Source organism: Lactuca virosa, chromosome 4, assembly GCF_052849685.1.
Source record: "Lactuca virosa cultivar CGN04683 chromosome 4, Lactuca_virosa_CGN04683_v6, whole genome shotgun sequence".
Taxonomy (NCBI): Eukaryota; Viridiplantae; Streptophyta; class Magnoliopsida; order Asterales; family Asteraceae; genus Lactuca; species Lactuca virosa.
This window is the reverse complement of record NC_136429.1, coordinates 399,440,352-399,509,396: the sequence shown is the minus strand read 5'-3', so window position 1 is coordinate 399,509,396 and position 69,045 is coordinate 399,440,352. Positions and strand designations below refer to the sequence as shown.

Genomic DNA, 69,045 nt, shown 5'->3' with positions numbered 1-69,045 from the left:
AAAATGATGAATAAGTAGGTAAGATAATGTATAATAATAAAAACAAACATTGAAATATTGAGACTTATTTTTATGAATTACAAATTTCCAAAGACTTCTTTGAATACAACATTAGATGTCTTATTGGTAAGTTTACCATCTTTATCTAAAATTAATATTTTTAATCCATCTTTACTCTTCACTCTCGACAATGCACCATACAACTGTCTATGAGTGAATACTAGTTGTCTCAAAAACAACCCCACCTTCGATAGTGACTGCCCTTGACTTTTATTTATTGTCATCGCAAAACATACAGCCAGTGGGAATTGTCGTCTTTGAAATATGAAATGAATCCTTTTATCCGAAGGCGTCAAAGACATTCTTGGAATAAACGTACGGTTTCTGATATTTCTTTCAGACATTATCTCAGCTTCTATAACACGTTTGTGTTGGATTAGTGTCAAAGTCCGTAACTATATTTGGTATGTACTTGACCCGAGTGTGCATGGTCCTTTTGGGTTGCCTTCACCAAAGCAACTTGACAAGGTAATTTGATATGAGAGAGAAGATATTATGGTTTATTAATATATTATAAGAATAATATATTAAAGGAGAAATCATATTTATTTAATTAGTATTAGTCATAAATTAATTAGGAATTAATTTGGTGACTAAAAGAGATTAATTAAATAAAGGGGTATAAACTGTCAAATGTGTGATAGTTGAGTTTTGGGCTGAGAAACCTTATGGACTAAGGGGGAACGAAATTATGATGAGGGATCATCATATTTTCGTCCAAGGGCCTCATTCCAGAAGGTTCCTTGGGCTGCTTGGTGGCTAAGCTATCCATTAGGGTTTAGACTGAAACCCTAGCACCCTACAGTATAAATAGATGCCCTATGCTTCAATTTTAGGCCACTTGATTCCAAGGGAAACCCTAGGGCCGAAATTAGCATCCTTCCCCTCTCTCTCTTAATTGCCTTCTTGCTTCAAGGTGTTTGTGAGCCATTAGAGGCACTACAATTGTGGTGCTTGCTTTCAAGAGTTCAAGAGATCAAGGAAACTAGTTGTTATTGCAATATAACAACAAAGGTATGTCTTCTACACTTCTATATGATTTTCGAAAATTATAGAAGCATGCTAGGGTTTATTTTGTGTTCATATAGTTGTATGTCTTATAGTGAAAACATAGATCCAATTAGGGTTGCATGCACACATAGGATTGTTTGTATAAAACCTATCAGTGGTATCAGAGCCTTTGGTTTTTGTTTTCAATTTGATTTGATACATATTATGAATTTGACAAATTAGGGTTTATGGCAAGTAAACCCTAAGGCTTGGTGGTTTTCGAAAATAGGGTTAAGAAACCCTAGTTGGCGATTTTTGTAGGGTTCTTAAACTTTTTTGCCTAGCCTCCAAATTTCGAAATTAGGGTTATGAAACCCTAGGGATTTCGAAAATCCCTTGCCCCCCAAGACAAGATCCCAAAATTTTAGGGATTTGGATAATGCCATCTTTGTGATTATCAACTTAATTGTTTAAACTAGATAATTGAAGATCTTGAATTATCCTTTCCATAAATTTCGAAATCTAGGGGATAAAAAGGATTAGGATAAATTAATTGTTTAATTTTATGATAATCCTTCATGATTTAATAATTTAAATTAATTGTTTAATTTTGATAATTATTAAATCAAAGATTTTTGGTGTTTAAAATTTTAAATTAAATTGTCTAGTTTTCGAAAATTTTAAATGCAACAAAGACACTAGTATTTTAAAATGTTTTAAAATACACCCTTATACAATTATGATATTATAAGATTAATTATTATATATATGTATAAGAATAAGCTAGTCTTATCGCTAGTAGGCCTCATTCACGAAGCCAGTCTATAAGGTGGGTATAAGGTTGCTGCCTATAAAATGGCGCTTAATGGATGTACACTCACATCTACCGCTTGCTTGACTGGTGGAGGGTCGTTAGCCGAACGGATAGGATAGGGCACTTAATTCCTCATTATAAGTATAATGGAAATATTAAAGTAACTACATTGTTTTACAAATTCCCACTCTTAGTTACTTTAGGGTAAAATGTGAAAATGATGCTATTCCATGGAATTACACTTTGTACCCCTGTCAAACGTTAGTGGAGCGTGCGTGGTTAACCAGCACACTAATTTGGGATTGACATTGGTGACAAAGGGTGGCTCGATGTCTTATCATAGATCAATGGAGCGTGCGTGGCTAACCAGCACATTGATTAGGTGATGAAGACATTGAGTGCACCATGATGATTCGCATGGTTATTCACAAACTTGTTTGCGATCCTCGGCATCCCAGTCGCAAATTTGAAGTGCATATCGAGATTTAAACATGCCATTGAAATGTTCAATGAATCTCAAAAGAAATCTAGGAATTTTCAAATACATTTAAAACTTAACCTCTTTCGTTTTTCATGGTGAAAATTAGTGAATCGTCATTCACTTACCTTCAAATTATTTACTTTTAGATTACGGCATCCTTTTTCTAAGTTGTAAATAATGTTGTTGGATCCTAGCCCTAATTTCTCATGTGGGTGTTTAATTAGGGATTCATTCTAATCAAACTTTGTTCCTTTCTATTTCAGATGTCAAACGCAAACGCAAACAACAACACTTCTGGGTCATTCTCGTTGATGAACCTGTGTCAAAAAGTGACATTTGATGGCTCGAACTTCAACGAGTGGATGAGATACATTCGCATGATAACTCGTTATGAGGACAAAGAATATGTCCTAGACGAGAAGCTTGAAAGGATCAACCCAGAAGAAGCTACTCCTGAAGAGATGGCCGCCTTTGAGGCCCACGAGCGTGATGCAACGAAAGTTCATTGTATCATGTTGGCCACCATGAACCTCGAACTCCAAAAGTCCTATGAGGACATGTATCCATATGAGATGCATCAAGATTTGCTGGACAGGTACCACCAGAGCGCGAGGCAAGAGCGCTATGAGATCATCACCAACATGATCACCGCTAAGATGGGGAGTGGAGAATCCCTAACTGCTCATTTGCAAAGAATGCAAAGATATGTTGATCGTCTTCTCAAACTTAATGTTAAGTTTGATGAGGATTTGGCTATCGACATCATCCTCCACTCCTTGCCTTCCTGCTACAGCCAGTTCAGAATGACCTACCACATGAATAAGGAAGAGGTCACCCTAAGTAAGCTTCAAGGGCTCCTGAGGACAGCTGAGAGCAACCTCAAGGACAAATCTGTTGCATCATCCTCTACTGTAGCTGCTCCTGTGTTGGCAATTGGCCAAGGAAAGGGAAAGAAGAGGAAGGCTCCTTGCAAGAGCCACCATAAGGGTAAGACCCAAGATGGTTCCTCTTCTAGTGGGACCAAAGCAGGTTCTATTAAGCCCTCTTCTGACCCCAAGGAAGCAGAGTGCTTCTACTGCCACCAGAAGGGCCACTGGAAACGAAGCTGCCCTAAATATCTGCAAGATATTAAGGATGGGAAGATAAAGCCCACCTTTGCAGGTATGTATTTAATTAAATCTAATAACTCATCATTTGCTACTTCATGGGTTCTTGATACAGGGTGTGGTTACCACATTTGTTCTGATATGCAGGGCCTAAAAAGAAGTAGGGAAGTGGAGCATGGAAGGATAAGCTTGATCATGGGAAACAAGAAGTCTTCACCAGTAACCAAGATCGGAGTTTATTCCTTAGTGTTGAGTAATGGGTTAGGACTAGATTTAAATAATTGTTGCTATTCGCCAGATATGGCAAGGAACATCATTTCTTTTCATGGTTTGTTTAGACAAGGTTTCAGATATTCATTTGATAATAGTAATGGTTCTATTAATGCTTATTTGAATGGTGTCTTTTATTTCAATGCATTACCTTGTAATGGGATTTATGAATCTGTGTTAGTTATTGACAATTTAGGAAATGATGTTTTGAATATTGATTCGTCCACAAGTTTGGACAAAGCATGCTTGTGGCATTGTCGCCTTGGCCATGTGAACAAGAAACGCATAGCCCAACTCCAAAAAGGATGGAGTCTTGGAGTCTTTCGACCTTAGGGACGATGACGTGTGTGAGTCTTGTTTACTTGGGAAGATGACCAAGTCACCCTTTACTGGCACATGTGAAAGGGGTGAGGGTGTATTGGATCTCATACACACAGATGTATGTGGACCCTTTAGATCCACCACAAGGGACGCTTGTCGCTTCTACGTGACTTTTACAGATGATTATAGCAGATATGGATATATCTACTTAATCAAGCAGAAGTCAGAAACCTTTGAAAAGTTCAAAGAGTTCAAGAATGAAGTAGAGAATCAGTTGGGCAGGAAAATCAAGATGCTTCGATCTGATCGAGGGGGAGAGTACCTAAGTCTTGAGTTTCACGACTATCTGAAAGAGTGTGGAATAGTTTCACAATTGACGCCTCCTAGAACGCCACAATTGAATGGTGTGGCTGAGAGACGTAATCGAACCTTGTTGGACATGGTTCGCTCTATGATGAGTCGTGCTTCGTTACCAATCTCATTCTGGGGGTATGCCTTGGAGACTGCCGCCCATATCCTTAACTTAGTTCCCACCAAGAAGGTTACCAAAACACCTCACGAGATGTGGACAGGGAAAGCTCCCTCGTTAGCACATATCAAGGTTTGGGGTTGTGAAGCTTTCGTAAGACGAGAGACTCACGACAAGCTAGAACCTCGTAGTGAGAAGTGTTATTTCATCGGCTATCCACAGAAGTCTTTTGGTTATCTCTTCTATAGACCAAATGACAATGTTGTCTTTGTTGCTAGGAGAGGGGTTTTCAGAGAAAGAGAACTCATAAGCCAAGAAGACAGTGGGAGTCAAATTGACCTTGAAGAGCTTCAAGAGTCAGGAGAAGAAGGAACCTCTGACACTGGCATGCAACCTGAGGAGGAAACTCCTGTTGAACCTATTGACCAGTCCTTACCTCTTAGACGTTCAAGTAGAGTTATTGTTCCACCCCAGTTTTATGGTTTCCATATTACTACTGACGGGGATACGTTTATTAGTGATAGTACACTAGTGAATCTGGACGAACCTAACAGCTACAAGGAAGCCATGGCAGGCCCAGAGTCTGCTAAATGGAAAGAGGCAATGGACAGCGAGATTCAGTCCATGTATGACAACCAAGTTTGGAATTTGGTTGATAATGTACCAGGTCGTAAGACAGTCGGGTGCAAGTGGATCTTCAAGAAGAAGACAGACATGGATGGGAAAGTGCACACTTATAAAGCGCGATTGGTCGCGAAGGGCTTTACTCAAACTCCTGGAGTTGACTATGATGAGACCTTCTCACCAGTTGCGAAAATAAAGTCTATTAGGGTAATGCTTGCAATAGCTGCGTTTCATGATTATGAAATCTGGCAGATGGACGTAAAAACCGCTTTCCTAAATGGGAAGCTGGCTGAGGATGTTTACATGAATCAGCCAGAGGGTTTTGTCAATGCGAAGCATCCAAATAGAGTGTGCAAGCTTGAGAAATCCATTTATGGATTAAAGCAAGCATCTCGCAGGTGGAATCTTTGTTTTGACGAGAAGGTCAAAGAGTTTGGTTTTCTGCGAAATGAAGATGAGTCATGTGTATATGTCAAGGCCAGTGGGAGTATAGTGATCTTCCTGGTATTGTATGTCGATGACATACTACTCATAGGAAACGACATCCCAACATTGCAGGAGGTCAAGTCCTGGCTTGGGAAGTGTTTCGCTATGAAGGACCTCGGAGAGGCTGCATATATTCTGGGAATAAGGATAGTGAGAGACAGAAGCAAGAGACTGATAGGACTCAGTCAGGATACATACTTGGAAAAGGTACTAAAACGTTTTAGTATGGAAAATTCCAAGAAAGGGGAGTTACCAATCCAATACAATACCAAACTGAGTAAGACTCAGAGCCCGAGTACAGAGGCAGAGATAGCTGATATGAGCCGAGTACCTTACGCTTCCGCAGTTGGCTCGATTATGTACGCTATGACTTGTACTCGCCCTGATGTGGCTTTCGCTTTGAGCATGGTCAGCAGATATCAAGGGAACCCTGGTAGGGCACATTGGATTGCTGTCAAGAATATTCTTAAGTACTTACGAAGGACCAAGGAATGGTTTCTAGTCCTCGGTGGGAGTGATGACTTAAGGGTGCGAGGGTACAGTGACGCTAGTTTCCAGACAGATCGGGATAATTACCGATCACAGTCGGGTTGGGTCTTTACCTTGAATGGAGGAGCAGTGACTTGGAAAAGTTCCAAGGAAGAAACTGTAGCTGATTCAACGTGCGAATCAGAGTACATTGCGGCGAGCGAGGCGTCAAAGGAGGCTATATGGTTGAAGAACTTCATTGGAGATCTTGGAGTTGTGCCATCTATAAAGGAGCCCATGGAAATTTTCTGTGATAATGAAGGAGCGGTTGCCTTAACCAAGGAACCAAGGGATCATGGCAGATCTCGACATATCGACAGGAAATACCATTTTATTAGACATCGGGTAGAAGAGGGACTCCTCGTTGTGAAGAGGGTATCGTCAGAAGATAACCCAGCAGATCCCCTCACGAAGGGACTGAGTAGGGTTAAACATTTGCAGCACGCTAGGAGCGTAGGGCTGAAGGACGATATTAGTTTAGATTAGATAGGTAGGAAACTTGTAATGGATGATCATGTATTCAACATTTGATGATTAAATAAAGGTGTGTTATTTATAAGAAAGCTTCTATCTTGTGTTGATTATTTATCTATTGTTTCAATTTTGCATGTTTTGACTTCCTGAATAATAAGATTATTCGAACAGTCCACAATCGTTCATATGTTGGAAGTAGATATGAAGGAAGATTGTCATAAATTTGTTTGTAGATTGTCTGAAAAGTTTTAGACATAGCAAAGGATTGCTGCAAAGTTTATGAGTGCTTATGAAATTTGTATTGAGCATTGGAATAGACCCACACTTGCTGGTATCACTTCATGAATGTTATCACAAGTGATCGCAAGATGATAATATCATATAATCTTTAAACCTAGAGATATGGTTATTGTTTGCTGGTTGATTATACATTGATAATGCGAAAACGCATCAGTAACTTGATGTTATAAAACGCATTATTGTGTGTGGTTTAACTAGTAAATGATAAAGGCATATTAGTCGACGTTTTTCTGTTCCTTTTATTCTATGAGAATAAAAACGATATCTTGGCCACTTGATGATTTGGTTTGACTTATGTGCCGGGCCCGGTCAGGATGAAGTTGATGTGTTCAACTGAGTTCTATGTCGAACAAATCAGAGATCAAGAAATAAAATGCTAAACAATAAGTATTGTTAGCATGATATCTAGAACAGAGGATTATACGATCCCTTATCTGAAGGACAGATTATTGGTCAGAGTTGACAGCGGCTATTGAAAGCTACGATTGCTAATCGGATACGGAAGTCATATGTGAGATGTGGTTACTAGACTTATCCAAGTGGGAGACTGTTGGATTAGTGTCTAAGTCCGTAACTATATTTGGTATGTACTTGACCCGAGTGTGCATGGTCCTTTTGGGTTGCCTTCACCAAAGCAACTTGACAAGGTAATTTGATATGAGAGAGAAGATATTATGGTTTATTAATATATTATAAGAATAATATATTAAAGGAGAAATCATATTTATTTAATTAGTATTAGTCATAAATTAATTAGGAATTAATTTGGTGACTAAAAGAGATTAATTAAATAAAGGGGTATAAACTGTCAAATGTGTGATAGTTGAGTTTTGGGCTGAGAAACCTTATGGACTAAGGGGGAACGAAATTATGATGAGGGATCATCATATTTTCGTCCAAGGGCCTCATTCCAGAAGGTTCCTTGGGCTGCTTGGTGGCTAAGCTATCCATTAGGGTTTAGACTGAAACCCTAGCACCCTACAGTATAAATAGATGCCCTATGCTTCAATTTTAGGCCACTTGATTCCAAGGGAAACCCTAGGGCCGAAATTAGCATCCTTCCCCTCTCTCTCTTAATTGCCTTCTTGCTTCAAGGTGTTTGTGAGCCATTAGAGGCACTACAATTGTGGTGCTTGCTTTCAAGAGTTCAAGAGATCAAGGAAACTAGTTGTTATTGCAATATAACAACAAAGGTATGTCTTCTACACTTCTATATGATTTTCGAAAATTATAGAAGCATGCTAGGGTTTATTTTGTGTTCATATAGTTGTATGTCTTATAGTGAAAACATAGATCCAATTAGGGTTGCATGCACACATAGGATTGTTTGTATAAAACCTATCAGTTTGCCCAATGCAATAACTCGTAGCCTTGTTCCATTGCACAATCCGAATTTTTGATCAATATTTCTTAGTAACATAACCGGAACACCGACTTTTAATACCAACTTATGAATTGGCATACCTGAAGGTCTAAGACCATTTAGAACATCAGGGGAGTATAAAGTTTCATCAATGTTATCATGAACAAAATTTGCATGTGAAAGACTATCTGAACTTAAATACTCCTGTTGGGCTCCTGGAAATAATTTTAGCAAACGCTCGTTAATCTCTTGAACGATTTCATTCTTCGGTGCAAGGATTGCTCTTTCTTGAAAATAAATCGGATTCTTGGCATTTTCAACGATAGAAGGATAGACAAACTCAATTAATGAACCAATAGGATCAGTAGAATCAACAATGAGAAGATCATCAGGAATATCAATAACTAGGCGAATGCCCGCGTGTTGCGTGGGATATAAAAAAATATTTTATATTAAAAATAACTAAATCATTGTTATTAACAATTAAATAATAATTTCATAAAAAATATAAAAAATGATTTTTAGTATTGTTATTATGTTGAACTATATTATAAGAGATAAGGTTGGAGCTTGAAGTTGTTTTGCATATACAAAGTTATATGATTAAAATAGAAAAAAAAATTAAAAATAAATAAATCGTTCTTGTTATCTATTAAATAATAATTTCATATTAAATTAAAACGTTTATATTAAATATTATCATTATGTAGAAAATACGATAATAGAGACATCTTTTTATCTATCTTAAATTTTATCATTCTGTACAACATATGATAATAGAGACAACTTTTTATCTTAAATAGTAAAAAAAATGTTTTGTATCATAAATATTACCATAATTATGTATAACATATGATAATAGTGACGTCTTTTATAAGGTTAAAACTTTAAATTGTATTACGTACAGAGTTGTAAAACTTGGCTAACACAACCAAATACTCGGCATGTTACTTAAACTCGGCCTCCAATGGAAGCGAGTTTGCCTAACTCAGCCAAAAGACACTCGGATCCTTATTAAACTCGATCCAAATCTAAAAAATACGGTCCAAAATCATTTTCGAAATTCTGAAATTTAATTGGTCACTTGTCGACAAAGACAATCTCACCAAAGAATACACTCAACGTCCTACAAAGTTAGATGCAAGGAAGATCTCATGGCTTAGTCCCTTTGAAATATTTCACAACCTTTCCTATTTATAGAGGTGAATACATTCTCTTGTTTACTCTCACGATCAATGTGGGATGAAGACATTTTAATTAAACTCATTTCTTTATTTGCCAATAATTTCATTTTGTTAAATAAAATATTAAATAATAAAAATAAAACATTATCCAGAAAATTTATTGTTCAATAGTTCCATTTTTCAGTAATCTCGTAAGTTGCTATAAAAAATGAAGTTTTTATTGAATAACTTTTTGTTAAATTCTAAAATCATAAATTCAGTTAGGTACTTAATATATAAAGTTTGTTTATATGTATTTTCATGATTCAAAATGTCATTATAAAATGAATTCATTTATAAAATATAATCGAGTATATATTTCTTGTTTTGAATCAAAGTGATTTTTCAAACAATTATAATTTTATGTTTAGGTAGATTTTTTTATATTTATATAACATTATGTAACTTATAATATTATTATAAACAATATGAATAATCATGGGAGTTTCAATTGTATGTGGTGAAAGGAAAATGCTTCATTTATCGGTCCAAATTGATCAAACTCGGACCGATTCAACTTAATATACCAAACTACATAACGTGTTTTCTATTGAAACCCGGGTTGTATATATTTTGTGTTTTTGAATCAAATTTATTTTTCAAACATTTAAAATTTTATGTTTACGTAACTTATTTATAATATTATTAGAAACAATTTGAAAAAATCATGGGAGTTTCAAATGTATGTGCTGAAAGGAAAATGCTTCCTTTATCGGTCCAAATTGATCAAACTCAGACCGATTCAACTCCATATACCAAACTACATAACGGTTTTTCAACTGAAACTCTGTTTGAACCTAAAAAAATCTTGTTCAAAACCATTTTCGGGATTCTAAAACTTAAATGGACAGTTGCCAATAAAGACAATCTCACCAAAGAATACCCTCAACATCCTAAAAAGGTAGGCATAAGGAAGTTCTCATGGTTTGGTCCATTTGAAACATTTCACAACCTTTTCTATTTATAGAAGAGGAAATGTTCTCTTGTTTACTCTCACCATCGATGTGGGATGAAGACATTGTAATAAAACACGCTTTCTTATTTATAAAACATTATTCAACTTATTTAGTAAAACACCATTTCTCTTGTTTACCCTTTCTTTATTGTTCAATAGTTCCATTTTTCTATAATCTCGTAAGTTGCTATCCAAAAAAGTAAGTTTTTATTGAATAATTTTTTATTCAATTCTAAAATCATAAATTCAGTTAGGTACTTAATATAGAAAGTTTGTTTATATGTATTTTTAAGATTCAAAAGTTCATTATAAAAAGAATTCATTTATAAAATATAATCTGCGTATATATTTCGTGCTTTTGATCAAATCGAATTTTCAAACAATTATAATTTTATGTTTAGGTAGATGTTTTTTTATATTTATATAACATTATGTAACTTTTTAAAAATATCATTGGAAACAATTTGAAAAATCATGAGAGTTTCAAATGTATGTAGTGAAAGGAAAATGCTTCTTTTATGGTCCAAATAGATCAAACTCGGACCGATTCAACTAAATATACCAAACTACATATTTTTTTTTCTAGTGAAACCCGGTTTGTATATATTTCGTGCTTTTAAATCAAAATGATTTTTCAAACAGTTATAATTTTAGGTTTAGGTAGATGCTTTTTTATATTTATATAAAATTATGTAACTTATTTATAATATTATTAGAAATAATTTGAAAAATCATTGGAGTTTCAAATGTTTGTTGTGAAAGGAAAATGATTCCTTTATCGGTCTAAATTGATCCAGCTCCGGTTCAACTCAATATACCCAACTACATAAATTTTTTTCTAACTGAAACACGGTTTAAACTTGAAAAAATTCGGTTCAAAACCATTTTTGGAATTCTAAAAGTTAACTGGACACTTGCCAATATAGACAATCTCACCAAATAATACCTTCAAAATCCTACAAAGGTAGGCATGAGGAAGTTCTCATGGTTTGGTCCTTTTGAAACATTTCACAACCTTTCCTATTTATAGAAGAGGAAACATTCTCTTGTTTACTCTCGCCATCGATGTGGGATGAAGACATTGTAATAAAACACCATTTCTTGTTTATAGAACATTTTTTAACTTATTTATAATATTATTGTAAAGAAATTGAAAAGTCATGGGAGTTTCAAATGAATGTGGTGAATGGAAGTTAAAAAAGGAGGTTTCAAATGCATGAGATTCAAGAAAAAATGCTAGCTTTATAAGTATGTATGATTGTCTCTCCATCATTTAAACCACCAACCTTTCCTTCTCCTATATCCAAAATCCATTTTGCAAAAGTTGTCGTTTCTTGAATATTGGATGTGAGAACACTTAACCTCATGTTTTTTTGTCAATGTTAACACTTTGCAGTTTGACCAAATGTAAGAGGAACATAAAGAAGCTTTGACAATCTCTTGCCTGCTTCCATTAGGAATAATAGGTAGAATTTGTCTAAAATCTCCTCCAAAAACAATTGTTTTTACTCCAAACGGCAACTTTGAGTTGGTACGAAGATCACAAGTGACAGGGAAAAAAAACTTCTTTGAGGCATTTAATCGAACAACTTATATACAGTAAAACATGTGTAAATAATTAGTATATAAATTTGTATACAATTCGACCATATCATGGAAAGGAGAAGAGGAAAACATGAAATGTTCAAATAAAAAATAATCAAATCATTTTGGTGATGATGTAAACTAATTGTATCGATCATTACATATGCTAACCTGATGTAGTAGATATTGTCGATAATGGACTTTGATGATGAACGTGGTGATGCTGTAAATCTTCAATCTCTCAATAAAACGCGACATATGAATGAGATTGTAGCTGTATATATTTTTCAAACTTGAATTTGGAAAGGATATGAAGAATAGCTGTGAATGAATTGATTTGATAAGTTTCTGCAAATAAGAGTCAATATGAGTGGTGATTTCCGAGAATTGTGTATGTAATTTAGGAAGATATATATTTGGATTTAATGTATTCATTGACAAAAATCGGGAGGAGATATTGCAGTTTCCTTTATTTGTATAATGCAGTAAATATTTGACATTTTTTAATTTGAAAAAAAAAACCAAAAAATCCATAATTTGCTAAGTGGAATTAAATTTAATTGAAAAAAGTATAAAAATGACATGTGTCATATTGAATGAGGAGGTGACACGTCGCAGAAAACATTTTTTTAAGGGAGATTGAATTGATTGATATTAATAAAAAGAAATGAATTTTGTAGGGTTGTTGGAAAACTTCTCAAACTTAAAAGGCTTTTATTTGTATAAGATCTGGACGGCTAACAAATGAACTTATTCTAAACCAGCCTTCAACTCTCAATCTATAGTTTTTTTTTTTTTGTTTTTTTATTTCAATCTTTCCATTATCTAACAAAATGATATTAACTTAAACTTCTTCAGTCAATAACTACTTTTAAAATGTTTTTTAATTAACTAATTTACACTCATCTTTGTAAAATATATTATGAATCCCCCACATCTAATTCTTTATCTTTAAAAAATATGTAATATTTATCAAATAAAAAAGACTTGATAATAAATTAAACAAATTAATGTATTATACAAAAAATTACAATAAATACTAATAAATTGAAGTTGATATTTCTTTTTTATCTCATCAAACAACTTTATGTATATAATTATAAAAATAAGAAATGATAAAAATATTATATGACCATTACAGATTTATTAGTTAATATAGAAGATTAAAACGAGTCAAAAATTAAGTATGCAAAATAATAATAAAATAGCATGTTATTAAATAAAAACGACTAATTGTGTAAAACATCAAACTTAAAAAATAATAATTTAATAATATAAAAATAGTTGGTATTATTAATGTAAAACTAACCGATTGATTAGAAAAACAATTTTTGAATTGACTATTCATATTTGACATTCCAAAAAACCTTGAAGATGATCTAATACAGTTGTGGAATGTGAGCAAAAATGTTGTTTTCGCTCAGGACGATCTTAGGCGATTTTAGGGTTTATAACGTAAATGAAATTGTTCAACAAAAATAAATTATTTATAGTTTGGCCCATGCAGGTTTCGAACCTGCGACCTTCGCGTTATTAGCACGACGCTCTAACCAACTGAGCTAATGGGCCAAGCTGTTTGTAAACTTAAAACAGCATTAATATCATCGACGGGTTGAAATTGAAAATAAGCAAAACTTCAGGGCATATTCCGTAAATGAAGGTTTAAAAACAAAAAGATAACAAATTGGCCCATGCAGGTCTCGAACCTGCGACCTTCGCGTTATTAGCACGACGCTCTAACCAGCTGAGCTAATAGGCCTCTTTGACGTTGGTGAACGATAAGGAACCCTAAATTATCTGTAAGTCTATTAGTTATCTCATTACTATTGCTCAGATGCTCAAAACGCTATATTGATCTACACGATTTTAAAGGCCTCTTTTTTTTTTTTTTTTTTTTTTTTTTTTCATAATTGGGTGTTAGTTCCATGCAGTGTCTATAGTCAACTTATGGCTTGTTAATCCTCATATGAGGTATTCTACTCGATTGTAATTGGAATTTTCTGTTACATGAGTTGAAGAAAACCTACATCCATAACCAAAACTCAACCATTGTCATGATTCAATCTTCAGATATCACTTGTCATGGGTAATAATTTCAGCATATTTACATTGTTAAAACTCTTGCTTAATTATCTACCAATTTAATAAAAAGCTAGCAAAAGAAAAATCATATTACCGAATTCAAATGAGGCATATATATCTAAGATGAATGCATGCATGCCATGTCTTTTGGTTATTGCGTTGATGAGATCCAACATTAGGAATTTAGGATGAATGCACAGATTAATTTCCAATTGTATTTGGACACACTTGGAACATTTCTTTAAGCGTAGATCGAGTTCTTGTTCTCTTTGCAAGTTGTTGCTATTTTTCAAGAAACCTTTAAGACGTATATTGATATTATGATATATGCTAGGGCCGGTCCATAAGATTTTCATGCCCCGGGCGAAAAAGCTTAATAGTGCCCCAAAATTGCAACACCCATTATTATTTTAAAATTCTTAATCTATAAAACTAGAACTTGCAATCACGTAAATTGTTGTATCGATGTGTTATTTTAAAGCAAAAACATCAGTTATATCTTATAAGATAATACTCGTTAAAGAGGGATAAAACTTCAAATAAGTTTTCGTTTCAAGTTGTTAATTGAAAATGCTTGACATTGTGAATCAAATTGACCTGGAATGGGAAAACAAATAAAACAAAAATTAGTATACGAATGAAACTGGTAAAACTGTATCACAAAACATGAAATGCACAATTGTAGTCTATCAAAAGAATGAAATTAAACTCAAATCATGATTCAATTTACAAACAATATGACTTTTAGTTACCTGACCAATTTAATCAATATTACATATAAAAACTCTTATTCCTCTGTGCTATTAGATCAATAAAAAAATAAAGAAAAATATCTTTAAATACTTGAACAATGGTCAAGGAATATGGCCTAAATTTCAAAACTTACATATCATAATAAAATATGAGTACAAGACCTGCATTTAGAAATTTGCTTTTTCCATAATATCTTATATCCTTTTTTTATAAACAGATAATTAAAACTTTTATTTGATTGATATTTTTTTATCAAAGTATTATGTTGGTGAATGACATCTACTACAACAGATAATTAAAATCTTTTGTAATATTTTTTATAACTTAAAACCAAAGCGATACAACCATTAGACAAACAATGTCCATAAACTATTTTGCTTCCAAATGTTTAGTTTATACATGCTACATTATAGGAAATAACTAAATATGATCAATGGATGTGATCATGGTTAACGGATTGTAGAAAAAGTTAGTTTTTTCTATACCAAATTGAATTAATTGTTGCCTTCAAATCTCCTAACTAAACTTAAAACCTTCACAAGTTCATTAAAAAAATAGAAAAAGTATTTATAATTTCAGAAAGTGAGAAAACGTATATCAGAAATCATAATATTTAGCTCGGTAAAGAATCAAGATATTGTGAGAATTTGCTTAACCTATGCCGGCTTGCTGCTTACTACCGGCAAAACAATGATCGACAAATATTGTGTCTACAGTTGAGCAATACTACCAAAACTTATCTATAATACTGAATTCATAAGTGAAATCAAAAATAAAAAAGAAGAAGAATTCAGAACTTGAATAAAAAATAAGAGAACTCGGATTTTAAATCAAAACCCGATAATAAAGGAGGCTCCTCGATCTAGGTGGGTTGGAAGTCTGCGACGTTGTGTTTACCAATAGATTCAATAATATCGCATGCTTATACATTGAAGAGACTTTGCATTTACCTATACATCGGCCCCCATAGATCACTATGGATTTATTTTCCCTACTGCATATAAAATTTCCCAAATAAATATGAACCTACAAAAGACCTAGAAAATCTGATGCCCCTCAGCCCACTGCTGCCCTGGGCCATGGTCCAGCTCGCCCATCCCTTGGGCCGGCCCTGGCCCCTGGATATATCATCTTCTTAATTATGGGTGTCCGACTTAGGTTAATTTAAGAGACTAGATCCTAAAACCTAAACCTTAAACCTTAAACCCTAATGATACACTGAGTATCAAGTTAGAAACTTAGAATCAAGCTGATATAACTTATCGAGAGTTAAGATTGGTTAGCAACATTTGTATTGGACGGTCCTAAACTCCAAATTGTTAGTGATTTTAGTGTCATCAATACATCTAGTGTAGTCGGGATTTTATTTGAGACAAGTTGAGTTTCTTATATATGGTTATATTCCGAGTAATGAGGTACGGGGTGCACACTCGGATAACTAATAAGGACTCGGGTAAACGGATGTCCGGGGGTAAGTGAAATTGAAAAAAAATGAAAGTGTAAAAAATAGTGGCATGTCGGTTCGTATGCCTTCAAATATTTAAAAATAACTTCGATACTTATAATAAAGTTTTTGCAATTGGACAATACGATGTCTTATATCTTGAAATGTATTCATAATTGTATCGTATTGATACTTTCTAGAACAATTTTTTCAAATATACATACTAAAATATCACTCAAAAACTGATCATCAATTTTGTTGCGTATATTAGTATTATCAACTTTATTGCTAAAAATGTGTGTTCCATATTTGTTGTTGCAATAGGTAAGATCAACGAAAGTTTCAAAGAAGATAAACCTTATGAAATATAATACTTATTTTCCTCCACTGTAATTTTGGCAAGGTCTTCAATGGTCTTCAAATGATTAATTTAATGGTCTTCAAATGATTAAATTGTTCGTTTTCTTTCACATCTTTAATGTAATTTCTAAGCTTCACTTCAACAACTCGAAAATCATATTTTGTTGGAAATTCTTCCTAATAAAATGTAGCTATTTCCATTATTTTATCTAAATTAAAGTCTTTGAAAGACTCACTCGGGCACAAACAAGCAATACAAATAAGTAAATTTGTGTTGATTTCATTAAAACGATGGTTAACGCTTCAAATTGTATATCAATCACCGCCTTAAATACATCAATTCCATAGCGATGCAAGTTGTTAACCTTTAAATAAATAAATAGTTTATATATTAATAACCATCGACAAAACATAATAAATAAATAAATCAACTTGGTAGTTGGTAGTTGTATACATAACTAACTTATGAACCTCTTTGATGACTCATTCCATTATAATATGCATCTTCCATATCCTCAGCTTCAACTTTGTTTTCTCTCTTTAAAAAAAATTAAAAAAAAAAAAAAAAAAAAAAAACTTCAACTGTAACGCTTGGTTCTTGGTATGCATTTAACTCATTTATTTATTCATTTTAGAAGGGTAACTCGACGAGTTGGTGACCCTAACTCGTCGAGTAGAGGGTAGAATATGCGCGGGGTTTAAGCTACCTACTCGACGAGTCAAGAGCCCTCATCTCGGAGAGTAGATCGGCCAGAATGAAACCCTAATTTCGGGGTTTTGCACCCTATTTAAGCTCCTTAACCCCCACCCCTTAGCCTCATTTCCAGCCTCTTTGTCGTAAACCCTAATCCACGAAACCTTAGAGATTTCTTTGAGAGTGCGAGCCATTTTGAGTGATCTTTGTGTGCTTTTGAAGTGATAGCTCCATTTTATTTACTTCTTTTTATAGTTTATTTTAGCATATTTCATTCGCATTTTAATTAATTTCCATGCATATTTTCCTTTTTGTTATTTTATGACCGCTTTCGGGTACTTTCTAATTTCGTGAGTATAAATGCATATTTTAAGGAGACTAGCGGAGCGGGATCTTTTGGAAAGCGATTGGACTTGAAGGGCAATGAGGATTTAGTGCTTGAAGGCTTGGAAGATTTGAACTTTAAATTTTCAAGGCGCGAGAGAATTTTCGAGTGTGCGGAGGCTGATGATCGGGCGATTACAAGAGCTTTGGAGGATTTGGAAAAGTCAAATTGGGCTCAAATTGAAGAGAACTTGAAGAAAAATGGGCTAGAAGCTGATCGGACTCGAACTGGGCCAATGGAATAAGTGTGGGGGGCCCAAAACTTGAAGAAGCCCAAAAACTCCGTCATAGTCACACGGCCTGCGTAAGATTCCCCGCGGCCCGCGTGGAATCCTGACAAGGGAAAATTCGGGATTTTGTCTAGAGCTCTATATTGGGAAGGTTGGTGTGCCTCTTCAGCCTTATCTTGGATGTCCGATTTTGACACTTTCTCTCTGGAGTTTGGAGCACTTTTGAAGGCCAAGAACACCTCAAGAACATCTTCTTTTCACCTCTTGATTATTGTAAAATGTTTGGTACAATCTTCTCTAACTTTTCAAGAGGTTTTCACAAGATAATCATCATTCTTTGGTAAGTTTTTACATGTCTAAGATATACAACTCTTCTCTCTTGTAAGATCCTTCCTTCTAAACAAGTTTTTGGTGATCATACTCCTAGAAAACTCTTTAAGTTCGAGATCTTCCAAGAAAGCTTGCTAAAGCCGAAAATCACATCACTTGCTTCCATTCTTCTTCAAAAACCGAACCCACAACTCAAGGTGAGCTTCATACCCCTCTCTTTTCGGTTTTCATAAGTTTTACGGGGGAGAATACAAGAAAATGTGTAGATCTATGTGTATGTGTATGTGTATGTTATGTATGATTTTATGCATGTATGTGTGATTTTATGTGTTTTTGTGATGAACATGTAATCACAAGGGAAGATATCTCGAGATCTATGATATAATAAGGAAATCAAACATAATCTAAGTTATTTTACACTAAACAAGTTAAGAATAATAACTTATAAGATTGTGATAAATATATTTCACCACAAAACTCATTTTTTGGGCTTAAATTGTCAAAAATACAAAAGTTGGGTTAAAAATTGCCAAATCACGGTTTCTTAAAGGTCAAAAGAGTCAAAACAGTTACAATAATTGTTTTTATGAACATTATAACCTCCAAAGGACTTAAAATGTAAATATTAGCTTAATGGGCTAAATTTTGGGCTTTTCGGCCCAATAAACCCAAAAGTGCGAAAATATGACATTTAAAGGGGCTGAAGTGGTAATTTCTTCAAAACAGGGGATAAAAAGTGTAACAAAACTATTTCAAGGGTTAAAAATGCTTTTCATTTTCAAAAAGGATAAAAAATGTAAAGTTTTTGGATTTTGGGCAAAAATTGTAAAAATTGCAAAAAGTTGGGCTTTAACCGAAAAATACTATTCTGGAAGGGCTGAAACTGCCAAAGTATAAGTCTTGAGTCAAAAATATCGTTTAAACAAGTCTATGATGCAAAAGTGTCAAGAAAATGTTTTAAGGGCTTAAAATGTCTTTTCTTTTATATAAAGGATTAAAATTGTTATTTTTATAAAAGAAAGGGGTCGAAAAGGTCAAACCACTATTTCTAAGTAAATTAATTTATTTAAAGAGTATCGAGCCAAAAATACTAATTACGACTTACGAAAAATTGTAAGATGAATACACGCATAAATCCAAATATCGTTGTAAACATATCCACCGGTCTCGAGTCGATACAAAAACAACAATCGTTCAATCGAACCCTCCAGTAGTTATGCGATACCTAGGACAAGTAAAAATTCGACACTTGGGCTTGAAAGTTTCAAATCATGCTTGTTGGACCTTGCAAATCCATTAACATGATCTTTGGGGCCCAAGGAAAAATGATTATATGTTATTGGGCCTCCTATGACCCAATTCCATATAAAGGGACCTTCAATGGCTTTTATGTGCTATTGGGCCCTAGTGGTCCATTAGTATTGCTAGTAAGGTCAAAGTAATCAAATGCGAGATGGGCCAACGTGTCCTTCGCATCCCCGACAGCCTAAAGTAACTCACGAAAGTGGTAGGACTTCATACTCCTCTTCTCTCGTTTGCTAAGGCTTGTGAGTAATCAAAGTAACAGACTCGGGTCGTTAATCAATAGTAATCAAGGTGGTTTGGATTAAGTGAGTAATAACGGACGTCACCTCTAAGGGTCGTTTGTAGTTGGTAGTTATAACCAGTCATTATCAGGCATAGTTATAACGACTCACTAGAATTGATAATATCCGACACCACCCGAGTAATCAAGGAAGAGTAATCAAAAATCATTCGTTGTGGCGGTATAGAAATTAGTAATCAAGTATATCTTTCGTCATCGGAAAACATCGGGTTTTTCGGGGAATTCAACAACACTCGCTCGTAATCTAAATAATTGTAATACAAAACTCCCTTTTTATACACGTTATGAAATCATTCATGCATCAACTTATGGATTTTCACACTTTGATAAACTATGGTCTTTTCAGAAAATATCGGATTTTTTGGGTTTTACAAACTACACAAATCATTTTTATCACAACATTGCTTATGAACTCACCAACATTTCATATGTTGACGTTTTCCAAAATAACTTGTATTCTCAGGTAACAGGTATGCGGAAGGGTAATATCAAGTAATTTTAGGATGTTATGTTTTTGAAAACTCTCAAACAATTTATGTTATGAATGTGTAATATTTAAAACAATGTACTGGATGTAAACAATATCAGTTGTAATATATTGATGCATGGTGATGTTTATGTTATGATTCATGTATATTCATTGTGATGGTATTCAATTTAAGTCACGCGAGCCCCCGGACGTTTCCGCCGTCTGGTTTCGGGGGTGTGACATACTATAGCCAAGTTAAGGATTTAAATCAAGTATTGCACCATTGGATTCTAATGATATGTTCATCAAAAGTCAAAGTGAGGAACCTTAAGTCAACCATCATTCTCTTATTGATTTTACATCAAACTCTTATTTTTGTTGGAATTGTTTATTTAAATCTTAGTTTAGTTCTAATTTATTTCAAGTATTTCAAAAGACCACCCCCCCCCCCCCATTTTTAATTTATTGTCATTTTACAAGTATTTTTACAAAGAGATTTTTCACAGAGTTATAAATTGAACCAATCTCCGTGGATTCGACCCCTTTACCACTATACACTATTTTGGTGTGTAATATGTAGGGTTATTATTTTTGTTGGCCTCGACAACCATCATGAAGCTTATGGAGGAAGAAGAAAACAGAGGGCTCAAGAGGGGAATAGTAGATCCAGAAACTACACTCCATTTGCTACATTTTCTGGTAATCAAGTTTCTATCTTGGCTATTAGTTCATTAGATCGCCTTATGTCCTCTTTATGTGGGTTTTTGGTCCAAGAATGATAGCTTTTGGGGAATGATCGACCCAAGTGGGTATTCTTGCAGATCTAGGATCTAGAGGGGTTGTTATGACATAAAGGTGCAAACTTTATGCCATTGGAGCCCCCATGCAAGCCATAGTGTATCGTATTGGCCTTTTTAGCCTCAAAAGGCCATGCATGTGGGGAAATGTGGGAACTTTACGTGTCCAAATAGTGTTAGGGGTTTAGATCTGAGGTGGTAAGCTCTAGTTTGGTGTATGGATGGCTTAAGAACCAAGTTCTAGGTCCCAAGGAATTAGGGTTTGAGCTAAACCCTTTAAGAAGTGGTATTAATGGGTAAAGTCAGAAACTTTACCCTTAAAATGACATTTTCAGGGTTATTGTGAAGTATGAAGCTTGAATCTGAAGTGTAGGGGCTTAATCCATTAAGATAGCCCAAACAGACAGGGGAACTTGACGAGTCCAAAAAAGGACTCGAAGAGTTGAGTCGGGTTGTCCCGATTCTATGCCAGATAGAACTCGACGAGTCTGTGAAGGGACTCGACGAGTTGACTCGATTGATTATGAGTCTGAGTAGTATAGGAACTCGTCGAGTTAGGAGGTAACTCGACGAGTTGAGTCGACTGGGAGTTGACCTTGACTTTGACTTTGACCAGGATGTTGACTTTGACTAGGGGTAAAATGGTCATTTTACCCTAAGAATGATTATTGGATTTTGATTAAGTGTTATTGTGAAATTGATAGCCGGGGAGTCGTTAGAGCAACCATCAGAGATTCCTCACTCGAGATTTCAGCAGTCAGCTTTGCGAGGTGAGTTTTCCTCTAGTATGACTGGTCTAAGGCACCAAGGCCAGCCCGTATATGCATGTTTAGTAAACGAATACGTAATACTTGTTAAGCAAGCAGACAATTTCCTTATCTGAATCAAATACTTAAAATAAAAAAAGTTTTCCCAAAATACTCATGCACTCATAAATCCGATTAACCCAACAATCACCCCTTAATCGGATTGGTCATACCTCTCGTTCACAACAGTGTTGAATCACCGGCTTCCTGAACCATCCCGACTTTTCCTAGACACCCGACCTCCATCTCGATCACGTCCAAAGTCCTCCATACCCTTTTGATTGTTCACAACACATGTAACATGTGTCATGGCATCCCGTTGGATACGTTCATTACCATCTAGACTTTTCTCGGATTCACGACTTCTCCCCCCCACATCCAAAGCCATCCGATTTGAACTTCCACCGCCATAATGTTCACACCGTGTTGTTTGTCCATTCCCTTCATGTATTGACAACCATACCTATGTCGATCAATCATATTTCGAGATTTTCTTCCACCGAACGCCTTCGATTCAACCGTCTCCCATATATCGTATGCATCAATAATCAACTTGACTTTGATTGAAAACACCCAATAATTCGTTGGAGTCAAAATTGAAACTTGATACGTCATGGAACCTTCTTCTTTAACCAACAACAAGACAAGGTCACGACCACCTTTACCGTCTTCCGTCACCCGCAAAACGAACCGAATCAAAGCCACCCGCTTTGACGTCTTCCCGTCCGTTTATTCCGCCCCTCTGGTTAGTCTCTCTCTACCTTAGAACAAGCCCGATCAAGAAAAACCGGGGCTGCTGTTGAGATGCTTCAACTCTCGCTCAAAAACAATCCACACCTCCTTAAACTGAACCCGGTTCCCGCTGCGTCTGCCCCGCAACGAAGGACTACACTTTTTTTTTGAAACCGACTGCCCTACGTCTTCACGAGCCTTAGGCTCTGATACCAAGTGTAAGGTATTAAACTAGTTATACATTGATGCCCAAAAGAAACTATGTAGACGAAACAAATGAGGAACAAGAAAAACTGTGACAAATGATTTTATTGCTGTAGATTTCTATCTAAACTAATGAATACATGTCCTTATTTATACTAATGAAAACGGTAACCTAAATCAATACATCATACTTGTTAAGCAAGCAGGCAACTTCCTAATCTAACTTAAATACTTAAAATGAAAAGGGTTTTCCTAAAATACTCATGCACTCATAAATCCGATTAACCCAACTTTGCAAGTATACTCTTCTAATTTCATCTTTTTGATTCACATGATAAATTACATACTTGGATATCCAGTCGGATCAACAGGTAGTGAGTTTATATCAACCTTCATATACTTATGTTTCTCTTTATCTTCTTTCTTTTCAAAAAAAATTATATAAAGACATTCTTGATTCTGAAATTGGATTATGAAATTAAACGTTACAAAGGTTTCAAACTAAAAAAACAATTATCAATGTTCTGTTATCAAATAGCCAGATCATGATCAAGACAACCTCAATGTTCTCAACTCTTAAAAAATTAGGAAATTGAAATTGAATGTTATCAATAAATTCCAAAATGAAAATAGATACATATTAAAAAAGTTCTAACTTTAAGTAACACAGTAAAACTTTTTCTAACCAACTCAGCTATTGGGCCATGACATCTATAATTTTAAAACTGCTGAAAAAAACGACTTTTTGCACAGGGTTGAATTGAAAATAAGCAACACTTCAGATTATATTACGTAAATGAAGATTAAAAAGTAAAAGATTATATTTTGGCCCATGCAGGTCTCGAACCTGCGACCTTCGCGTTATTAGCACGACGCTCTAACCAGCTGAGCTAATAGGCCTCGATGATGTCGTTAAAAATGAGATGATTAATTAATCGTGATTAAGGTGATTAAGGTCAATAAGGATCGCTTTTTACAAGTTGTTGCTCATTTTGAAGAACATTTCATGTCTTTCTCCGAGAGCATTAAAGGAAAAAAAAATGTTAGGCTGTTAGAGGTTGTGGCTCTTTCGGTATATTTTTTGGTTTATTCCTTCTATCTTCTTGGTAGAATTTTCCAAAATTTTATTTTTTAATATACATAATTGCGGACATGGGGATAGTTTGATATATTCTCACACTTACGGAGTTCAGGGTATTTATTAGTGTAATAGAACTGTAAATGTTGTTTTTGTAGAGGGCTGAGATTCAAAATGTAACAACAATTCAGGGTTTATAACGCAAATGAAGTTGAACAAAAATAACATTAAAAAGCTTGGCCCATGCAGGTTTCGAACCTGCGACCTTCGCGTTATTAGCACGACGCTCTAACCAACTGAGCTAATGGGCCACGACATTTATTTTTCTTAAAATCAGATATATGAAAAACTAAACTCTTTGCACAGAGTTGAAATTGAAATTAGCAACATTCAGGGTTTATTTCGGTAGATGAAATCGAAATTAGTAAATTACGGAGAGTACCCTACGTTTTATTTTGTAGGGGTTTTACTGGGTGTTTGGAATCGCATATTTATACGAAATCAAAACAATGTTTAATAAAAAAAAATGAGTTAATAAGGTACCAAAACATAATAACATATTTACCTTATTATTTATTTATTCAGATAACTTTATATATAACAATTTCTTTTTTATCATTTGTAATTATATCTTTTATAAGAATTTAAACCAATAGCATAAGAAAGTTTACAAAAGTTTATATTAATAACAATAAAAATAAAATATTTTATAAAAACGCATATTCATTGATAATGTTTTATTTTTTTTGGAAATGAAACTTTCCTAACGAGAGTTTACGAGCTAGCTTTCGCGCACCGACTAATCATCCGCTGCGAACATGAGACTATGTCTCATGCCCTGGAGTCACTGCAGGTAAACCTCCATGACCACAATGGCTAAGTAGTATCAGGATTTGAACATTTGTCAATAGGATCTTATCCACCATATCTTCCACCATATTCATTGATAATGTTTAAAAGTTACTAAAAATAAATCATAGAAACAAAAAATATAAATGGATATTTAATATTAAGTGTATCGTATAACTCGGATGTTCAAAATACATTTGCGTAAGACCCCACGAAGTGGCTGGACAAAGGGGTGGCAAACCCTCGACATTCTTGTCGAACACCATCACCACGATGGCATGCTGAGCAAGAAGATGACAAATGACATTGGAATGTTGATGAGAGAGAAATTTTAAGTCAAGTATTAAGTCTAGTTAAGTAATATTTCAAATGTTGTAACTTTTTATTTTATTTCACTAAATTGTTTGGTTTTTTATAAGACAAAATTGCAAGAATTGTCCATTTAGTATGTCAAAACTCGTATGTTTGGGCCAAAAAGGGTTGGACTAGCATCAGTGGTCCAAAAGTGTCATTTTCTTGCAAGTTTGGTCCAATTTGATTTGAATTTTTTTGTAAAGACTATTTTGCCCTTATTATTTAATTTTTCATTTTTGTTTTATTACCAGCAATTAAAAACAATTAAAAAATAAAATACCCTTTCTCCCTCTCTGACTCGAACTATTCATCTTCTTCCCATACTTCTATTTTCTCTCAGCTGTGCTCAATCTTTATTGTCCGGAAAATCACACATTCATTGGAGACACTTCTCTTTCTTGACCTTCTTTCTTCGTTTTCTCAGTTGCCACCAAGCACTCATTACCCTCCAATTTGCAATCTCTGTCGGAGCTTTCCTAAATGATCGAGTTGGAATCCAGATATGTTCATCCGAAAAAGACGATAACGTTGTCCACCACTACAGACGCCCCGTCCGCGTTCTCTGACGAAGGGTTTGTTGACGGCGCCATATCTGTTCAATCTACGTTTGTGAAGGGTTGTAGCTCCGATCTCCGATCTACGTTTTTGTCTCTTTTCGTCTCCAACTATGTCTCTTCAACTCCCTCCTACCAACTTCGGGTGGTGGTGGTTATGCTACAGGTGGTGATTTTCTAGAGCCATAACTCTCCTTCTGGGTTTCATCGACTGTTCATCTCTCTCCTAATCTTTCTCTCTCTAAGACGGCCAAAAATCCCCAACTTTGTTCGTTCGGTGGCTATTTTGAGTAAATGTGTCAGAGAAAACGACCGAGATCATGATCTAGGGTTAAGATTTGTTGTTGTTGCGTTTGTTATTTTTCTTTCCTTCCACTTCCTCTTCTATCTCGATTGTTGTTGCTGGGTTTGTTTGAAATATTTCTTGATGTCGATTCAGGTAGTGATGAAGGGCAATTCATCATATCCGAAAAAATGATTTATGGGTTCGTGAATGTGATGTTCTTGTTCTTAAACTCAGGAAACGTGAGATGGGTTGTTAAATCGAAACGTGAAATGGGTTGTTGAATCGAAACGTGAGATGGGTCCGAGACTTAGGGTTTTCAGATGGTCTGGTGGTGTCGATCTCTAGGTTCATCAGTCTGTGTATATGATAAAGGTCTGATTTTCAAGTAGTAATTCATCACCATCATTTCAAATCTCAATTTCTTGAAGGTCCATGGAAAGGTTAAAACCACCGGGTTCTGAAACTTACATCACCTTGTCCCCCTATTGGAACCTGTTATGCATTTATTTTTGTTAATTTTGTAATCAAATTATTGAATTAAAGAAGTGAAAGATCTTATTTTTTAGATGGGTTTCTTTTCTTGTGCAGACGAAGAGATAGAGAGAGAGAGAGGGTATTTTATTTTTGTTTTATTATCAATTGTTTTTTAATTTATGGTAATAAAACAAAATTGGAAAATTAAATAATAAGGTCAAAATTGTCTTTACAAAAAAGTTTAAACCAAATTGGACCAAACTCGCAAGAAAATGAAACTTTTGGACCACTGGTGCTAGTCCAAACGTTTTTGGCCCAAACATGCGAGTTTTGACATACCACTGGGACCATTCTTAATCTTTTATTAAATTAATATTATGTGTACAATGAAATTTTTTATACGAGTGGTATAGTATAGTACTTTACCGATTGCTGCATGATTTAGGGCTATAACACACTTATACCACTGATTGGAGCTGGTTGGTTTGCTACTGCTATGAAAGTTGCTAAATGTTGCAGTGGTTGTATCATTTGGTGGTCAATAAAATATCAAAGCACTGTACTTTGAGTTTTTTTAGCTAACCATTTATAGCATTGCACTTTGAGTTTATTTGAAACCAAACATATATAACATTGCACTTTCAGTTTATTATTTATTTATTTTTTTTAATAAAAATTAACCAATTCTAGCATTGAACTTTGATTTTTTTTAACTAGTTCCACTTTTTTTTTTTTTTAACTAAACAGTTATAGAATACAACTGTGATCGAAGTTAAAATTGACAAATAAATATTTAATGATGAATATAATAATTAAACGAATATGTTAAATGATTAGTTACATTTCCGGTTTTTGTTAAATATATATATATATATATATATATATATATATATATATATATATATATATATATATATATCCTGTTTTGATGTTCTTTGGAATACGAAATGTTTAAAAAAAAAGTAATCAACAAAAGCAAATTATTCATCGTCTACTAAAAAAAGCTAATCGATCAAATAATCTATTCGCCGAAAAGAAACTATTCACTTCCCTGTAACAAAAAATCTTATTTTACAAATAAATCTTTGTTACACAATATTTTTTTTTTACATTGTGACATGTGGATTCTGCAGATTGTAACCCAGTAACAAGTAATAAGTAAACTTTGAGTTTTTTTTCAAAAGAAAAAACATATAAATCTAAAAAAAAAAAAATCAATCTTTTAATGAATATAACCTTTAAAAATATAAAAACTAAAAGATTTTTTTTTCTTACCACCATAACCCTTTTGGGTCATGACCTATTGTTATTCATGTTTTTGGTATAGCTATTGTATCGAAGGACCCCGACGATCTTTAGAAGTGAATTTCAGAGAATTTGATAGATTAGAGACAGCAAAAATTGATCGATTTGATAAGGCGGAGATTTACGAAGCTTTCTTTTTTCACGATGAATGACGATTATGAGGTACGAAAAAACCCTAGATTTTGCATCCTTCTCCATAATTCATCAGCAAAAGGTTTTCTGCTTTCCCTCTTATCTGTAAAACCCTAGATTTCCATTTTACTCTATCTTGTTGGTCTGTATGTATCATGACATTCATATTTCCGAATCATTTAGCCGTTCTGTTTCGGCACTTATTCATGGTTCGTTAGGGTTCTTCTTCCATGAGTCATTTCATTGAACGGTGATTATAAATTATGGTTAGTTTTCAGTTGAATCATAAAGAACAATCGAAATTTAATCTTTCTCACTAATAATTGTGTCCCTTAATCCTCATAATCTCAGCTTAGTTAATGAATATCAAATCTAAATCATGGTTCGATGAATCAAGATGAGGGCGTAAATATGATATATGCGACTGATTTTGCATTAGTGTTTTGTATCTAGTTTTGATATCCCATTTTGATCATGAATTAAGATTTGTATAAACATGATTATAATACAGATTCCAAATTTCTTGTTGTAAAACTAAAGATCAATAACCTTATATGGATAAATCTTGGTAGTAAAGAAACGATAATTTAGATGAAAAACTAGATGTGAAGAAAATAGTACAAATTTTTGTCTAATTGAAATCCCAGTCCAATACACTTCAAACACATTATAACTTGTGATGTTTCTCTTCCTTGTTGTAAACATGAATATTGACTGCAGATTGAGCAGAAGAAGCAAAGTGCTGCTGATGTCACGTTTCAATATTCAAATTTTGTAATGGCTTGTATTGGGTTTCAAGCTCGGCCTTGTGACATGAGATTGCATTTAATGAAGGTAAGAAAAACTAAAATACTCCCTAGAAACCTTGTCTATCTGTATCTGTATCTGTATCAGTATCTGTACCTGTAGATATTGATGAATGGAATATTGTTTAGGAGATATCGGGGATGCCGACTTCCCTAAAGAGGGATACATCCCAAGTAGCCGTTGCCTCATCAGATGCAATGGGGGAAACATCGAGCTCAGGGACTGCAAGACTTGATAAAGCTGACAGCTTTCGTGCTTTATAGATCTTGATTTCTATTTGTAGATTTATTTTTTTAATGTTTAAGACTATTTGTGTAGTGGTTTTGAGAGTTTGTTATTTGAATTGATGGGTAAATTTGAATTCAAGATTGATTGACATCAACATGTTGTACCTTTAAGTGTTGTACCTTATGTCAGATAAAATTGACAATATTAGCATAAACCATTTCAAATTACATAACCATATGAATCTTTTTCTTAAACATAAACCTATCAAAAGTACATTGCATTGTATCAAGTATAACCATAAACATAAAGCATCTTTAAATACATTACCATGTGTGAATCGAAATATAAACATAAATCATTCCATAGTACATTGCTCTTAACCACTGAAATGTAAGCCAACCACTTTCTTGGCTATTTCTTCACTTTGTTGCTCCCTTGATCTCCTTGTTCATCTTTAGTAGCCCTGTCGAAAATACCCGTTACCCGAATTACCCGCTCGATTTTTTCGGGTAGCGGGTAAATCGGGTATCGGGTTAATTTTTTCGGGTATTCGGGTAACTCGATTTTTTTTTCAGGTCGAGTATAGGGTACGTTTGTTGGGTTTCGGGTATACCCAAATTATTTTAAAAATTCCTTTTTTTTTCTTTCGTAAAATGTGTACTCTGTAGCAAGTATTTGATCACGCTTAAACTAACTATCATTATTGTAAAACATGAATCTCTTTTATTATGGAAGTATGGCATCAACAATATTAAAAGCATTTGTTTATATGTCACCATGTTCATTAAAACTTAATTGTTTTCTAGATTATAGTTTTTATTGCAACTAACAAAACTCATTATCTTAACGAAACTTCAGAACATGGAAAAACTTATGGCTACAATTATTTAAACATTTTAAACTTTTAAACTAAGATCTTTAATTATTTGTTTTGTTAACATCTTATTAGATTAGATTAAACTGTTAAAATATTACTTAATATCTAAAGTATTATTGACTAAAAAATCTCAATGTTCAACGTTTGAGTAACTTCGTTTATGCCTCGTTTGTTTATATAAACAAGACTAATAGAGCACGACATATTTTATCATTAAATTTATTTTCAGGTGTCATTAAAAAAAAAATTATATATTTCGGGTAATACTTGAATTACCCAAACCCGAACTTAACTTGGGTCGGGTAACGGGTAATTTTTTTAACATGAAAACCCCGAATTACCCGAAACCCGAAAATATTACCCGATCAACACCCCTAATCTTTAGTCCTCATTTTCTTCTTTGGCCTCCCTACTTGTTTGTTGTGCTAAATTAAACCTTGCATCTAACCAAGGGCAAAAAGGTAATAATCCATGATGGGTCTTTTTCAGTGATGAAGATGAAAAGGATATTCATGTCATTGAGAGAAGAAGGTAATCACATAATGGGAACGATATTTTTTGGTCAAAATTGTTTCTTTAAAGGAAGGTTAAATCATAAAAAACTCGGGTGGTTAAAGAAAACAAATTCCAAACTATAATATTGTTATTATAAAATTACGTTTCATATAATTGTTTTTTTTTTTAAATTGAAAGTCTAAATCAAAATAAATATTCCTTTGTTGATTAAACCGAAAAATTAACAAACTACAATGGTTTTTATAAAATTTGGCATTCTGGTTGGGAATTTTCTTTGCAAATTTTGTTGAACTTACATTTGTCTCAGTCCAATGCATGCAAAAAACAGTATAAAAGTGATTCTTGCACCGACTTTATTGGGTTTCTAAGCAAAAACAGTACTAATAGCAAGATTAGTATCCATCCCTTTTTCATTCATCATCTCTCTCACTACTTCCACATCTTCCCACCTTCCCACAGAAGCACAAATATTCGACAAAGCAACAAAATCTTCACTTTTTTCATAATTTTCAAGATTCATAACAATCATAGCCACTTTCTCACCCATCACAATATCATTATGTACTCTACAAGAATGCATCAAACTCCTCCACAAAACCACATCATCTTCAACCTTTTCACTCATAATAAACTCATACGCTTCACCTAAATGCCCAATTCTCCCAAGAAGATCAACTATACAACCATAATGATGTGGAAGAGGCAAAATATGAAACTTTTCTTTCATAATTTGAAATAAAGAAAGACCTTCATTCAAAAGCCCTGATTGTGCACAAGCGAATAATAAGCTTGTGAAGGTGACTGAATTAGGTAAAATACCCGATTCTGTCATGTTAGTGAAAAGCTTCAATGCTTGTTTTCCTTTCCCATGAATAGCTAAACCAGACACCATGGCTGTATAAGTGAGAACATTCTTATAACACATTTTGTGGAATAAGGTTAAAGCTGTATCCAAACACCCACACTTTGCGTACATGTCAACAAGAGATGTTCCTATGTAAACATCGTTTTCAATGTTGGGTGTTGTTTTTATGATGTATCCATGAATGGAAACGCCTGTTTCTAAAGAACCTAGTCGTGAAACAGCTGAAAGAACACAAACAATGGTGGTGTCGTTAGGTTTTACTCCATAATCACCTCTTAACATGTTGATAAACAACAGTAATCCATCTCGGGCGTGTTGTATCTGAGAACAATAACCTGCTATTAGTGAATTCCATGTGGCGGAAGTTCTCACACGCATTTCGTCGAACACCTTCTCTGCAAACGCAAATACGTTGTGGTTCACGTAAAAATGAATCAAAGTAGTTTGCAACATGACGTTTGAGAGAACCCCATGTTTTATTACTCGGCAGTGTATCTGGAGCCCTTCCCATAGTGTTTTAACACGTCGAGCGCAAGCTCCGAGAACAAAAATGTAAGTGAAATCGTCGAAATTTAGAGTCGCTTTAGATACCCAATGGGCAAAAAGAAGAATGGAGTCGGTTGGAGGAGCGCATCGAATCAAAACATTTAAGAGATATGGATTGGATTTATGATCGTGACTGTAAAATTGGGAAACAATGAGACGAGCGTAATTGTTGGCATGTGGGGCTGATGATGCACAGTAACGTTCGACAAGTTGGGCAACAATGGAGGGTGATTGAGTTAGGCCATTGGAGATGATTTGCGAGTGAATTTGTATGATATGGTTTGTGGAAAATGATGATTTGTAGTTTTGTAATAGAGAAAGGCATCTCAGTCTCTGAAGGGTGTGCATCAGTAGCATAAAATTTCAGTCTTTGTTGAATGTGGAGTTTGTTTATGTTTAGGGGATCAATATCGAGTGACTCACAGTTTGACCGTAATCTTTCGCTTTGACTTTATTTTAGAAGTTGAAAATTTGAAATTGGATACTATTAAAACCCTATAGACATCTTTATCAAAAGTCAACAAATAGGTAATTATTTTTAATCATCTTTTTCAAAAAACAATTTAATTTTAACCAATAAAAATACCTTAAAAATTATATAGGGTGTCTAAATGGTAAAATGAGGTGTCCATTTAGCCAATGGTAAAAAACAATGTATTTAGACACCAAACTAAAATAAATTATGAAATGTCCCCAAACTATTTGAACACTTAACATTTGGGATGTGAGGAGTTATGTCACAAATAGGTTTGTAAATTTTATGAAAAATTAACTTTTAAAAAAAATGATTATGTTCAAAAAAAAAATAGTCATGGAGGAGTTGGACCAATTACAAAGATCCAGAGAACCGAATAGAAATAAAAAAATCTCAACAAACATATTCAAAATGAAGTAAGAGGATCAAACTCGAAGAAGACTACCAAATCCATTACCTAATAAAAATAAACATCACCAAGATCATTTAATCTAAGCAAAACATCTCTAAACTCCAACCAAATGCAACCAAAATTATGGCCATGATACAAATAGAGATCAACTCATCGGATGGTATAGCAACTTGGACCATCAGTATGATATTATATTAATCTATGTAGCACCAGCAATATCATTTTTATGTCAATCCAATAATTAGTATGATCATTAATCGGTCCGTTGATTTTAGGGGTTCTGTACAAATACTACAAAATGGGTCATAAATATATTTTTTTTACTTATAATCAAAATTCATTAATTCTATCATAATTAACTAAATCAAAATATTGAATTCACAAGTAACAATACCAAATAACAATGTGGATTTGAGAAAAAAAAATAGATGACTATAAAAAATAGAGAATTATGAATTATAAATATTTAGAAAAAAAAAGCAAATATGGTTTTTATAGAAAAGAAATTAATGAGCTATAAAGTTTTAATTTAATGTGATTCAATTTTACGCATGAGAAAGAAAAGTAATAACAAAGAATCTACTAAGCGGCAAGTTTCAAACTTGCTACAGAAGGCTAGCATGCTAAGAGCTCTAGCGATCTCGATCACCAGCTTATTATTTTTATTATTCTAAAAAAACTATTACATATACGGTATATACAATATAAGGTAAAAACATCGGCCCCCTTAAAAGCACGTTCCTTGTGTGGTCGCACACCCCGCATATGCTTAGGGTCGGGTCTAAGTATAGTAGCCACATCATCATCGATGGAAAAATGGTTTGGGTGTAAACCTGGATAAGAAAGACTTCCACCAAACATTCCAACCGTTATCCATCCTTCTAACGTCCTGATCGTGAATTAGCAACCTTGGACCTCTTCACTGTCGGTTGTGTTTGTACCTGAACCTATTTCTTCTGTCTTTGGTGGGTCTCAAGCTCCGACTCTATCGCTCTGACCTCAGCCACCATCTCCGTTAGCGCCTGACACTTAGTCACTACCTCGAACTCTCTGATATCCATGCTCAACATGCCTAAGTACCGAGACATCTTTGTCTTCTCAGTAGCTACATACTTGGGGAAAAACAATGCCTTCTCCATGAACTTGTTGGTGATCTTTGTCGCCATCTCAGTCATCTATGTGACGGTCAAATACTCCTAAGTCAGACACTATATATCCACCAAAGTAACATACTCTTCCCTGAACATAACAATGAACTGCTCCTAAGTTATAGCCTCACGCTCAACCGCAGATAGGGGTTACGTAACCAAACCTCGCTATTCCTCCGTTGTATAGTGCATAAGGTTCACCGTGAACCTGACCTTCGCCTCCTCCAGGAAGAAACAAGTATCGAAGGCACTCTCTACCTCAGCAATCCAATGCATATTGGTAATCAGATCCTTTCCTCCCTCAAACATGGGAGGTTGGGTAGTTGTAAAGTCTCGGTATGTCACGGTCTTGGCCTCGACTGACCAACACCAACATCAATGGTGTATCACTTATCAAACATGGTTATCACCTTAGTCTTGATCATGCCTAACATCTCAAGGATAAAGTCCAGAACTGCTCTCAAAACACCATCGATCACTATATTACACATGTCTGTATCACTCGGACCCAATCCTCCATGGGCACTCACGCCTGAACCAGAAACAAAATCAGTGCTTGAACCACTCCCTCTCTGCCTAGTCATAGCCATATTGCAGATATAAACATAAATATGTAATAACAAATTCATAGAGCTAAACCACACTATCTATAACACCCACTAATTCGAGCTAAAAATTTAAGATATAATAGATAATCTTAGATAAAGATGTAGTAGTCGTAATGACTATCTTGTGAATATAAGGAGCACTTAAATCCGACTTTATATGAAGAAGTTATGTTTCATCGAAGTTTCGCGATCAAACCAACACGTCTATGCACGTCATGAAAAGTGAATTGGAGTTAGGTTACTTATTATCCTAAGTAATCTAAATAAAAATCATAGCTATCAAAATAGTGAGAACGTGCATATAAAGAACGCCTAAATCTGACTTCATATGAGGAAGTTATGATTTTTTTAAGTTTCAGCGTAGCGGTGTGCGACACAGAAACCGAAATTAAAATCGGTCGATTGTTAGGCAAAACAATCTAAACGAGAATCGAATATCACGTGAATATAAATCCGTCGATGTAAAGACAGTCGTGAGCGGAGGTCGTATGAAAGAGTTATGATTTTTATACAGTGTTTAACAATCTAAGTCTGTTAAAAATATAACTTAAAAATAAAATGTGAATTAGCCGACAGAGTATAAACGAAAGTTGTAGTACTCGTCGATAACTATGTGTGGATATAAAGAACGTAAAAAATGGCACTCGTATGACAAAGATATGAATTTTTGAAAAAAAAAGTTTTAGCGCGTGCAGACAGGGTACACAACACGCACTGACAGCCCGACGCAGCCCACCCAAAATTTGACACGTGGCAACATGCGAGCATAACCACATCATCATCTCCGACCAGTGGCGTGACGCACCTAGACAAGGTGTGTGGCGCGCACCCCCTTTCCTAGCTATAAATACAAGTCATTTTTCATTCATTTCCCTCACCAATTCTCACCCAATTCCTTTGGAATCTCTTCCATCCCCTAGTCCCTATACTTCCTAGATCTCGACTACTTTAGCGAGGCCCTGTGACATCAGAATTCCGGAGAAATAGAAGTTCGCGGGTCGGAGTTTTGCCCACATAATTACTGGTTTTCGTTAGAAAACTATATAAGTTTTTTTTTTGGGAAAGAGGCCCAAGCCCCGACAAAAAAAAAAAAAAAAAAAAAACTATATAAGTTAAGCTGCACTTTGCATGATTTAAGTGTAACTTATATTTATAGTCATAGTCATTTTTATGAACCTATAAATAAGATTATTAGTGATTCCAAGTCATAATACTAATTGATTTACTTATAAGAGTGATGTCTAGGTTGGATTTAGTATGATGTTTAAAGTGAGATTTCCAAAAAGTATACTTTGTATAGCAAATTGACCCTACCTCTGATATGATCCTACCTAGTTATTCCTTATTTGATAGATCTTGATGTAGACGTTGTGATTATTGAGTAATCTAGACTATCATTATTATAGTAACAGGAAATGTGAAACTAGTCTAAGACTTAGCACTATTTAAACCTAGATCTTTTGAAAAAATAAACTAAAGTGGTAGGCGAAGCGCTGCCCAAATCACCTTCATCCACCTAAGTCAAGTGAGTGCATAGTTACTTCCAGCTTACAAATATATATCAAGTATTTAATTTGCTTATATGCCCTATACGCTTACTATCTATGTTCCTAAACTCTATGTTGAATGAGATGATATAATATGAGTTTACTTAAATTAAATAATATATGTATTTTACCGTATTTTTAAAATTTTTTGGGTAGAAAAGGGTTGAGAAGGAGATACTATAATGGTGAGAGACCATGTCAGAGATAATATAATGGTGAGAGACCATGCCAGAGATAATATAATAGTGAGAAACCACGCCAAATAATATAATTGTGAGAGATCATGCCAGAGATAAAAGAATGGTGAGAGACCATGCCCAACATTGTACTGCCGAGAGCAGTCATCTAGCAAAGTCTTGATGACAACCATAGAATCTTCTAGACAATCCAGTGGAGCACAAGAAGACTCGCAATCTGTAGGTGTTAATGAATTATACTAACCGGGGTATGGATTGTGTGTTTATTCGCGTACTCTATCCCCCTCATGGTTGCCTTATTGACATATGTTGTTATGAAATCCCGAAAGTAATATTGTCACCTCGTTACTTCCAACAATCCTTTAGGATAGATCCCATTGAGATCATTAATTTAGGATTAAAGAGTGAGAGTGACGAGAATGGGTAATCGGGATATTTGTTTGGTCTAACATATATATATATATATATATATATATATATATATATATATATATATATATATATATATATATATTGTCACAACTAGGAATTTTGATGCTTTGTAACAACAACAATTATACCAACTGTAAACCAACAAGGTGAAAGCATGCATGATGCTTATTCAATAACAACAAAACTTCAATCAAACACTTTATACAAGCACTGCAAATAGTCAACAAAGAATTGGAAACCCTAGAAATCCCGGTTTAAGTCCATTATGGACTAGGATTTCCTTATTGGGCCTAATGGACCAATAAGCTTCCAATTTAACTATCTTGAACATAGAACTCTCAAATGGGCCCTAATTGGACCCATATACATGAAACTTAATATTTTGGGCCTTATAAGCCTAAAATGAACTAGGTTATCTTTAATGGGCCTTATTGGACCACAACAAATTTATATAGCCTTAGTGGATCATAAAAATCATTCCTTGATTTATTTGGGCCGAAATCACCTAATTGGGCCATAAGATGGACTTAAGAACAAAAAGCCCAATTTTCTTTTCTCCTTTCTCCTTCTCTCGGCCCAAACCACAAATGGAGGAAGAGTTGACTTCCACTTGCCACCTCATTATCATATCTTGGTTCTCCATGCAATATCCCATGTTTCCAAGTAACCATCTCATCAACACTCTCTCTTCTCCTCTCTCTTTTTCTCTCGGCCGAAGGCGCACACCCACACACACATTTCATCTAACTTTTTGAAACAAACTCTCTCAAGAATATCCTCACTCTTCTTCATCAAATTTTCGAGATTTAGGAGCTTTTCAAGGAGATTATTCCACAAAAATCATCATCTAAGGTAAGTTGATGCTTAAATCTATGATCTAACTACTTCATTTCATCAAAAACCTCCTCCTAATCTACTCAAACTCGTGATCTTGCATCTTAGAACACTTCTAAGCCAAAGATCCTCCAAGAAGTTTACTAGGCCGAGATTTGCATCAAACTTCTTCCATTTTTCTTCTAAACCGAATCCACAAACACAAGGTGAGCTTCATACCCCTCTCTTTTCGGTTTTCATAAGTTTTATGGGGGAGAATACAAGTAAAATGTGTAGATTTATGTGTATGTGTATGCTATGTATGATTTTATGCATGCATGAGTGATTTTATGTGTTTTTGTGGAGAATATGTAACCAAAAAGGGGAAAAACTCGAGATCTATGCTATAAGAAGGAAATCAAACATGATCCAAGTTATATTACACTAAACAAGTCAAAAATATTAATCTCTAAGATTATTATAAAAACATTGCAACATAAAACTCATTTTTGGGCTTAAATTGTCAAATATACAAAAATTGGGTTTAAAATTGCCATTCATGGTTTTCTTAAAGGTCAAAAGAGTCAAAACAGTTACAATGATTGTTTTTATGAACATTATGATCTTCAAAGGACTTAAAATGTAAATATTAGCTTAATGGGCTAATTTTTGGGCTTTTCGGCCCAACAAGCCCAAAGTTGCGAAAAGTATGAAATTGAAAGGGCTGAAATGGTAATTTCTTCAAAACAGGGGATAAAAAGCTAAACAAAACTATTTCAAGGGTTAAAAATGTTTTTCTTTTCCAAAAAGGATCAAAAATGTTAAGTTTTTGGATTTTGGGCCAAAATTGTAAAAGTTGCAAAAGTTTGGGTTTTAAACCGAAAAACACTTCTCTGGAAGGACTGAAACTGCCAAAGAATAAATGTAAGGTCCAAAATATGGATCTTTACAAGTAGTTAAGCAACAATCAATCACAGAAGAAGAATAAGATGAAAAGAAATCAAGCTTGCACACGATTATATTCAATAAACCGTCTGGTACAACTCGATAGGACTCTGTGTAAACGCAATGGCATCAACAACAACACAATGACCAACACCTCCCCTATTTATACTCAACCAGACCGCAAACGGGGTTTACGACCGTAAACTGGGTTTACGGTCGTAAACGTGTTTAAGGCCGTAAACTCCGTTTACGGTCGTAAACATACATTCTGACCAAAACTTCTAAAACAACCTATAAACAACATTACAGACTCATACTGAACACAAAACGATGAAAGCCTAGGCCAAACCATTTACTGGGTCCTTCAATCTCCCCCTTGGTTTGGTGCTAGCTTGGACTTAGCTCTTTTCGACCACCAGTACATCTGATTTTCCCATCGTTCCGTTCCACATTTTCTTTTCTATAATTTCAGCCACCATCGACGTGTATTCTTTTGCAGCGGGCTCAAAGATAGGTTCAGCCACCATAATCTGATTTTTAGCGAGATGATGTATGTCCCACTTGCCAAATTGAAGTAAATCCATTTTCTCATACAGACAGATGCAATCTTCTTTAAGCTTGATGACAGCGGCATCTGTGGCTTCATCATACACCCAATATAGCATGGATGCAAGAGAACCATCAGAATAATTTTGAAGAACGGGGACTTGCTTCACTTGGGCTGTAGCAGGCCACATCACTGATCTAAGTGGCTGATTTGTCTTGGGATCAAACACATTAGTGTAAGCCTTGACTATCGACTCAACAGTCTTCATCGAAGGAAAACCTTTAGCGACTTGATCTTCCAGGAATGACTTGAACTGACTTGCCCTGGGATTGTTCGATGGATTGGAGAAAGGAGCCTTAGACAGCTCAATAAGATCAACCTTAGTAAAAGAATGAAAGTCGTGAGCATCTTTGTATAGTTCATGATTGCCGCTCTTTCTCCTCACCATAAACATATTCATGGTGTCATGGAATCCCCACGAGAGGATTCCTGACCTATCACCATAGATGTCTCTGAAACGATTCTCGCCCAGATCCGTAACGGTGATTTGTGGTTTATCCCAGGGTGCCTTATGATCTGCGCTCCTTTTGAATAGCAATTTACCTTTGTCAGCAAACTTGTCCTTTTTGGCATGTTTAATTCTGCTGCACTTGGAGCTTGAGCCGGTTCTTTCTTAAAACGATTCACGACGGTGGTGGTTCTGGTAGGTTGCGGAGCAATGGGAGCATCTTGGTTGGGAAGATAAATCTGTGGCTCTTCAACGGATGACTTGAATTCGTCCCCAAATTTATCTTCCAGCTTTTTCTTCAAGTCGTAGTAGCTGGCGGTCAGTAGCCCAAAGTGTGTCTGAAGATCTGTGATCTGTTTAGTCTTCAGAGCTTTATCCTCGGTAAGCTCGGCCACTTGAATGTTGAGCTGTGTATTCTCAGTTTGAAGGTCAACCACCTTGATATCAAGCTCAATGTTCCTCTGATCCAACTCAACGTTCTTCTGGTTTAGAGCATCGATCTGCTTTTGAAGTCCAAGAAGTGACAGACTCTCTTCTCCTGTGCTATCACCCCCGATAGAAATTCCTTTGCCATGTGGGGAGATGTTGAAAATTGTTCTCTGGCCAAGAGCCTGGCTAACTTAACAGAGGTAGCGTCATGCTCTGGCCTAGGAGGAGAGAAATCCGTTGGGAAGGACGAGCCACCAGTTTCATAGAAGGTACTAGGACCTTCACTTGTGGGTTCAACTGAGACTATAACAGGTGTTGTTGTTGGTGGAGCTGTAAAACTTTGAAGAACATTGGAATCAGTAGTTCTCCGTCTTGGGTCGAGTCTTCGTCTTTTACTTGGAGGAGGTGAGACTTGTGTGGCTGGGTGATCACTTTCCAAAGGCGTAGAAGTAGGTAAGACAACATTAAGGGGAGGAATCCCTGACGTTGCCACCATAGGAATTGCTATTTCCGCCGATGTGTTGGTAGGAGGAGGTGTAGCTTCGAGAACATCTCCTTTTTCCCTTGTCTCTGTTGCTGGTTCAGCAACTTCATCGACATTGTCAAGCAGCTCATTGAGGTTCATCCCGGTCATAAAATCTTCATTACTCCCAAAATTGACAGGAATTTCATCATTGTCAAATCCTGTGAGGTCGAGGTCTTCATATAAGTCAGTCTCTGTTCCGGACCCCTCATTGTAATCTTTTTGAACTGGAACGGATGTCAACTCGTGTTCCTCAGCCACTTGTGCTTTAGGTGCTGGATTTTCTTCTTCTTCATGATCTGAGACAATGATCACATCTTCAAAAACAACCCTTTCAGAAGAAGTGGGCTCAGATGCCTTGTCAGATGTTCCATGCGACTCAGAAGATTCATCAATCTCAACAAATTTTCCGAACTTCTCGAGAGGATGTAAGCCCTGGAAAACGACTTTGCCCTTTCGATTTTGTTTGATGAGACCAACAGTGTGTGGGCCTAGTGACTTTATATCAAGCTTGTCACCATCTTTCAGCATCTCCGGGAACTGGTTGTCGATGAACACCTGAATAAATCTTGGGTACAACAAGAATGTATCTCTGGTTCTCCGGGATATAGCATTTATCTTCACCAAAAATTCATCTAGAATGTACTTTGAGAAATTGAATTTTATACCGGCAGCGAGTGAAACAATTGCTCCTGTGTTCCGGAGCGAGATCTCATCAGCGCCTGATCTCCTTCCCGAAATGCAGCTTACGAAGACATGTGCCAGAAATCTCCAGTAGGGAGGTAGAAGTTTCTTCACTGTGGGAGGTTAAATGCCCTCATATCCCATCCTGCTGAGAATCCTTTGAACATCATCAATCCCAATTTCAGTAGGAAAATCGGGTTGATCATCGATCAGCAATGTGTCTCTGATGTACTGCTCGGTGATCATGATCTTGCATCCTTTGATCAAAGCTTTAACAGTAATCACACCATTTTCTTGTGACATCTTGGCCGTCTGCCAGAACTCCCGGATAATGTCCTGATAAATGATGGGATTTACTGTGATGGCACAAGACAAACAACACTCTCTCAGTCTGTAGATTATTGATTTGAATTCTGCATGAGCGACCGGAGGATCATCCAACACAATCGCCAAGTTGTGCATGTCCGCAAACTTGAGATCCGCCATTGATCTGCACTAAACAGGCCAAGTAAGAAAACAAAGTATTTAACAATTTAAAGCTTTAAGTTTTCTTAGTTAAACAATTTTATTTTGGCCTTTAAAAATTAGTTTGACTGCAAAAGATTAGAATTTACGGTCAAAATTAGTCAAACAAGGAGTTTACGGTCAAAGGCAGTCAAAATGGGGTTTACGGTCAAAGTTGGTCAACGGACCGTAAACTGAGTTTACGGTCGTAAGCTCAGAAGAGTTTATGGTCGTAAACCCAAACTGAGTTTACGGTCGTAAGGCCAAAAAGGGGTTTATGGTCGTAAGGCCAGATGGAGTTTACGGTTCTTGAATCTCCCCAAACCGTAAACCCCTCAAGAACAGTAAACGCCGACGATCTTTCAAACCCCGATTACTCCTTCATTTTTGGTCGGAACGACGAATAGAAAGCAGATTCCCGGTCGGTTTCATCATACCTTCGAAGTGGACTAGTCGATTTCACAAGATCTCGCAAAAAGTTTTTCGAGGAGAGAGAGTAGAGAGAGAAAGGGGCTTGCGGCTGTAAAAGGGAGAAGTGGGAGAGGAAAGGTTTACGGTAGTAAACTTTTTCTTTTATACTCCCTTCGAAATTACCTGTCTCCCACACAGTTAAAATCACAGTCCTAATCCCGATTAAATTTTCAAAAATAAACATTTTGAGGATATTAAAATAAAAAATAAAAAATAAAATTAAAATTAAACTAAAAATAAAATAAACTAATTTCTAAAATTTTAGAATTAAAATATTAAAAAAATAAATTTTTGACAATTAATAAAATAAAATAAAAATAAATTTAAAATAAAATAAAATAAAATAAACGCAGACAAAATTTATCTCAAAATTTACTGAGAATATTCTTGTGATGCTGGGATCACAGTTGTTAAACAGCCTTAATCCACTTGTCGGTACCTTTCATTTTCACATCTTTGTCTGGTCGATCGCCGGTATTGTGGTCCACTTAAACACGAAAAATTGTGACAATATTAGGACATACTAATAATGGTAAGACAAAGTGATACTAAGTTCCTAGATACTATATCTGATCCTAGGTTCCTAGATACTATATCTTAAGGACCATTCAGCTGACGACGACCAGGGATATTGTTGTCCACCTAAATTGAGCAGCGAGATCTATAGACAATCTGTGAGTGTTTAATTGTTAATTGTACTGGAACATGTTTCCCGCTTCCTGATATGCTCCAACAATCAAGAACTTCCAGAATACTCCTTACATCGGGTGAGCAGACAATTATTAAGAAAGAAGATAGATTTAGATTATTATTAATTATAGTTTTTAGAGGGATTGAGAAGTAGAATGGTGCATATACTGTGTACCAGGTCGGATTATGAGTCATGCAAAGGAGACAGTATATGGCTAAAAGATAGGAAGAATTTCATAGATATAATATGCAGAGAAATAGATTTGCATATGTTGCTGTCGAGGCCGGATCTCTTCCAATCACGTAAAGGAGGCAACATATGACTAACAGACAGATAGAGAAAGAAAACAATTTTCTACAGACCTAACTCATCGGAATTTACCAGTCGCCCCATCAATACCGGAATTAAGGACAGAGTCCGCACATCGAGGAAAAGTTAATCCACGATTCCAAGTACAGGTTCATTTAATGTGACGAGTAGATTCCCGTATATATCTCCCTGCTCAACCTATCCAAGCGTCGTATTGTCAGGCTAAACGGATCTAACTAGGTCAAGATTTGTTAAGTCTAAGAATTTCTTAAGTTCAACTTTTCCTAGTCAAGTCCATTTAGAATCTTTCGTGCCTACCAACGCATCAAACCAGAGCATAGACCCTTCAACTTTGGGTACGTTACGCAGACTCAGATTGCCTGTTATCACTTGATAATATCACTTCCCAGTACTACATCAACAAGCAAAACTGTTAGCGACAGTATTTTTGATTTTTCTGAATTTTTCATGTTTTTGGATTTTTGATTGTTTTCTGAAAAAAAAAAATAAAAAAATAAAACAGAAATAACACTATTTTTGGATTTTTTAATTTCTAATTTTTTGTTTGATTTTTGTTTATTTCTCCCCCTAAATTTGTGCATGAGAGAGAATGAAATGATTAAAATGCGCAAATTTAACCTAAGCCTAAAAAATAACAAAAAGTTTAATCCTCAAAACGGATCATTTTCAAAAATCCCACAAGCATATCGAATCGAGCTTTGTTAAAAGGCTTGGTGAACAGATCCGCCACATTATTGTCAGTGTGAACATGTTCTAGCCTAATGAGCGAGCGCTCATAACAATCTCTAATAAAGTGAATTTTGATATCAATGTGCTTGGTTTTGGAATGTTGGACCGGATTTTTAGTGATTTGAATAGAAGCCTCATTATCACAATGAATTGGGGTTTCTAGATAATTCAAACCGTACTCCAACAGCTGATGTTGGATCCAAATAACTTGAGAACAGCAGGCAGAGGCAGCAACGTATTCCGCTTCTGCTGTAGAGGTGGAGACGGTATGCTGTTTCTTGCACTGCCACGACACCAGCCTATCACCAAGAAATTGGCACCCTCCTGATGTTGATTTCCTGTCAAGCTCACAGCCTCCATAATTACTGTCAGCAAAAGCATATAAATCAAATTCAGAATTCTTCGGATACCAAAGACCCAATTTTGGGCTGCCTTTGATATACCGAAAAATTCTTTTGACAGCAATAAGATGAGAGAGTTTAGGATTAGCCTGATAGCGAGCACATTGACACACTGCAAACATGATGTCGGGACGACTTACAGTGAGATACATCAACGATCCGATCATCGATCTGTAGTGAGTCTGATCTACGGATTCGCCCTCAATATATGGATTCAGCAGGGGTCTTTCAGCCATTGGTGTCGATGCAGGTTTCGCGTCTTGAAACCCGAACTTCTCAAGAATATCCTCCACATACTTAGCTTGATGCAGCAGGATTCCGGTTGAATTTTGTTTGACCTGAAGCCCCAGAAACATGGTCATTTCACCTAGAGAACTCATCTCAAACCGCTTCTTCATCACGCCTTCGAACTCTTTGCAAAGCTGTGGACTGGTAGACCCGAAGATAATGTCGTCAACATAGATCTGAACTAGTATCTGATCATTACCCACATGCTTGATGAATAAAGTTTGATCAATAGTGCCGCGAGAGTATCCATGCTCGAGCAAATGCTTTGTTAGAGTCGCATACCATGCTCGAGGAGCTTGATGTAACCCGTACAATGCCTTGTCCAACTTGTAGACATGATTAGGAAACTTTGAGTTAACGAACCCAGGGGGTTGATCAACGTAATTTTCTTCCTTTACTTTGCCATACAAGAAGGCAGTCTTGACATCCATTTGGTAGACCGTGAAGTTCATGTAGGAAGCATAAGCGAGAAAGATACGAATGGCTTCCAACCGAGCAACTGGCGCATAAACCTCAGTATAGTCAAGACCCTCAACTTGTCGAAACCCGCGAACCACCAACCTTGCTTTATTGCGCACTATTACACCAGAATCATCTTGCTTGTTGCGATAGACCCAACGCGTGTCGAGAGACCTTTTGCCCTTTGGTAACTCTACCAACTTCCAAACCCCGAGCTTTTCAAACTGATTGAGCTCTTCATGCATCGCATCTACCCAGCTGGGCTCATTCAAAGCCATGTCAACGTTCTTGGGCTCTATTTGTGAAATAAAGCAAGAGTAGAGACATGCATTGACATCTCCACTCTTGACTCCTAGTTTTAACTCCGTCACCCAGCTGGCCAATGACGTTATCAATCGGATGATCGCGTTGAATTCTTGAAGGAATGTCTTGGCTGATATCATTGAGTGAAACAGGAAGAGTGTAAATGTTGAAACCTCCATCATTTGCTGATTGATCCACATTGGATGGATCTGCTACAAACTCATTTGCAATTTCTTCAGGAAAGAATAGTTCCATAAAAGTTGGATTGACAGCGGAAGCATCTCTAGACATGAACTCTCTTTCAATAGGGGTAAGAGGTGTAGCATCAACATTAGGAGTTCCATCTTGAACTTTAGACTATGGACTAGTAGGTTGATCAGATGACTCCCCCTCAGGTGGAGCAGAGGACTCCCCCTCAGATGGAGCAGAGGACTCCCCCTCAACCGTTGGAGGTCTGTAAACAACTTCTTCGTCTTCGTCTTCAGAAATAATCTTCGAACCAGAGGAGGATCCACTTGAACTATCTGAAAACACATTTAAAGATTTGAAGAGCGATGTGTAATCAAATAACCAGTCGGGACCCACTCGAGCGTTTGTTTCATTCTCCTCCAACCAGCGCACGTCATAGGATTCGACAATCTGCTTAGTCTTCTTGTTGTAAAACCTATAAGCGGTGCGCACAACATATCCCACAAAATAACAATCATCGGTTTGGCATTGAATTTAGGGTTGGATTCCAAGTGAAGAAGGGTGCAAGGGCAGCCAAATACACGAAAATGGCTGACAGAAGGCTTGTGTCCATAGAGAATCTCGTACGGTGTCTTCATCTGTGCTTTGTTGATTAGAACATGATTCTGCACGTAGCAAGCAGTGTTAATCGCCTCGGCCCAGAAGAAAACAGGTAATTTGGAATCACAAAGCATCGTCCTTGCGTCGTCTTTCAAAGTTCTATTTCTCCTTTCAGCAACACCGTTTTGTTGAGGCGTGTGAGCAGAGCTGCATTGACGCACGATCCCCTTTTCTGCGCAAAAATGGTCAAGAATAGCATTCTTGAACTCAGTTCCATTATCAGTACGAAGCGCCTTCACTTGGTTGTTGGTTTGCTTCTCAATCATCACAACGAACTTCTTTATCAGATCAGCAACCCCCACTTTGTTGGATAAGAAGAAGACCCACGTAAACCGAGAGAAATCATCGATCACAACGAGACAGTACGTGCTTCTGTTAATGCTCAGGACGTTGACCGAACCAAATAAGTCCATGTGTAATAATTGGAGCACCTGACTGATTGAGTTGACTTGCTTGGGCAAGTGTGGTTTCCTATGATGTTTGCCTTGAGCACAAGAAACACACTTCTCAAATGTAATAAAGTCTCTGACAGGTAGGCCTCAGACCATCTCATTCTTGGCAAGGCGATTCAGGTTTTTCGCGTTAGCATGACCGAGCCTTCGGTGCCATAGCATTGCGTTTTGTTCGGAGACTTTTGAGAAAAGGCAAGTGACTTGTTCAGGTAGGTTGCTGTTCATGTCAATAATGTAAGCATTGCCATCCCGTTTAGATTTGACAAGTATCCACTCTTCCGGGATAACAATGCCTGGCTTGAGAATCATACATTCCTTGTCGGTAAAATGGGTAGAATAGCCTTTGTCGCAGATTTGGGAAACGCTCAACAAGCTGTGCTTTAACTCAGGAGCGAAGTTGACATTCTCAAAGCTTAACACTCCATTTGTAATAGTTCCTCTTTGCGTGATCTTGCCACCATCTCCGCCCGCGAAGGAAACATAGCCCCCCATTAAAGGATTGAATTTCGCTCAATTGGGAGATGTCTCCAGTCATATGCCGGGAGCAGCCGCTGTCGACGTACCAGGAACGAACGACATTCCTCCGCAACTGTCCCTGCAAAATGAGCGGGATCATTTAGATTTGGGAACCCAGGTCATCACTGTCCTGGGTTTCCTTTTCACTTTCTCTGAATTAACATTTAATGATTTCAAATTAGGATCCTCATTCCTAATCACTTCAGAGGATGGTAATGAAGGATTGGAAATTGATTTGGGCTTCCAATTATATTTAGGTTTTACAACATTCTCAGGAGGTTTTGAAATAGATTTCTTGTGAGTTTGCACTGAGCCTCTGGATGTTCTACCAGAAGTGGTTGAAGATCCAGAACTGCTTTTTGACGAAACCGATCTTGGCGGAGCCTTGTTCGGTTTTGGCAAACTATTTTGAGATTTGTTAGAAAAAACCTTTTTGTTCTTTTGAAAAATAGCCCTTTTTATGCTTCGATCATCTTTCCAATCATCATTTCGAGAACGAATTCTTGAGGACTTTCTAATTAAAGACCTTCCTCGAGATTCGTTCTCTCTTCTTGGTGACAAATAGTTTACAAAGATCCTATTTTGACAATTTCTAGCTATATGACCACCAACGCCACAATTAAAACAAATCTGTTTATTATTTGAACTTGTACTACATTTCTCAGATTTATTTTCTTGAAAGACACTCTTACTTTTCTCAGAAGAACATACATGAGAAATAGGTTGTGAGATAAGTGAGGGTGCCTCAGAAGGTGTGACTTGTGAAATTGATGGTTTTTCATGAGAATTACAAGCATCAGAATTACCAAACAGTTCATCAAACATATCAAAGAAATTAAATTCAACAAAATCAGAATTAGAAACATCACACAAAACACTATCAGTCTTAACATCAGAATCACAAATAGAAACATAAACATCAGAAATAGGAACAGAAACAGAAACACCAACTCCATGCTTCGCCTGATCTAAAGGATGATCTGAAGAGGAAGTAGAAGCGTTAGTACTTTCAACATTTATAAATCCTCCTAAAACGAAGCCAGATGGTTTGCCATAAACCATAAAAGATTCATTGGCAATCTCATCTTTGGACAAGGGTTGATACTGATATGTGTGATTATAAGGAGGAGGCACACCATCATATCCTAAACCCTTAGACTGATTTCGTTTAAAATCCATGCAGTGATCAATCATGGTGGCAACTACCTCGCTTGATCCATCAAATTTTTGAAAAGCAAAGTTTGCAGAATCAAACCTTTTCTTTAATGTATCAAGCTCGACAATCAGAGCATTATTTTGTTTTTTAACATAATTGTACAGTTCACATTTCTCACTGTATTCTGCCTGAATTCTTCTAAAATCGTTTATCTTAGCTTCTAATTGGGCTTTAAGGGGCTTTTGTCCTTTCCTAAGTTGGTATCCCTCATATCTAAGGTCCTCTACCTCTCTACGTAATAATTGGACTTCATCACGAAGAACTTTAACATATTCTTTACATGCATGAGAACAAGATGGTAGGTTTACCTCGTTTTTCTTTGGTTCGGAAGAAGTAGACACCATTAGAGCAAGCTGTAGCTCCATCATCTCTGCTTCGGGACTAACTCCATCATTCTTCAAGGCAACATCATCAATATGTGCTAGGTGAGCATTTTCTGGCCCTGAGATATTCAAAGCCTGAATCTGGTCCTCCCAGTCAAAAGATTGAGCGACCATAGCAGTTTCACCATTAGCTGTAGCACCTGCACGGTTGTTTCCTACTGCTACCATCGTCCTGTTGTTGTTGATCCTACGGTCTGGCTTAGGACACTCACGAGCAAAATGACCCGGCTCGTGGCAGTTGAAACATCGCAACGTGCCCTTGTTGAATCCCACCTTCTTGTCAGCACTCATGCCCCAGTTGCTCTTCCCTGTCTTCTTAGCAAATTTTTTGGCCCTAAAGACAGCCATAGCAATCTGCCATGTGATATCCATCTCCTCCACGTCTTCTGGATGAATCTGATCCAGGTCAGCAAATGACAGCTGAGGTGGAAGCTCTCCAGCTACAAAAGCATTGTAGCAATTAACAAGCCCAGTAGCTAGAGCCAGATTTTCATCAGTATCCTTAGTGTTTGAGGAAGAGTCTACAGCAGGCACATTTGGAGAAGGAACAACTTGTGGAGTGACAAATGGCTGATTTTGATGGTGAGGGATGGATGATGCAGCAGCGAAGGTCTGAATCTGAGGTTGTTGAGCTGCAAAGGCTTGACCTGAGGAAGACATGATTGATGAGAGAGCATTGTTGGATGAGATTCCAAGATTTGCAGTAGAGTATGAGTTCACATGATTAATCTCTCTCTGTTTGTCATTTATATCACAAGCTTTGATGATCGCCATGATTTCAGCAAGAGTGAGGCGATTTAAATCCTTAGTCTTCTTAATCACAGCGACATTCATATCCCATGATCGAGGAAGAGCATTCAGAAGCTTCTTATTAATCTCTGACTTGGTTAAGTAAATTCCAGATATGTTCATGTCAGTTGTGAGAGTTGTGAACCGCTGCACTTGAGCCTCAAGAGTCTCTCCTGGTATATAGTTGAACATATTGAATTTTTGTCTCAACATGTCCTGACGACTCTCCTTCATATCCTCATTGCCCTCATAAACTTCAATTAGGGCTTCCCATAGATCTTTAGCTGAAGTGTACTCACGAAAACCTTGAGCAATATCGGGAGAAAATGCCACGGTTAAAGTGGCTAAAGCCCTTTCTTGCTCTTCAATTTTCTCAAACTCCTCATCAGTGTAGTTTTCAACCTCCTTGTCAATCACTTGGCCTCCGACTGTCACAGTGATTCTAACAGGGCCTCTAAGAATACTTCTCCATACCTTAAAGTCCTTCATTTTGATGTATTTTTCAATTCTATATTTCCACTCAGGGAAACCATCCGCAGACATTAATCTTGGAATACGCGTGGTAGTGCCCATGACAGTGTCAAGTTCATGGAAATGATTTTGACTTTGAGATTCCATTTGAAATTGAAGAGAATTAAGCAAATTAAGGTGTTTATGGTTGATGAGGTTTACTACCGTAAACTGAGTTTACGGTTTTGCAGTTTACGGTTTTACGTTTACGACCGTAAACTGTGTTTACGGTTGAACAGTTTACGGTTTGTGAGTTTCCGGTTTATGTGTTTACGGTTCTCGAAAATTGGTTTACAGTTTATGAAGATTCATAGTTTACGGTTCTTGATGATCTTGAATTAATAACCGTAAAGGTGTTTACGATTGGCAGTAAGCTCCCAGAAAACCCTCAGAAACACGATTTTGCAGTAGATTCAATTTCCCAGACCACGAAAACACCAAAAAACAGGTTTGAACAATAAGAATATCGATTGAAATAGCCCAAAAGTCGATTGAACGAAGCTTCAACACCGGTTCCTGCTCTGATACCAATTGTAAGGTCCAAATATGGATCTTTACCAGTAGTTAAGCAACAATCAATCACAGAAGAAGAATAAGATGAAAAGAAATCAAGCTTGCACACGATTATATTCAATAAACCGTCTGGTACAACTCGATAGGACTCCGTGTAAACGCAATGGCATCAACAACAACACAATGACCAACACCTCCCCTATTTATACTCAACCAGACCGCAAACGGGGTTTACGACCGTAAACTGGGTTTACGGTCGTAAACGTGTTTACGGCCGTAAACTCCGTTTATGGTCGTAAACATACATTCTGACCAAAACTTCTAAAACAACCCATAAACAACATTACAGACTCATATTGAACACAAAACAATGAAAGCCTAGGCCAAACCATTTACTGGGTCCTTCAATAAACTTTGAGCTAAAAACATCATTTGATCAAGTCTATGATGCAAAAGTGTCAAGAAAATGTCTTAAGGGTTTAAAATGTCTTTTCTTTCATAAAAAGGACTAAAATTGTTATTTTTATAAAAAGAAAGGGACTGAAAAGGTTAAACCACTATTTTTAAACCAATTATTTTATTTATAGAATATTGAGTCAAAAATACTAATCTACGACATACAAAACTTGAAAGACGAATACACGTATAACTCCAAATATCGTTATAAACAAATCGACCGGTCTCGAGTCGATACAAAAACAACAATCGTTCAATCGAACCCTCCAGTAGTTATGCGATACCTAAGACAAGTAAACACTCGACACTTGGGCTTGAAAGTTTCAAATCGTGCTTGTTGGACCTTGCAAGTCCATTAACATGATCTTTGGGGCCCAAGGGATAATGATTATATGTTATTGGGCCTTCTATGACCCAATTCCATATAAAGGGACCTTCAATGGCTTTTAAGTGCTATTGGGCCCTAGTGGTTCATTGGTATTGCTAGTAAGGTCAAAGTAATCAAATGCGAGATGGTCCAACGTGTCCTCCGCATTCCCAGCAGCCTAAAGTAACTCACGGATGTAGCAGGACTTTGTACTCCTCTTTTCCTCGTTTGCTAGGCTTATGAGTAATCAAAGTAAACAGATTCAGGTTGTTAATGAATAGTAATCAAGGTTGTTTGGATTAAGTGAGTGATAACGGGCGACGCCTTTAAGGATCGTTCGTAGTCTGTAGTTATAACTAGTCATTATTAATGCATGATTATAACGACTCACAACCCTTAATTAATCCAACACCACCCGAGTAATCAAGGAAGAGTAATCAATAATCATTCGTCGTAGAGGTATAGCAATTCGTAAACAAGTATATCTTGCGTTATCGGAAAACATCGGGTTTTTCGAGGAAATCAACACCACTCGCTTGTAATTTCTATAACTATAATACAAAACTCTTTTTTTATACACGTTTTGAAATCATTCATGCATCAAATTATAGATCTCCACACTTTGATAAACAACTGTCTTTTCAGAAAATATCGGATTTTCTGGGTTTTACAAACTACACAAATCATTTTTATCACAACATTGCTTATGAACTCACCAACATTTCATATGTTGACGTTTTCCAAAATAACTTGTATTCTCAGGTAACAGGTAAGCGGAAGGGTAATATCAAGTAATGTTAGGATGTTATGTTTTTGAAAACTCTCAAACAATTTATGTTATGAATGTGTAATATTTAAAACAATGTGCTGGTTGTAAACAATATCAATTGTAATGTATTGATGCATGGTGATGTTTATGTTATGATTCATGTATATTCATTGTGATGATATTCAATTTAAGTCACGCGAGCCCTCGGACGTTTCCGCCGTCTGGTTTCGGGGGTGTGACAGGTTGGTATCAGAGCTCTGTTTATAGTGAAGTGGCATATCTAACCACACATTGATATGCAACTATAAACCAAAGAGGGACTACAACAACTCTGAACAAAACAAATAAAACACAACGATAAAACATCTTTACTTGTGTGATGTAGGAAAAAGAACATAATGCCAAATCAAATAAGATAACACTGACATCTCGGTTAAGTCGGGACTGTTCATGGTTGTAGTAAGAGGTGAGTGTAGCCTGATCAACTACATTGTCTCCGAAGTACAACTATCACATGCTCCGGGAAAACCTCGATGGCCAGTAAATTTAAAAACATACCCCTTGATACCAAGAAGAGAACATCAATTCAAATTATATAGTAACTAACACATCTTAGAAATAATAATTAGTACATTTATATGCTCTCGCAGACAGTATGGCCGGCTTCCATCACCCCGGAAATCCGTATTTCCCTAAACAGGGAAATAACGGATGGCTGGAGGAGGAACCTGAAGAAGACCCCGAGGAAGGGTCTGAAGAGGATCCCGAGGAGGAAGTCGAGGGCGGACCTGCCAAGCCAGTAGAGGTCCTAGAAGAAGAAGAAGCCGGAGAGGACTTCGAGGAAGAACCTAGCGATGATGATGATTCGGACACAGAGTCCGAAGTCATCAACCCCCTTACCCGACTAGGGTGCCCGCTCACCGGATGGGCCCGATCGGCCCTACACCCCCTGGGGTATCGATCTTTGGAGATAGAGCAAACAGCAGGGACATCGACCTCCATTCGGCATGTCACGCGAGTTCTACGACTTGAGGGAGGGAGGACCAGCTGATCGCGCACTTCCGGTCATGGTGAGACGACTGCGGAACACTGGCGACCTGGCGCAGAGCATCGCTGATCTGTGACAACCGTCAAAATTCGAGTCGGTTCTAGATTTGAATAAACTTAGTTGCACATATAGGCACGACACATACTGGACTTAGTGACTAGAAGCTCAGTTATAACCTACTAGAAACTTAAAAGCAACTAGAAACAATGGATAATGTACTTAGATTTCACATTGATATGTGAATTCTACAACTACTTAACTGTAGAGGCTATCCATATTCGGGTCACTCTTTGACTCGAAAACCTTTTCATGAATCATATACACACATCATGCACTTGACCTAGAAGTATAAATTAGGTCAAAGTCTCATAGAAACTTAAGTCAAAGTTGAAGACTAGGACTAGTATACTTGATTCCTCAATTTCGCTTGAATCTCAGAATCACTACATAAAATGCCAATAAACCGATAAAAATAAATTACAAACCTTATTTATAACTATAAAAGAGTTATAATACCATAAGATAATTTAAAGTCTCAAATATTCTATTTATTTTGATATCCAAATTTTTACAAACTCTCAAAAACCCTAAAAACCCTAAAACTTAAATTTTATAAAGTTTAACATCAAGAATTCTATAAAAATAGTTATGAAACTTATAATATTATCTTAAAACAATTAAATTCAGGTAAATATAATCAAGGAAAATAAAAATTTAAGTCATTAACATTCATCCTTAATTTATAAGTCAAAAATCAAGGTTTCATGAATAAAAACTTGATTTTAGTGCACATTTTATATAAAATTTAGATATTTTATAAAATAACTTAAATTTTATAAAACAAAATGAATGAGAAAGGGTTATTATACTCAAAATTTCGGACCCCTCTCTTCCCATATCTCTCTCTCACACTCTCATTCTCCAACACACACACATCTCTCTTCTTTCTCTCTCTAGAAAACTCTCTCTACCTTCTCTCTAATTTTTTTTCTCCAAACACCACAACCACAGCCTCTTAACCACGAAATTATGGAGATTCATAAGGGTTTTTCAAGCCACAAATAAATTAAAGGTAAAGAACATACATCTCTTGAAGATCCACAACAATGATTTAAGCCATGCATGTGCATTTTACTTCAAAAACCGACTTCTACTTCTTCATCTTCTTCAAACTTGTTTTCTTTTTGTTAAAATGGTTTTTAGAACATCATGGATGTGTTTTAACACCACGCATGTATGATAAACAAGGTTGCATGTTCATGATCTTAGTGCAAAAATCGATTTTAAGGATTAAAACATCAAACTCAAGTTAAGAGTTTTTGAGAAACAAAATTTTGTTCATAAATGAATGTATATATTTTGATAAGTTTTAATCTTTTGATCTCTGGAAACATGACTAGAATATAAGTTTATCATGATATCTTTTAAAATATTTCAAAAGATTTACTCAAAGAAATGATGAAAACTCATTTTTCTAACCAATCACCATGCATGCAATCTGCCAGATTTCTTTACCTGACTTTAAACTGTCATATCTCACTCATTTCTTAACCAAAATTCGGGATTCTTTTTCTGAAATATAATATTTTGAGTTAGCTTTCAAACCCATGTGACCTCACTGGAAAATTCAAATATTTCGATTTTTAGCAATTTTTACAAAACTGTTGCTCAATCAGCACCTTTTTGTGAATACTAGTTTTGTATTGCATGTTCAAAGATCTTATTCATCACTAAAAATCAAGGAAAAATTAATTTGAGCACTTAACATCATGTATTAAGAGGTATAAAAATATCTTGATTCAAAAGCCTTTGGAACATGTTGCAAAAATTCTCAAAGTAACATCAATAATTTTTACCAAAATCACAAGAATCAAGTTTTCTCTATAATTGTTTGAGCCTTTAGGCATGTTTTTCGACATCAAAAATAAGAAAACAATTTTTCATTGTTATTAAATTATTTGAAGTTGCATTCTGGAAATTTTCAGCTCAATATATATTTTCTTTATTTTTACATGAAAATAATAATAAAATAGAGTGTTAAAGCATATAAAATACTTAAACTTGTAAATAAATTCTGGAAATATTTGTGGATGACCCTTTAAGTTAATAAATATCTCTCATGAAGTTTCATTGATTTTTGTTACTGTTTAGTATGGTTTTTAATTTTCTTTTTATTTAGCTCTAATAAATCATAAAACCACTTTAGGGAATGTGAAAATATTATTTCTTATTTTTCGCAGCTTGTACCTTATATTTAAGACTCCGAAAAATATTTTGCGAATTTTTGCAAAATATATATCTATTTTTCTTGAATTTTTGTGTTTATAATGGACTAAAAACAGGAAAAATAGTTTTACTCATCCAAAATTCATGAAAATTTACCAGAAACTCTTATAATATGTTAGGATGATACATAAAATTTTTGATGATTTTTATCTTATGTATGCTATTTTTCCTCTATTTTCCCAAGATTTAATACACTTAAATGTATAAAAATCAGAAAAATTGTGTTAAACTTTTTGAAAACACATATTAATATTTTTCCTAGATTATGTACGCTGTAAAATAGTTACACAAAAATTACAAGAATTTTTCATGAGAATTTACTATTTTTCCATGATTTTATGATTATTCATGGAATTAAATGGTGAAAAATAGTTAGACAAATCAAAAATTCAAGAAAAATTATCTTAAGGTGTTTGACTTCAATTAAAAATGAAATACAAAGTTTGGGAAAGTTTAGAACTAAATTGATTTCGTTTTGAATATTTAATCATTGGAACACCTCTAAAATGTTAAATATTAACATTTCAATAATGAAAATTTTCCACTTAAATTGTTATATAACAATTGATTCTTTGAAACTTAATTTCCACAGTAAAATGTTTGTAACTTATCAATATTAAATTTTGACACATTATTGGCATAATTTTATTGTAGTAGTAAGTATACTAGTATTAGATTTCAATTAGAGACTTATTAGTGTGTAACATCGTTGTAGGAAAACGATAGTGGTACGAGTGGAGCATAGATCAAGGCATCATTTGCATCATCTCAATGCATTGTGAGTATTCACGCACTCCCATATTTTCGGTTTTTATGTTTTGGGGTGGAAAAGCATGTCCTAAACTATTTATGTTCGTTATATTTAGTTGACTCGTATAAACTTGATTACTATATTTTTCATATTGTGAGTATTCACGCACTCCCCTATTTTCAGTTTTTATGTTTTGGGGTGGAAAAGCATGTCCCGAAAAACTATTATTTGAATGTTGTATTTAAATTGATTTGTATCAAACATGATTGCTATTTTATTGCTATGTCTCTCTATGTATGTCTATGCAACACGGAACATGAGAACTTATCGTATTAAGGCCCTTCCCTTATCTCTAACCATTAACTCTTTGAGCCAATGGTCATTATGGATAGCGCTATTAGGAATTGACAACTCCTCACTCGCCCTATTGCTGGAGTGCATGATACCATATTCATCTATGGAACGATAAGCATAGATCTTGATAGGGATTCAGTCATAGGTTTGGTTGAGACTCATTGTTTGCTCATACACATACAAACTCGTTTCTCGTTATAGCAATAAACTTGTCTATTAATTATAGAAATGAACTTTGTTTCTCATTACAACAACGAACTTTTATTACTGAAAACTTATATACATGTTTCAGCAATGAAATTGTTTGCTCCTTGTAGCAGCAAAATTGATTGCTCATTTTAGCAATGAAACTTGTTTACTCGTTTGAGTAACGAACTTTATCTTCCATGAGAATATGAATGTTGCATCTTATTCGGGCAACATACTTTATCTCTCATGATGACAAAGAACTTTGTTTTTACAAACTTATTTACTCCTTTTAACAATATACTTTTATTATTGGAAACTTTTATCAAAACTTTGATTTCAATTCATGAACCAATATTATTTTGTTAAACTTGTGAGTACTCACCAACTATTTTTATAGTTGACGCTCGTTTTACATGCTTTTTCAGGAATCATCGAGTAAGTGGCACTTAGGGACACTTCAGTTTTAGGAGCATTCGCATGTGTTGTATTTCAATTTACATTGTAATTTCTTTTAAAAGTTGTTCAAACCCATTGTAAAATTGTAGTGATTTTTAATACTATGGTTGGTGTTGTCTTTTAACTTTTGCTATGAAACCCTTTATACTGCCACGCCTCGTGTTTCCTCTTTAGCGGGGTGTGACATGATCAGATGCACCAGATGTGGACTAGAGTTGAGCGTGCAGAACAGGAGACGCGAGAGGTTATCCAAGAGTTCCACATGAGGCAGGTGAGATGGGAGACTCACCTCCGAGATGCGGAACGACAGGTGGCTCACCTTCAGGGAGCGTCCACTTCTTCAGCACCACCCCCTGGCGCATCCCACCATGACTAGGACTAGTCATATCTATCTTTAGTATTATGCTTAGGTGATCTATGCTATGTACCAACGACTCTATGTTTAAGTGATTACACTACTCATAGAGCCGTTACGTTGCCGAACTTGCACCACTTCTGTATGCTCTTCTGAGCAAAATTTTCATGTATCAAAAATTCGGATAATATTAATGAAAAGTTTTATGTGTTTTATTGTGATGTTGTGATCTGCTATGTGTTATATATACATGATTGTATGCTAATTTGTGAAACCACTTAAGTTCATGCAACACACTTAGTTTATAGGACCACAATCTCACAAAAATCATAGGCACTCAACATCTTTCCGTTCCATGACAGAAAGATGCCTCGACGACCAACTCGTGGAAACCCTGGACCAACCCCACCCGAAGTCAACTCAGCTGCATTCCAAGCAGCTGTATCTGCTGCGGTTACTGCAGCCATGGCGCAAATCCACCAAGGGAACAATGGTGGAGTCAATGGACAAAGGGCTGGGAGTTCGAACAACGGAGCAAATCAAGGACATACCAAGACATGCTCTTATAAGGACTTCACCAACGCCAAGCCACGAACCTTTAATGGCACGGGTGGAATGATAACTCTAAAGAGATGGATGGAAAAAGTGGAATCGGTATTTGAGATATGTGAATGCCTCGAGGAGGTGAAAGTGAAGTTCGCCGCATGCACATTCGTTGACCAAGCTCTTACTTGGTGGAATGGACATGTAGAGGCCATGACTCTCCCCGTAGCCAACGCTATGCCGTGGACGGAGTTGAAAGAAATGCTGATGGCTGAGTACTGCCCCCGGGGCAAAATTCAGAAAATGGAGCAAGAGCTGTGGAATCTCACCGTCCGAAATTCCGACATAGATGCATACATATCAAGGTTTAGCGAGCTGTCACTGTTGTGCCCTGGAATGATTACTTCAGAGGGAAAGAAAATCGAACGATTCATCTGGGGATTAACCTCCCCAATTCAAGGAAATGTAATAGCTGCAAATCCTGAAACTTTCGACAGTGCCAAGAGATTGGCTAAGAAACTGTACGACCACAACAACAAGAAGGGCGAGAAGCCAGTGGAAACTGAAGGCAAGAAGGAGAGTGACAACAAGAAAGGAAAGAACAACAAAAGAAAAGGACGACAAGGCTCAGAGTCGTCAAAGAAGCAACAGACAGTGACAGTCAATGCTGCAACCACCCAGGTTCCCTCCACACCACATGCTCCAGCCTCAGCTAATCCAAGTGCCCCTAAGCAGTATTCTGGGAATCTCCCAAAGTGCAACAAGTGCAGTCTTCATCATAATGGCGAATGTAGAGAGATGCACTGTACCAGTTGCAATTAGAAGGGTTACACAACAAGGTATTGCAGGACCTATCCTCCCCAGAACCAACAACAAGGGAACAACAACAACCGTAACAACAACAACAACAACACCAACAATAGCGTCAATAACACATGATCAAGGCCCACCTGCTATGGATGTGGAAAGACTGGGCATATCCGTCGAAACTATTGGATTAATGTCTAAGTCCACAACTATATTTGGTATGTACTTGACCCGACCCGGCATGGTCCATTTGGGTTGCACTTCACCGGCACAATTTATATGGATAATCTTTTGAGAATAGTATATTAATATATTATAAGTTCTAATATATTAATATGGAATCATATTATTTAATTAGTATTGATCAATAATTAATTTAGAATTAATTAAGTGATCAAAATGAACTAATTAAATATGGACTCTTAGATATATGTGTGTGATGGGCCAAGTTCATTTAAGTTGGGCTAAGCCTTCATGGATAGTCCATGGAGTGTTTAACCCATGGATCATATGAAATGAAAGGTCATGGGTTTAACCCTAGTCTCCACACTATATAAAGATGTCCTTGGTTGGTGAAATGGGCACTAGTGTGGGTACACTAAGAGGGCTAGCCGATTTCACTAAGAGAGAACCAAAGTATTCTTATTCTCAAAGTCTTCCAAGGTGTTTTGGTGATTTGTGATTCCACTTGAGGCTTCCACACTATTGGGGCTAAGCTCTTAAAGCTTGAAGACATCCGGCTACACCAAAAGGTATGTCATCTAACTAGTCTTTGTAGTATAGTTGCCTCATAGTATGCTAGTTAGGATTAAAGCCTTGGAAAGTTCTTATTTGCATGTATAATAGAGAAAACATAGATCCAAGGTTTATAGGGTTGCATGTACACCATAGGAGTATTAGAATGCTCAAAACCCAACAGTGGTATCAGAGCCTAGGTTTGCTTTCTCTTATACTTGATGCAAATAGATTTTTCGAAGCCAAGAATCTGTCAGGGCCTAAAACTCGACGAGTTTTGGAAGAAAACTCGACGAGTTCATGTATTAGAGCATGAACTCGACGAGTTTGGCCTCCAGACAGCATATCTTTGTGTTTTTTGGCTGGAATTGGACTAGGAACATTACCATAAGCTGTTTTTGAACTTATAAACTTGTTTTTGATGTGGTAATGTTCATGCTTATCCAATTTCAAAGATAATTGTCAATAGATTCATGTTTTGTATTACTTTAACAGTTATGCTAATTACATGAAAAAGTTTGATGTGAATTATCTCTGTTCATATGAGTTGCTTAGATTAATAGATAAGTTAATTGATTATGTGTTTTCAATCCATTTTAATCTAAGAGATGATTCTAAAATGTGTTTGTGTAACTTGTCCTCAAGTTACATGAAAGGTCACATTTAAGTTTCTTAAAACTCATAAAAGTTGGCAAAGGTTACAAAAAAAATGAAGAGTCTTGTTCTCATTAAATGGTTTTATGACTCCATAACTTGTCCTCAAGTTATGGAGGTTCAAGACTCACTTCATTAAATAATATGAATGTGTAGCCTTTATTAGTTCCATAAGTTACAAAAGAAGAAAAGTCACATTCCTTAATAGTTTAAAGTCTACCATAACTTGTCCTCAAGTTATGGAACTTGAAGAGTTTTTAATTAAAACTACTTTAAACTCATAAGTTATGGAATTAATTAGTTTTGAATAGTTTCAAAACTTGCCCTCAAGTTTTGGAATTTGAAAAGTTTTCTCTTATGAATACTTTAATTCCAAGTTTAGCCCTTAGAATTTTAAAAGTTAAAATTCAACCCTTATACTTTATAATATTATAAGTTAATAATATATATATGTATAAGAGCAAGTCAGTCTTACCGTTAGTAGGCCTCATTCGCGAAGCCGGTCTATAAGGGGGGTATAAGGTTACTGCCTATAAAATGGCAGTTTAATGGGTGTCCACTCTCACCCACCGCTTCCTTGACCTGTGGAGGGTCGTTAGCCAAACGGGTAGGACAAAGACTATAAATTCTCCCTTCATTAAAAGTATTAATGATAAATACTAAGTAACTAAACCTTTTATAAATACCCAATCTTAGTTACTTAGGAAAATGTGAATAAGGTGCTAATCCATGAAATTACACTTTGCACTTTGTTTAAGTCGGTTAGTGGAGCGTGTGTGGTTAACCGGCACACTAACTCGTATTTAACAAGGTAGACAAAGGGTAACTTAATGTTTATCATAGTATCGATGGAGCGTGTGTGGTTAACCGACACATCGATTGAGGGGTAAACACTTAAGGGTACCAAGTAATTTGCATGGTTACTTCACACCTTGTTTTGTGATCCTCGGCATCCCAGTCACAAAACCTGAAGGGCACACTCGAGATTGAAACATGCCATTGAACAGTTCAATGAATCTCAAAAGATCTAGGAGTTTCAAATCCAATAAAAACCTAATAATTTATTTCGTTTTTCATGGTGGAAATTGGTGAATCGTCATTCACCTACCTTCAAATATTTTATAGCTTGGATTACGGCATCCCTCTTCCAAGTTATAAAATAGTTTGTTGGGTCCTAGCCTTAATATTTCATATTGGGTGTTATATTAAGGACGTTAAATCAACTATCTTGAATATCTCCCAAAAGATGTCTAGTTCAGACATCAATGATCTTCCCAAATCTCTTAGAACTTCACCTCCTCCACCTCCTCCAATTATTCTCCTTTACCCACAAGTTCAAGGTCACTCAAGCCCTATTGGCAAGCAAGGTCTATGTGTGGTCGCATCTTGGAGATGAAGTCACATATTGACAAGCCGGGAGAGTTGGGTGTCAAAGTCTTGAGAAAGTTAGTGGTTCAATCACTTTCTAAGTCACATAGTGAGTTCCTTTGGGATTCCTATGAAACAGACTATGACAAGACCCTTAATGATCTTATCTATTTGCTTGGTGCTGCTGAATCAGCAATGATTTGGAATGCTAGTAAAGCAAATTTGATTAGAAGATCGACTTCCCAAAACTTTATGGACATTGAGAATGGTGACACTGGAAATCCAGAAAAAGCATTCTCATCGCAATGGAAAGGGATTGACCATAGTCAACTCGGTTGACCAAATGGTAAAGAGAAAGGCAAGTATGCGATAGTCCCATGTACCATTTCTAAAGAGTCCATATGTTTCTTTTGCCAGAGGAAGGGGCATTTATTGCGAAGCTGCCTATTTACCTGAAAGATCATAAGGTTGATCAAGTCAAGAAGTTTGACTCTACTTCAGGTAAAGCCCACTATCTAACTCTGTTAAGTTTCTATTCTGAGATTCTTATTACATGATGTGACTAGGTCACATGTTGATGTTTTAAGAATCAAAGGAAAAGTGAAGGAAACTTAAAGATAGAGTATGCTGAATCTGATCGCGAAGATGGATTTCTATCGCTTGATTGCAGATCGGATTCTTGAGCTACTCTTAAGAGTTATGATAGATTGCTAGGAAACATGTAATAGCATAGTTGTCATTTTCAATTTGTATTGTAAGGAAAAGTTTTTCCGCATTTTAAAATAAAAGTTTGTTTTACTTTAATTTTATCTCCTTACAATGGCATTCATGAAAACTTGATATTTGTATGTTTATAGCAATATTGGAAATATGAATTTGATTCCTACATTTGTGGTAGTGTCTAAATTTACCAAACAAGGAAAGATTCTCATCACCCAAGTTTCAATTGGACCGAAACTTGGAATCATACAAGGTGTTTAGTGTGATGTATGAGAATTTTCAACTTTGGAAAATTAAGACTAGTTCCGTGTTCACATGTATATGTGACTCAAGAGAAGGACTAAGGGATCAAGTACACTTTCTTGTGCACTTGTCAAAGTCCACCACAAAAGATGGATAAGACTATTCGTCATGATTTACTAAGGTTTAGTAAATATGATTATACTTACAAGCTTAAGTATAATTCTGAGACATTGGAAAAGTTTCAATGTATGACAGAACGAATAAGAAGAATCAAATTAGGCAGAAGGATAAAAGTTTCTCAAATTTGAAAAGATGGGAGAGTACTTTAGTATCATGTTATATAATCATCTTAATGATTAAGAGATCTTATCACAATTCATCCTCTAAGTGCATTCTGGTAGCTAAGAAGAGGAGCTATGAATTGTTGAAGTGGTCAAATCAAGAAGATGAGTCATACTTCGTTCCAAAACAAGTCTTAGAGTCATACTCCAAGACTGTAAGTTGAGTGACATATCTTAAAGAAAGGTTTAAAACACTTGTCAAATGTAAGAGTAATAGTGTCCTACTCTTGGACATTTGAAATTGGTAAGTTGTGATGTTTTGGATAAAACAAAGACCAACTTAGGCCAATTGTGTGAAGTGTTTGTCTTGATAAAGAATCCGCACTATCTCTTGAATATTTGGCAAGATAGTCTTATATGTCAAGTGGACAGTGGGAGTCTTATAGATCCTAAAAAGAATTTCAAGATCTAATCAAGAATAAAAAACCTGTAATTTAACACTAGCACACGACGTGAGGTTTATAACCTATCGTGTTGACATATTTCTATTTTTGTGCCCATTCTAGTTAAAGTTGGCTTTGCATATGAGTTCTTAGAGTTCTCAATTGGTTACATAGCTACTTGGAAGCAATGGTAGGCCCTTGAGCTGCCAGGTGGCAAGAAGTCAAGATTGCACAAGTTCAATCCATATGAGTTAGGATTTGTCACTAACCTAGTCTTGTGATTATGGTTTGACAAATTCACGTGGATAAGAACACATACACCATAAAATCTAAGTGTCATAAGGTTTCTCTCCGATTCATGAAAATGATGGTGAGGAAATTCTTTCACTAAGTAGATTTTAAGTAGATAACAATTGTGATATTTGCAGTTCTCAAAGTCGTTAGTGGAGCGTGCGTGGTTAACCGGCACACTAACATTGATTTATGAGAAATGGCAAAAAGTCTAAACAATTGAGACTATGATTACGACATCCCTTTTCATATTTCTGAAATTGTTTAGGCACACCTGTGAGCTATCCAAGATAAGGTGTATAATTTTGATAAATCCTTATCAAAGCAATCTAGTATTAGAAATCTGAACTTTGGTAAGAATGTCAATAAAGTATTGACTTCTAGAGGTCCAGCTGATTTCTGGGTACATGTCAAAGCTAGTGGGAGCATAAGTGTTATGCTAATAATCATCATGTTAGTGGGAACATGATAATTATGGTAAGTATTGCAAGTTAGCAATGTTAATTATAGAAAACAAAAGTTTCAATTCGTGAGGTTGCAGGGGTTGAAAAAGTTGTTTTGCTATAATTAAGGGAGAGAAAATTATACTTCATTTCAATTCTAAAAAGCTTAGATTGAGTTTATAATCATTCTAAAGAGCTTATATTGAGATTTTAAGCACCTTAAGTCAAGAATATATATATGAATTTCATGTTGGATTGGTTCAACTTAAGAAAATTCTATATATTGCGTTCTCAAAATTCGATTATGATTACGGCATCCCTTTTCATAGTCAAATTTTGAGAATATGGAAAACAAAAATTATTATGGCAAAAGACTGGTCTAGAACCATGTCTTTATGTGAAACATCATGAATCTTGTCCCATTTTCTTTGGGTATAGGATCGATTGCATGTGCTATAATATTTGTCCTTTCTAAATTTTCCAAATGCCCAGAGGCACTAAGAAGGGAAAAGGTCTAGAATTGGATATGACTAAAATGATTAAGCAATTGTCGATGACAATCTAAGGTTTACTAAAGATTGGTTGCTCAGGGACAGTTGGAAGTATATTGCTAATTTTGGAAGGACCATATTGACATATTCTGAAAAGAGGCATCTCTTGTTCAGAAGTGATAGTCAAAATGAGAATATGGAGTTGTCTCCATAGGTGGAAGTTATCTATGTAAGATTAGAAAACCTAATGCAAGAAGCAGGTTCAAAGCAATGTACTTTGAATATGAGACTTAGTTTCCATGGAGTTGATCTCCATTGGAATATCTTATAATGATTGTTGACAAGTCTTTGTGACTTTGTACATATTCATTACAAGAGGAACAGTGCATATAAGTTTAAAATCTAGACAGATTTCGATCAATGTTAGGAATTCTTACATTTACGACAAGGATTTGGGAGTGTGAAAAGAGAATCATTGAAATTATGTTCAATTGATCTAGTTCACAAAGAAAAGGATCATAGATAAACATAGAGAGCATACTTGGTGTATGGCAAAGCTATTGTTTAGAAAATATAGTGTACATGCTTGGAGCATGGGACACCTAGTGTTTTAATTCAAGTATAAAGTTGATAAAACCAAAACAATGAATAATGAGTAATCAGTATGGTGATAAATAGAAAGTGTTTTATTTATATTCATAGGTTTTGATACCATATTAGATTCATTTATTCTTGTGTTTCACTTTGCATGTTTTGACTTCCATAATAACTAGGTTATTCTTTCGGAATGACTAAGTTATTCAAACCATCCACAGTCGGTCATATGTTGGAAGTAGATATGAATCAAGACTGTCATGGGTTGGCTTGTAGAGGTCCAAGTTGGTGGACAAAGTTGTGCTACAACACTCATGAGTGCTCATAAGTTCTGAGTATTGGATTCAACCCGCGCTCATTTGAATCACTTCATGGATTTTATCTCGAGTGATCATGAGACGATAATATCTTATATTCTTCAAACCTAGAGATATGAGTTGTTACTATGAGTTGATAGTACATTGATTGCACGAAAACACATTGGTAACTCGATGTTATAAAACGTGCTTTTGTGTATGAGTCAACAAGTAGCAGAACAAGCCATATGAGTCGAAGTTTATCCATTACTTTTACCTTCGGGATAAAAGCGATATCTGTGGGCCCCTCGATGATTTAGCGATGACACATGTGAGTGGTTGGCCAAGCCAGGACTGATTTGATTTGTTCAATCAGTCAGTCATCATAAATCAGAAATCGGGAAACAACAAATGGACAGAGAGAATGATTATAATCCATGTCTCAGTCCATATGATATCTAATATGGAGGAATATATGATCCCTTATTTAATGGACAAGTCAGTGACAAAGGTCAGAGTTCGTTGACAAGATCAGAGTTCGACAACGACTTTAAGAGCTACGATTGCCAGTTGGTTTTTGAAGTCATACTCAATAATAGTTTTAGACTTATCCAAGTGGGAGACTGTTGGATTAATGTCTAAGTCCACAACTATATTTGGTATGTACTTGACCCGACCCGGCATGGTCCATTTAGGTTGCACTTCACCGGCACAATTTATATCGATAATCTTTTGAGAATAGTATATTAATATATTATAAGTTCTAATATATTAATATGGAATCATATTATTTAATTAGTATTGCTCATGAATTAATTTAGAATTAATTAAGTGATCAAAATGAACTAATTAAATATGGACTCTTAGATATATGTGTGTGATGGGCCAAGTTCATTTAAGTTGGGCTAAGCCTTCATGGATAGTCCATGGAGTGTTTAACCCATGGATCATATGAAATGAAAGGTCATGGGTTTAACCCTAGTCTCCACACTATATAAAGATGTCCTTGGTTGGTGAAATGGGCACTAGTGTGGGTACACTAAGAGGGCTACCTGATTTCATTAAGAGAGAACCAAAGTATTCTTATTCTCAAAGTCTTCCAAGGTGTTTTGGTGATTTGTGATTCCACTTGAGGCTTCCACACTATTGGGGCTAAGCTCTTAAAGCTTGAAGACATCCAGCTACACCAAAAGGTATTTCATCTAACTAGTCTTTGTAGTATAGTTGTCTCATAGTATGCTAGTTAGGATTAAAGCCTTGGAAAGTTCTTATTTGCATGTATAATAGAGAAAACATAGATCCAAGGTTTATAGGGTTGCATGTACACCATAGGAGTGTTAGAATGCTCAAAACCCAACAGAAATTGCCCCAACATCAACAACCTTGGGAACGGAGGAACAGGAAGAGTGCTAGCTATGGGTCAGGGAGAAGCGGTGCAGGATCCCGCTGTTGTTACCGGTACGTTTCTCCTAAACCACACTTATGCATGCATCCTATTTGATACCGGGGCAGAACGAAGTTTTATGAGTAATAAATTCAAACATTTGTTAAAACTACAACCCCAGAAGCTTAATGAAACCTTTACGGTGGAAATGGCCAATGGGAAAACAGAATCCACTGGGGAAATCTACAACGGATGTACCCTGACCTTAAATCATCACGTCTTTCAAATAAACTTAATGCCTGTTTCCATTAGGAGTTTTGATGTGATTATCGGCATGGATTGGTTAAGCCCCCACCATGCTGAAATTATGTGTCACGAGAAGGCCGTTCGCCTTCGCCTCCCGAATTACGAAACCCTGATTATATACAGAGACAAACCCAACACGAACCTTCGTCTCATCTCGTGCATTAAGGCACAGAAGTATCTACGAAAGAAGGACTTGGCTTTTCTAGCTCATATAGTGGATAAGTCCAAAGAAGAGATCAATATTCGAAACATCCCTGTGGCTTGCGATTTCCCGGATGTCTTTCCGGAAGATCTTCCAGGAATACCCCCAGAAAGACAAGTCGAGTTCCGAATTGATCTAGTGCCAGGAGCTACTCCCATCGCCAAATCGCCCTACAGATTGGCTCCTGCGGAGATGCAAGAGTTGTCCAGTCAACTCAGCGAGCTTTTGGACAAAGGATTCATCCGACCCAGTTTCTCACCTTGGGGAGCTCCGTTTCTCTTTGTTAAGAAGAAAGACGGTACCTTTAGGATGTGTATTGACTATAGGGAACTTAACAAGCTCACTATCAAAAACCGCTATCCACTTCCGTGAATCGACGATCTATTCGACCAGCTCCAAGGAGCAAGTCACTTCTCTAAGATAGATCTGCGATCTGGATACCACCAACTCAAAGTCCGGGAAGAGGATATTCCCAAAACCGCTTTCCGAACTCGTTATGGACATTATGAATTTGTCGTAATGCCCTTCAGTCTAACGAATGCCCCTGCCGCATTCATGGACCTAATGAATCGAATCTGCCGACCATTCCTCGACAACTTTGTCATCGTTTTCATCGACGATATCCTCGTCTATTCCCGAAGCGAAGAAGAATACAGCCGACATCTCCGACAAATCCTGGAAACCCTGCGAACCGAAAGGTTATACGCAAAACTCTCTAAGTGTGAGTTTTGGCTCCATAGTGTAAACTTTTTGGGTCATGTTGTTAGTCAGGAAGGGATACATGTGGATCCTTCTAAAGTCAAAGCTATCGAAGGATGGGCGATCCTAACGACACCCACCGAAATTCGTCAATTCTTAGGTCTCGCAGGCTACTACAGGAGGTTTATTCAGAACTTCTCCAAGACAGCCAAGCCACTTACCTTGCTTACACAAAAGGGCGTGCCTTTTGAATGGACGGATAAACAAGAAGCTACATTCCGAACTCTGAAGCAAGCACTCTGCAGTGCACCGGTGCTATCACTACCAGAAGGAACTATAGACTTTATAGTTTACTATGATGCGTCAAATCAGGGTTTAGGCTGTGTACTCATGCAGCGTGGAAAGGTGATAGCTTACGCGTCCCGACAACTAAAGACGCATGAGGTGAATTATACCACTCATGATCTGGAACTGGGAGCAATGGTCTTCGCCCTGAAGATTTGGAGGCACTACCTTTATGTTACCAAGTGCACCATCTTCACCGACCTCAAGAGTCTCCAACACATTTTGAACCAAAAGGAGTTGAACATGAGGCAACGAAGATGGATTGAATTGCTGAACGACTATGAGTGCGAAATCAAGTACCACCTAGGCAAGGATAACGTAGTAGATGATGCCTTGAGTCGGAAAGAATACTCGAATCGTCGTTCGAAGACTCTCTCCATAACCATTAGATCCCACCTAACCTCTCAAATCAGGGCAGCTCAGTTCGATGCCGTGAAGGCAGAAAACAAAACAAGCGAAGCGTTGCGTGGAATGGAGAAGAACTTTGAAGTGAAGGAAGACGGAACATATTACTTCATGAACCGCATTTGGGTCCCTAAATTTGGGGGATTCAGAGGAGTAGTCATGAACGAAGCCCACAAGACGCGATACTCCATCCATCCGGGTTCAGATAAAATGTACTTGGATGTTAAGCAACATTATTGGTGGCCTAACATGAAGGCAGAGATTGCCACTTACGTTAGCAAG

General features: G+C 36.1%; 2 protein-coding genes and 4 non-coding genes across 6 annotated transcripts; 1 reads left to right on the top strand and 5 right to left on the bottom strand.

Moving 5' to 3' along the window:
• Positions 1 to 13,543: 13,543 nt before the first annotated feature.
• TRNAI-AAU (transfer RNA isoleucine (anticodon AAU)) lies at positions 13,544 to 13,617 on the bottom strand. The gene has a single exon. It is a non-coding gene; the product is annotated as a tRNA-Ile (tRNA).
• A 116-nt stretch (positions 13,618 to 13,733) lies between these two features.
• Positions 13,734 to 13,807, bottom strand: TRNAI-AAU (transfer RNA isoleucine (anticodon AAU)). Its single transcript has one exon. It is a non-coding gene; the product is annotated as a tRNA-Ile (tRNA).
• Positions 13,808 to 23,765: 9,958 nt separating this feature from the next.
• Positions 23,766 to 23,839, bottom strand: TRNAI-AAU (transfer RNA isoleucine (anticodon AAU)). The gene has a single exon. It is a non-coding gene; the product is annotated as a tRNA-Ile (tRNA).
• A 415-nt stretch (positions 23,840 to 24,254) lies between these two features.
• TRNAI-AAU (transfer RNA isoleucine (anticodon AAU)) lies at positions 24,255 to 24,328 on the bottom strand. Its single transcript has one exon. It is a non-coding gene; the product is annotated as a tRNA-Ile (tRNA).
• Positions 24,329 to 27,863: 3,535 nt separating this feature from the next.
• Positions 27,864 to 29,176, top strand: LOC145169048 (uncharacterized). The gene is made up of 3 exons (XM_079087636.1): positions 27,864 to 28,001; positions 28,692 to 28,805; positions 28,907 to 29,176. The coding sequence occupies exons 1-3, from the start codon at positions 27,984 to 27,986 to the stop codon at positions 29,039 to 29,041; spliced, it is 267 nt and encodes an 88-aa protein (XP_078943762.1). The 5' UTR covers positions 27,864 to 27,983; the 3' UTR covers positions 29,042 to 29,176.
• Positions 29,177 to 30,727: 1,551 nt separating this feature from the next.
• On the bottom strand, positions 30,728 to 32,204 carry MEF20 (mitochondrial editing factor 20). The gene has a single exon (XM_079045946.1). It carries the CDS (start codon positions 32,165 to 32,167, stop codon positions 30,764 to 30,766), a length of 1,404 nt encoding a protein of 467 aa, XP_078902072.1. The 5' UTR covers positions 32,168 to 32,204; the 3' UTR covers positions 30,728 to 30,763.
• Positions 32,205 to 69,045: the final 36,841 nt, after the last annotated feature.

Bases quoted from the DNA above. Each gene is read 5' to 3' on its own strand.
- LOC145169048 (XM_079087636.1), top strand. The intron at 28,806-28,906 runs GTAAGAAAAACT...AATATTGTTTAG, and splicing joins TGAGATTGCATTTAATGAAG to GAGATATCGGGGATGCCGAC.
- MEF20 (XM_079045946.1), bottom strand. From the start codon at position 32,167: ATGCTACTGATGCACACCCTTCAGAGACTGAGATGCCTTTCTCTATTA.